The sequence below is a fragment of the Equus caballus genome, chromosome 19, assembly GCF_041296265.1.
Source record: "Equus caballus isolate H_3958 breed thoroughbred chromosome 19, TB-T2T, whole genome shotgun sequence".
Classification (NCBI taxonomy): Eukaryota; Metazoa; Chordata; class Mammalia; order Perissodactyla; family Equidae; genus Equus; species Equus caballus.
In genome coordinates, this window is record NC_091702.1 from 11,671,524 (window position 1) to 11,742,522 (window position 70,999).

The window sequence follows — 70,999 nt, forward strand, 5'->3', positions numbered from 1 at the left end:
CGGCCCTGTCAATCAGGTAGGTGCTGGGAAGAGGAGTGCAAAGGTTGGCGTTTTAAATAGAAAAACACATAAGCTAGATCTGCTAAAAAGTAACTATCATCCATGTTATTTTTATTTTGTATGAGTCCGTGTCTTTCAAATATTTCTTTAGTATAAACTTTTACAATTTCCTTGTAGACTTAAAAGTAATATTTTGGTATATTTTAAGGCTGATGCTTACTAACCAATTACCGGCCAAGGAACCTTGCGTCACTGATAGAACCGTTCCATTAAATGATAAGAATTTTGAAAGGCAAATTATGGCCACATTTCCTGGATCAATTCTTCCTGCCTTAGGGAGACACTCCACCGAATTTGATTACGGTGCATACTGTGTGTGCTTTTATGAATTACTGAGGCCAACAGTAGGTGCAAGTTTTCCCTATAAATGAAAACTGTAGATATCTGATATGCTTTCAGTTACAGCACTGTTCCATGTAACGCATGTTTGCAGACAGTGGCTTTATCTGGGAGACACTCCATATTTTTATTTGTAAAATTTGAATTAAGCAATATTAAGAGCTCAATTAATTCCAGCTTAGCAGAAATTTTGCCTATGCATACAAATCTACACACACATTTAAAATATTTTATTTAGAAAGATAAACATTTATTTAAAAGTAAATATCAAGTTAAAAAGGAATGCTTGCTTGAAATCATAAAAAATAGTACAATTCTTCTTAATAATATAGGTAATATATTCCCTACAATTTGCTTTTGTTGAAATATATATATATCTTTTTACATACTAGGTAGAAGCAATTTAGCAACATAAAATAGTTGGCTACAGTATGTTCAAAATAATGAGACATGCAGATTTAGAGGTAATACCCTCAATTTTTGTTTGGTTAAAATACTTGCTGATCCAGTTGTGTCATGTCCTAATTGACTGGGTTGTACGTTTTAGGACCGCAACCCTGAGGAGCCTGTGGGGTGACTGTTAAGAACAGAATTGAGTATGCACGTGCACCCAGAGCTAAAACGAAGCGAAACCCACTGAAAAACAAAAATCCCAACATCTTTTAATTTTTGAGTATTTACTTGAAATCACAGTCTTTCCCAAATTATCAAAAAGCCTATGCCTTAGCTATTTTACTAGAATAATGATTCAGGCTATTCGGTATGGTCATTTTGTGTAGAACTTGGTATAAACAGATCTTTCTTTTCTTTTCAGAAATTACTAAGCTCTGTTGGTGCCACAGCTGATCCTTCTTCAGTTCCAGAGGCGTCTTCTGGTGCCAGCAGCTCTTGACAGTGGTACTTCACTGTAAGTGGTTTGCCAGGGGACCAGACCAAGTGAATGCGACAGGGAATGATTTCCTAGGAAATAAGAGTTCTAAAATATCATAAGCTGCAAAACCTTCTGGTAGAAACAATTCAGTATGCAGTGCTGTCTTACCTGCGTTGAGAATTCATGGAGTAGAACAGTATAATCAAAATCAATCGCACCATCGTTTGTTTCCTAGAGGAAGCAAAAAGAGTCAGTGTGCTAAGCAGGGTGGGTTGATCTTAGCTCAGAACGTGGAAGGCTCATCTCATTTAAAGTCTTGTTTGGACGCGCGCCTTGAATCTCCTGCTGCCCCTTTCACTCTGTTCTCATTTCCTTTGGTAAGTAAGTTTCCTGCATCAAGAAACGGAAGTCATGGATCCTTAGCATTGCTTTGTCACTGAGTTACCTGAAAATCTAGTTGAATGTCTTTCTCCCACTTTCTCTCTTTAGTATTTATGGGCTTTGATGGAGGCTAAGGGCTGTGGGGACGGGGAGAATCTTTTGACAAGCTTGGGAGTCTAGATACTTATATGTACCTCAAGCCAATCTGTCAGCTCAGATATGCCAGCAGTAAGATAAGGGGACCTTCTCATCTGAGTGACTTTTTAAAAATTCTTGCTTGTTTTGCTGAAAGATCTTGGGAATCCTTAGTGGCCACTGAAGAGCAGAACTTGAAAATCTCTGTGGCCACTCTGTGCATACTTTTCTATAACCTTGAAACCAAATTTCCCAGTTGCTCTGGTGATTCAGACTTCTGTGAGTTAGAGGGCTTCACTAAATTTGCTAGTCTGCATTTAACAGGCCCCGAGAGATGAAGGGATTTGCCTTGGGTGATCCAGCAAGTCAGCTGCATAGTCCACTATTACTTTTCTAAAACTCAAATCCCACAGGGTGAAAAAATCTAAAGCTCCTACTTAGTGGCCATTCTCCCTCTGCATTCTGATTTTCCTGATGCTCCAGTTACACTCGTCCCCACTTTCTCCCTTGCAGGGTGCTTGAGGGACTTTAACGGACGGATGACAGGCAGCAAAGACTGGCCAGAACGAGAGAGAAATGGGGCTGCTGTTTGGAACATGGATGCCCTGGTGGTTTGCTTGCTACTGTGCCACATACAACTGCAGAAGAAAGGAACGCACTGACATTAAAAGACCCTCATTTGCTCCGTGTTGTCTCTGCATCTGTTCCTACTGAGTTCTCCTCTCGCATTCATTACAATTGATTCTAAATTATCTTGACACCATTTTCTAGTCTATAAACAAAAAACCTTCCCCATACTTCTCAGGGAAGGTCAAAGCCCCTTGCTGAGGACATGATCATCGTAGCAGATGAGAGAGAGAAACTTTTATCTAGCAAAAGAACTGGTGCTGCATCCTGACTGATAATGTAGCAACAATCGATCAAATGGTAATTCCTATTAAAAAGCACTCTATGAGGGGGAAGAAATGTTTTCATTTTGATAAATAAAGAAAAAAACTACATTTCTAGTTGTCTATTTTACTAGTGGCCTTTGGAAGGCACACCAAACTATTACTGGCGTTAATAATGCTGACCTGATGCTGGGCAAATCCTTGTACTCAGAAGATACTCACTGATGACCCATCCATGGGTGAGTCCACCACGTCGCCCATCCATGAAGAGGATGGTTTTTAGAAACTTGAACTTAGAGTCGGATTCACTTGCCGCCCTCAGAGTAGCTGATTCGTTTACTCTGGAAATGCCCCTCTCTCTCCATCACTCTTACCTGACAAAAACTACAACCCCAGCTAAATCCAGCCCTCCACCTACTCCGTGCCGGCACACACAGCTGAGTGACTGTCCTCCTCCAAGTTTCACGCGGCCTGCAGTGTTGCGTGATGCTCAAGTCCATGCGTTCCCCCCACACTCCCAACACCTCATCCACTCGCAGCTGATGACTTTGCCTCATTTCTCACTGAGAAGACGGAGCAGTTAGAATAAAACTTGCACAAGCTACCAGGGTGACATCTAAGCTACCAGCATCTGTGCCCTTCTTCCCCGCCCTCCCTCCAGGGGAGCTCTGTGTTCCTGGCTGAGATCATCTCCTGGATCCATCTTAGCCTCTCACCACTCAAAGATAATAACTCCAACAATTCTTTCTTTTTCCTACAAGTCCTACTTTGCCCTTCTCTACTGGATTTTTCTCATCAACATATAAATATGCTGTTAAATCTCCCAACCTGAAAATACATCAGGAAAACAAATCCCCTTTCAACCCTGTGCTTACCCATGCTCCAGCTATAGACCCTCCCTTTCTTTACTTCCCTTTATGGCTGCATTCCTTGAAAGAGATGGAGTGTCCACTCCTCCCAGCCTCTCCTGAACCTACTCCAACCAGGCTTTTGCCCACACTGTGCCAGTGAGATAGCTCTTGACGGGCTCTCCATCGACTTACACCTGCTAAATCAAATGGTCAATTCTCAGTCCTCATCTGGACGCTCCAGCAGCATCTGATACAGTCAGTCGACCTCATCCTTGAAACACTTTGTTTTCTCATCGTATCTCCACCCTCTCAAGTTGGAAGTGTTCCAGGACTCCACCCTTACATAACTTCTTGTCTTTTGTATATACCACTCATTCTCTGTGATCTCATCCCGTCTCACGGCTTTACATAGCACCTGTGTGATGGTGAATCCAGCGTGGTCCTCTCCCCTGAACTTGAGACCCTTATGTCCAGATGACGATGTAAATTCTTTACTTGGTTACAGGATTTAGTATGCCCCAAATCAGGCTATTTCCCCCAAAATCTGTTTTTCTTGTAGTATTCCTCAATCAGTAAATGAACACTTGCCAGTTATTCAGGCCAAAATCCTAAGAATCATCCTTGACTTTTCTCATTCTCATATCCATGTCCAACCCATCAGCAAATACTATCAGTCTATCGTCAAACTGTATCCCAAGTCCAAACATTTCTCCCCACCTCCCCTGCTGCCGCCCTGGTCCCAGGCCTCGCCGAGATTACTGCAATACTTCACTGGTCTTCCTGCTTCCACCACCTCTCTCCACTCTTCTCAACACGGCAGCCACAATGATCCTATTGGAAGTCAGGACACGTCACGCCTCTGCTAAACACCCTCTAATGAGTGACAGGCGCAGTCCTGACAGCCTCCAGGGCCTCGCACGAACCGATCCCATTTGCTCTCCTCTCCTGGCGCGCACTCCTTGCTCACTCTGTGCTGGCACACCACCCTCACTGCCCTTTCTCCCGCCCATCGGCCCCCTCTGCCTGAAGTGCTCTTCCTTGCTGGAGGCGGGCTCCCTCTCACTTCCCTCAGGCCTCTGCTCCAGGGCCGCCTCTGCTCACCCTCTAGACTGAAGCATTAATTCTATCCGTACCCTGCATGCCCTTGGCCCACTTCACGCTTCTCCGCAGCACCTGGCGCCGTTTGGTGCATATTCACTTGTTGACTAGTTCCCTGTCTTCTCTTCTCTCACTGGACTTCATCAGTGAGGACAGCAACATGGTGTTTTTGTCCACTGCTGTATCCTCAGTCCCTAAAGGAACACTGGGCCCACTGCTGGCATTCAAACATTCATTGAATGAATGAAATGCAATGAAAACTCTTGCCATGAAATTAGAAATTCACATGGACTCAGCCTAAGAACGCTGCACTGGTTGCACCTCTTGCGGCGCGGGTTCGTTTTCAGCTTTTCTTACCCACTGCTTCACGCCGCTCAGCTGTGCCATGTAGTAGTGCAAAAACCGCGTTGTCTTCTCCCACATCACGTAAGAGCTGCCCAGAAAAGCTAGTTCCCAGACGGGTCGCAGAGAGGGGTCAATATGTCCATGACTGTCTGAGAGCACAAGAAAAGCACATCTGTATTTAGGCATTTGGGGACAAAATTTCAGAAGTTTCAGTAATGAATTAAGGGCTTACGCTTGGTCACATCGGTCATCTCTCAGCAAGACCCTGGGTTGGACACGTGATTTTGTTGCTATCCGTTTCTACATTATGTGAAGACTGACATGCTTCCACTTGCTCTGCTGATAAAGCTACTATAAACAATATAATGGCTATTGCTGCACTATTTAAATACAGAGTACACGCTGTACTGATACTCAGAATTCATCTAAAATCTTGTTAGTTAAGAAGCATTTTCTAATTAGATTGAAACGTCTATTGGTTATCTTCTCCACATTACCTTCTGGTTTGGGTCTACAGTCAATGTGACGGGCTTTGCCAAGCTGCCAAATGTCTTTGTCCTTCTCTGATCATTGACTGTAAAGCTAGTCAATGTATTGGCAGCATCTGTCACTTTTTTTGAACACATGAAGATATCAAGTGGGTTCTTCCTGTGGCATTGTGTTTGGACATGCAATCTTTTTAATTCAGCAGACATTTATAAAAAACCTACTTAATATCAGATACCACTAGAAGTAGGGATACCTTTTGTGACTTTTTCTTTCCTGAGGAAGATTAGCCCTGAGCTAACTGCTGCCAATCCTCCTCTTTTTTGCTGAGGAAGACTGGCCCTGAGCTAACATCTGTGCCCATTTTCCTCTACTTTATATGTGGGACGCCTGCCACAGCATAGCGTGCCAAGCGGTGCCATGTCCGCACCTGGGATCAGGCCGGCCCCCTTTTGTGACTTTTAGAAACTCAAATTTTAGCGAGTAATTCATGAGACAACTGTTCATGGACTATCATTTTATGCGATTTGGCAGAGCTCTCCTTAGTCTACAGCAAAGCCCAATAACAGTATACCATGTGAGGAAAACTAACGAGCTTCTTAGGAAACGAATCGTTCTTGTTCAAATGATCTCTAGCACAAGTTTTGCTCCGTATCGGGGGAACTTGCCTGGGCGGGCTCACAGTGGTCGTCAACGGAAAAACCATTCACTGCTTGCTTGCCCTGTGCGGGGCACAGATGGTCCCCACCCTCCACCTGTTGGTTGTGTGGAGACACAGCTGGAACCCTCCTTAAGAGACCGGGACAGGGCCGAGGGAGGCAAGGCAGGGGGAGGGGCCTCTGGGCAAGAGGCTTGGGGAAGGCTTCCGAGTTGAGATCGGAGCTGGCCTCGCCCTCCTGGCGTGTAGGTCGGTGGGACAGGGAAACCTTCCTCCGTCCAGCTCCGCGTCAGGCACTCCGCCCTGCGCCGCCGCTGCGAGCACAGCTCGTGAGGACAACCCACTGCCGCGAGGGCCGCCGAGTCACGGCGCGGGTCAGCCCGCCCCCGCGAGGGCCGCCGGGTCACTGTCAGCCCGCCCCCGCGAGGGCCGCCGGGTCACTGTCAGCCCGCCCCCGCGAGGGCCGCCGGGTCACTGTGAGCCCGCCCCCGCGAGGGCCGCCGGGTCACTGTGAGCCCGCCCCCGCGAGGGCCGCCGGGTCACTGTCAGCCCGCCCCCGCGAGGGCCGCCGGGTCACTCAGCCCGCCCCCGCGAGGGCCACCGGGTCACTGTCAGCCCGCCCCCGCGAGGGCCGCCGGGTCACTCAGCCCGCCCCCGCGACGGCCGCCGGGTCACTGTCAGCCCGCCCCCGCGAGGGCCGCCGGGTCACTCAGCCCGCCCCCGCGAGGGCCACCGAGTCACTCAGCCCGCCCCCGCGAGGGCCACCGGGTCACTGTCAGCCCGTCACCGCGAGGGCCGCCGAGTCACTGTCAGCCCGCCCCCGCGAGGGCCGCCGGGTCACTGTCAGCCCGCCCCCGCGAGGGCCGCCGAGTCACTCAGCCCGCCCCCGCGAGGGCCGCCGAGTCACTGTCAGCCCGTCACCGCGAGGGCCACCGAGTCACTCAGCCCGCCCCCGCGAGGGCCGCCGGGTCACTGTCAGCCCGCCCCCGCGAGGGCCGCCGGGTCACGACAGCGGACGCGCAGGGGCCCAGCGCCGGGGCGGGTCCCAGGCCCCCAGACTCTTGTTGCTCTGTGGTATACTTGGGCTCATCGACAGGACGCTCATGAATTCCTCAGAAAAAGTGCAATTTTTACTTATAGTTAAAACCAGACACCTGGTTTTTTAGGCGAAGGAGTGCGGGGCGAGGACGCGCTGCCGCCGACTGGCTCCCCTCACTTGTCAGCTGTGAAAACCAGCGGGGGGGGGGGGGGGGGGCGGGGCGGACGCCGCCGGGATCCGGGCTGGCTGCTCCGAGATCTCTCCACGACCGAGTCTACCTAAAGCCAAACTCTTTCAGTTTTAACGAGATAATCTGATACACAGGCTATAAATAGCACCACTGCATTTCCCTGCTGAATTTAACGTAACAAGAGAACCTGCGAGTTTTGTCGATGAAAAGGTACCTCTATTAGAAAAATTTTGACACTTCACAGTAGCCACATTGTTAGACGACAGAACGATTTTTGCGGGCATAGCGGCCTTATTAACTGAACGTGATCCAGTTAACCGGCACTTTTGAAAGGCGTCCAGAATCTGGTGATCCTGTGGCAAAGATTCAAAGAAAAGGTCCTAGGCAATGTCTAAAAGCTGTGTTTTAAGGAGAATCTATATAGCCCTCTATTTCCCCAACTAACGCTAAGGGGCAAAAAATCCCTAAATAACTAGCTTTTAAGTATCAGTCATTAGCCCGTTTATTTCAGGCAGTGCTAAATATAAACAAATTCCACTCCAGTGTAAGATGTGAATGGCTCCGCTCAGTTCTTTGGAACAGGCTTGAATCCGAGTTCTCAGAACCACAGGGAGAACCACGCGGGCTTCTGAATCGCCGAGACGCCAGCAGCAGCGCTCCACCGCCACGCCCCTCAGAGTCGCCCCGAGGGGCGCAGGCGCGCTGAGGCGGCCCCGCCCCGCCCCGCCCCCGCCGACGGAGAGAGCGTGCCCGGAGGGCTGCGGGCGGTGCCGCGAAGCCACACTAAGCTCCGTCCCCACGCGCCAATCCGGAGTGGGCGGCGGCTTCGGGACTTGCGTTTGCCGGCGGCGCCCGCCTCCCTGGCGGGAGCTGGGACAGAGGAGCTCGGCTTCGCGTCAGCCGAGTCACCTCGGAGGGCAGCGCGCGCTTCCTGTTAGAGACGCGGCTGCCGTCAGCCCTTGAGCGAAGGCGAGATGAACCCGACTCCGCCGCAGCCGCCGCCCAGGCCCCTGACGCCGGCTGTCGCAGCTCTGGCGGGCGTGCTGGGCAGGGGGAGGCCCTGGACGGCGTCCCCTCACCCAGTCTTCCAAAGCCGCCGCCGGAAGTCTCCGGACGTGTCCCCTCAGGTTCTGACTCAGCCCTGAAAACTGGGGCCTACAGGCGCGTGCTGTCGCGGAGGCCTCTGCTCGGCGGGCGGCCTGGCCCTGCCCCCACCGCCCAGCAGGGAGGCGCGACGTCCAAGGCAGCAGGTGTTGGCGGAGTGGCCACACTGTACTGGAGATGGAAAAGAAGGTGATACCCCTGGGTTTTGTTTAAGTGAGGTGTACCACATGCCGTAGGTGAATTAAAGCCCCACTTTGGGGATAAAAACTTGAATGATCGTTCTTTTTAAGATGTAGTGATCACATACATTCCCGAAGGTAGAAATTCTGGACACGAATTCATACCAGGTATGCTGACTCCGTCCAGGGGGTTTCTCAGTTGCTTCATTTGCTTGTAAAGCCGGTAGTCCTCTTGCTGTCGTTTGGTCTTCTCCATGAGCCGTGCACAGGTGACATTAACGGCGGGTCTGGGCTTCCGGTTCCTGAAGAACACTCGAGCAGAACATTTCCCCAAACTTTCCTCGCCTTCCTGAAATAAAGATTTTGGAATTGAACAGGATGGTTCCCCACCACTCTCCCCCGCAACACGCGCAGACGGAGAAGTTCCCTGCAAGGGCAGGCAGGCACCGGCGTCAGCAGACAGTGGCCTTGGCTTTGTGCAGAGTGAACACGTCAGTCCTCCGCTCTGGGCTGTCATTTAAACTCCCGCTTCCTGATGGTGCCTTATAAATAATGCTGGGCCCCGTCCAAAGAAGCCCCCCTGCTGTCGCCGAGCGCTGCCTGGCTCAAACTCTTAGGACAGCGGGGACCTTGCTCTCTACTGTGCACCAGCACGACGCCCGGCTGGACCTCAGGCTTGTTAACTTGAACCAAAAGATGCAACTGGCTGCCTGTGACAAAAATGGCAACACCTTCACGCTGCCTTATGAACTTGGTCCTCTTATTCAAGTTTCACAGATGAAGATACTGAAGCTTAAAGAGGAAGCTACTCCATGTCTAACAGGCAGTCAGCGGGAAGCCAGGACTTGAGCTCCCAGCCGAGGCCAAAGCCCAGGCACTGTGCTAACTCCCTCTCTCCACTCGGAGAGCGAATCCGGAAGGAGTGGAGGTGCACATCACCACATGGGGCTAATTCAACTAGCTGCGTGACCGCGGGATGTTTGTCCTCGTTCATATCTAAGTGTAGACGGACTGAGTACTCTGGGATCACCCTCACTTATTTTCCAGTCCAGAGACATCTGGAGCCGGACAGCGGGCTGCTTCAACTAGACAGCGGATGTGGGGCTCATTGCCAGGGTAGTGCGTCTTCACCCTTTTAGAGCAGAGATTGCTTAACCCAACAACAAAAGCCAGGAAGCCTATTCCCAGAAAAATGACATGCGCTCACCCCGGCTGCTCTGGGCCTGGAGTCTGAGGCCGTCGTGGCCCTCCGGAGCCCGTCCATGCATCCCGCCTCAAGAACTCCTCTTACAGGGAGGTCGGTGAGCAACTGCGGCAACAACCTTCTTTCCACATTTGCAGCTGCTTAAACTGGGTGCAGTCGCAGGGAGAACCACACCAAAAATAAACTTCAAAAGAAGCCCACGAGGAAACAAACTGTAATCAAAATTGGATCTGCTGAAGAAGCCCATTTCTAGAACTCACTCAAAAAACTGAAATAGGCTTTCCCATAGCAGCTTTTCCTCCTGTGAGCGCTCGTTTTGAATGAGACGGCATTTCAGTGTGCCTTAACATCCTAAGTATTGGTGCAACACAGAGAAAGGAGAAGGTGAGCATTCAGGAGGAGGCTCATCGGAGGCACAGGACAGGGCTGGGCACAGCACCCATCCAGGGAAGACACGAGGAACCAGGCATCGACCCCTTTGGTTTTCCTTTCCCTTTCCCCGAGAACAGCTGCACAGAATCAAAGCAGTTTTCTGAAGGTGACAGAACCCTCCCCAGCCCGTGGCATGGAACATGGCAGGTAGCTAGCTGTGCTCTTCAGGGAAAGGTACCATCGGTCAAAACCACCTAGTAATTGTTCCCCTTCAGGTGTAAGCTAACACTTTCAAGTCTGCAACACCAGAAGTCAAAGGCATCTTCCTCACGCTTTAAGAACATTTTAATTCTTAGGTTAATTAGTGAAGTCAGAGTATACTGTTGTCTTGTTAGAACTGGTTTCCAAATACTGGAAGCATTCTTCCAGAAGCCTCGGGCTGCGGGGTCAGGCCCTGCTGAGGCCCTGGAAGGCTGGCCATAGTGCCGGCTGCTCTGACTCAGTACCACACAGAGAACGCGGCTGGTCCCGGCTCCACCCCTGTTCTGGATGCTGGCCCAGCAGAGGGAAGGGCATGTGGTTCTAATTTCTGTATGAGTTTTCTGTTTACTCTCTTCCTGAGAACGGGAAAAGGAAAGCTGGCAAACCATGGGCTGCTTGGTCGGGCTCGTAGAGAGGCAAATAGTGCCTGTGCCCGGCATGGGCTCTGGTCTGTGTTTCACAGAGCTCCTCAGTGCACAGAAGCTCCTGGAATCACCTCACGCTATGCCAGCCTGCTAAGGAGAAGTGCCACCAGTTGGCAGGAAGAGGAACAGACTGGCATTTGAGAGAGTCATTCTAAGGACTCTGAGGTGCTAGGGAGGGGGACCCAAGGGAGCTGGGACAGTCTCCCCAGGCGCAAAGGAAGGAGGGGATGCTGGCTGTGTGCAGAGTTTTAAACACAACCCTGCATAAGGCCACGAAGTCCAAGGAGCTAAATCTTGAGTTCTCGCCTAGCTCTGTTCTTCAATTCTTGAGATCAAATAGAAAACAAAGCAGGAAAAGACAAAACACAAGCAAACCTCCTGGTCACTGTACATTAGATTCTCACTTTTCTTAAAACATACATTCACACGAGTTGCTAACAGGATGCCTAATTGTGGCCGCTTACCTCTGAGTTGTAGCGCTCCGTGGTAAACACCAGGTCAACTGTACATTCCTTCTTTGCATTGATCTGAAACACAGAAACGGAAACTTAGCCTAGCGGAAGCTCTGCTAGCATCTTCAGGTCCAAGAATCACCCTCTTGGGATAACATGGCGTGCAAGGTAGCTGCAGCATTTACACCTGAACATAACTGCTGATTTTTTGGGAGAAAAGATCTCAGATTTAGTCTGGTCATGCCACTCGGCTTGCTAGCTTGACACCTACTCACAAAGAGCGAGGTTGAGAGAGGAAGCATTGTGCTGAGGCTGGACGTTGCCTTCATGAGAGCAGCTGGGTGGCAAAGGGACATGTGCGTGCAGGGCTGTGGAGTGAGTTTCTTCCATCCCCAGCTGTCAAGTGTCGCCCACCCTGTCTTGGGTGCTGGGCTGCAGCCATGAGGGAGACAGGCGAGGGTGCCACTCACAGTCCCACTGTGGCCACAAAGGTGGACCTAGATTACTAAATAGTGGGTTTGCAGATGGTGATAAGTGAAGAAAGAGTGGTGGGCATGTGTGGCAATGTTACTAAGGTGGACAGGGCGGTCGCGGGGAGCGGTGAGGCCCAGCCGCCTCTGTGAGGAGCAGGCGGGGCGGGCGGGAGAGGGCCAGCATCGGGGGAGGCGGGGAGGCTGGTGGACAGGCCTCAGGTGGCGGGGCCATGTCCCGGAGCCCCGGGTTTGGCAGACCCGACGTGGCATCGGCAGGGCGCCCACGGCACCGGGCCAGGGTGCCAGGGCCATGGCCATCCGCGGTCCCTATCGGCATGAACATGCAGGGACATGAGGGGGGCCAGAGTCATGCTGGGCCCTGAGCCCTGCGGGGAGGAGGCAGGGAAGGATGCTGCGCCCTCCGTGGAGAGGTGCTCCCGCGGAATACTCCTGCCCCAGGTTCCCAGTGAGCAGCCCAAGGGTGTGAGTGAGACCCAGAGAAGAGCTGGACGGCTGCCCAGCGTCTGTCCCCAAGTCACCTGAAGGCTGCGGTCCCGCCACCCGGCCAGAGTCGGAGGAGCACACAGAAGTGCGGGCTGCTGCCCGTCACCCCTCGGCCACACCGGTGCCCATGAACAATGCACCCTCACGCGAGACTGTGCTGCTGCTGGCCGCAGGCTCCAGGCTTTCAATGGCCTGCATGCCGGCTTGGGGCCCCCTCGCCTGCGGCCTGCAGTCTGCAGGACCTAGGAGTCTGCCCTTCATGTCGCTTAGGGCCCCTGCGTGCAGGCCTCCTACGACCCAGTCAGGGACCCCACAGGCCACTAGTTGGCGGGTGAGCAGGGTGGGTGGGGAGGCCATTCACAAGAAGAGGTGGAGGAGGCCGGCTTGGCAGTACAATCTTTGGTGCTGGGGCACAAGGGGGCCATCCAGGAGGCAGCTGAGTGTGATGGAAGCAGACCCAGTAGAGGTGGTGGTTGAAGCCGTGGAAGCTGGTCGTCCTGTCCCGTCGTCCATTCCCTGCCCCGCCCCGCCCCGCCCCGGGAAGATGTGTACACTAGACTCCTGAGGACCACCAACTTCACATCAGTAAGAAATGCGCATGCTTATTTGCTATACACAAAGATTCACAAAAGTTCTCCTGATTCTCAATACAACTGTGCATACTTCAAGTACTTAAGATCTCATTTGACTCAACAGTTTTTGGAAAACCCATGGAGGCGAAGTGAGGCGCCAGCGCAGTCTTTGTACGGAAAGAAACAGAACTGGATTCACAAAGGCTGGGAGCTGAGTCAGAATGGAGCCTGTCCTGAAGAGTCATTTTCCTGGCTGATTAGATTTCCTTATTGTTTTAGCTAGGCACTCTTAAAAGCTTCTACAGCGTGTCCAAAACAAGATTTTCATAGTTTGGTCGTACTTCATCATCTCTCAAGATGCAGCCCTTTATCTGTCTTCTCCCTCATCTGTGTCACAGGCTCCCCGGAGGCCTGAGGTCAGCAGCCAGCCGGCTTGGTCTGCGAGGGTCACTGCTCCTCCGCCAGTTTAGGACCAAGCTTCACTTTGGCTGTCTTTGATTGAAATTATTCTGCCAGGTCTTTGTTCAAAATCCACTGCAGGGATTAGCTGAGCGCTGAGCACTGTGCTGGGCGCAGGAACAGCGGGAAGGGAGCAGCTGCAGCCTCAGGGCAGGCAGGTGCGGAGAAGGACTTGAAATAGATGATTGCAGATTGATTACTTGATCATGGATGACTTAAGAGCCATGAAAGGGTATCTGGAGAACTGACCCGGTCTAGGGATCAGGGAAGTGCCATTTGAGCTGAACTCTGCATTAAGAAGAAATTGACTTGGGGGCAGGGGCTGGCAAATCATTCCACACGTTAGGAATGAAGGAAAGGGAGGCTGTAGGCCCCGAATAGGGCGGGAAGGTGGAGCCAGGGTCAGGAGGAGGCCCACCGGGGAGGCAAGGGCTACCTTGAGGGTTTATCCCAAGAGAAATGGGAAGCCGGGGACAGGAGAGAGAGATCCCGCTAGCCCGAGGTGGAGAACTCGCGCCGGAGTGCGGAGGTGGCCAGAGTGGACGCAGGTCTCGGGAGCTAGTAGAGGGGGGATGACAATGCAAACGGAGAGAAGTTCATGGTGGACAGACTGCGTTCTACACGGAAGACAAACGATGAACAGGGACGTGAGTCAAGATCATAAACAGTCACTGGAACACAAGTTTTATATTAGGGCACCATTATTAGATCAACAATAATTTAAATGATACTTGTATTTACAGAACAACAACAGACACCCTGCTGGGCCCGTGCAAGGCACTGCTCTAAGCGCTGCCCATGTCTCAACCAGGCTGACGAAGCCCTGAAGGCCGCTCAAACTCAGAGTAATCGGGGAAATGCAAATTAAAGCCCTGAGTGATCACTGTATGACTATCAGACCAGCAGTAAACGAGAAAGGGGACAGGGCCAACTGTTGGCCGGGTGTGGGGGCTAAGTGGGAGGGTCACCTGGTGCGGCCCAACCGGGGCAGTCCTGCCAACGTGGTCAAATCAAGCTTGTGTGCCTCTGCCCTAGGATCTGACACCTCACATCTGGGTGGGTCTCTCAGAGGACTGTGCTGCGGGTCCATGGGACTCACAGGAGAGCGTTCCTTGAGGCACTGTGTGTGTGCAGGGATGTGCTGTCCATCCCTGGGGGTGCCCACCCCCTAGCACTATGCAGCAGCCACCGGGAACAAACTAGCCATGTGTACAGCAACACTGATAGATCCTAATGTTGCAAGCGACAACAGAAACAACAAAATGTACGGCATACTACCAGTGACAAGAAGTCCTTAACTAAAAATGTGCAGATCCACCCACAGTATCTTTTATAAGAGCACTTGCAGACAAAAGACCACGCATCAGATGCTGGGAGACGGGTGGCGGCCAGGAGGAGGGATGAAAGAGAACAGACTCCAGAGGGGAGCCTCCGGGGACCATGGCAATGATGGAACCCAAGCCCAGGAGCCACGCCCTCAGCTTTGCAACAAGCACACGGGACAGGAAGTCGGTTCGGAAGGTGACTGAAGTCGGAAGCACCTGGGCATGGGTGTCCTCCCTGTGTCTGAACTTCGGTCTCCGTCTGCCGCGTCGGCAGTGTGCTTAGCTTTGAGGAGTGCGCCAACTGCTTGGCACCTGCGGTCTCGTCTGGAAGGCCCGCGCCCAGCTCTCAAGGCCACCTCCTCCTCCCTCTGCCACTCGCTGGGCTGCCACAGGCACAGCCACGGGTGCAAAGCGGATCCATTCATTCAAAGCCACTAAGAAGGAAGCTAAACAGACATTTCTGAAAGAGCCCATCTGACCCTGCGGAAGGTGACAAGCAGTTCTGGCTCCCCCGAGTGGGGAGTGTTCCTGTGACGGCAGGTCACAGCACGCTAGTCCGGTCATCCCCACGCGGACAAAACTGTCCATCTGTGGAACAAACCAGGAAGTTTCACTCCCTTTCTCAAAACACAGCCAGAGGCACGGCACACTGTTCTAATATTTTCCAGAATATGGTTCTTTATATAGAGAAACAGTCTGCAGACAAAGCAGATGACCAGGTGACGATCCACCGGAAGGAGGGACAACCACCCGGCCATCCACCGGCAGGGTAAGTTAGCAGCCGTGCGCAGCAGACTTCTCGATTCTGCACAGCAGACTCGGGCCCCACAGCCCAGGACAAAGGTTCAGGATCACAGCCGCCACTGACATGGTTTATGTTCCTGTCGGGTTTTTTGTGTTCTATTTATTTTCTAAGTTTCCTGGTTTGGGCCCCACTGGCCACGAGGAAGGCAGCCCCGGCCCTCAGGTCCCCATTCCCCACGCCATCCTCACAGCAGGCTCTCAAGGGGCCTGATGGGCACTTTAGTTTCTTGCTTCCCTTGCGGTCGGGAGGGAGAAGGGCCACGTTTAAACTCCTGTGTGAGAAAGCACAATGGAATGCCTTCAAAGAACTGAATGCACAGCACTGGATTTTTTTTTTGGTAAGAGAAATGCTCCTCACATCTTTATCAAATCAATATCAAGCATTCCTTCCGTGCTTGGGTATAAGGCACGCTGCCACCTCGAGGGGAGAGGCGAGCACGGCTGTCACCCCTGCCCTGAGCTCCCGCAGCCAGTGCTACTCAGCGTATCACAGGAGCCTTTCGAGGCAGGTACTGCTATTACCCTCAGTTTAAGGATGAAGAAACTAGGCCCCTGCCCAAAGTTAAGGAATTGTCCAAAGTCACAGAGCTGGTAAGTAGCGAGCCTGGCCCTGGGCCACGCTCCCCACTTAGACTGCGCGGGGTCGCACAAGCAGGGCCACCAACCTCTAAGAGGAGGAGGGAAGAAAGCCACCCGGTGTGTGTGTGCGCCCACAGAGAGAGAGAGCACGGCCCTGTGGACCAGAGCCCCAGCCCTCCCCTGCAAGGGAGCCAGCCAGGCAGGCGTCAGTTCCCTAGGGCGGCCACAACAAAGGGCCACGCACGGGTGCCTCACACAGCAAAACAATCCCTCCCGTCAGAGCTCTGGAGGCTGCAAGTCCACGGTCGCTCCTGCTGAGGCCCTGGGGATGCCTGCCTCCCCCTCCCAGCTTCGGGTGTGGCCACAATCCTCAGCATTCCTTGGCTTTTAGCCGCATGACTGCATCTCTGCCTCTGTCTCTCTGTACCTCCATGAGGCTTTCTTATAAGGCCATCCTTGGATTGAGGGGCCCTGCTGATCCAGTATGGCCTCGTCTTAACTTGATTACATTGCCAAGACTCTATTTCCAACGTTGGTGTTAATCAGAGGCGTGGGGGTTAGGACTTCAATGTATCTTTTCTGAGGACACATCTCCACCCACAGCAGCGTGGAAGAGAAGAGGAGCCGAGACTGTGGGGGAGCCCCTGGAGGCACCCTTTCAGGCAAGGCATAAATCGGAGCTTGGGCCACAGCAGCAGAGGGGTCTCCAGGAGGACCAGGATGAAACAAGCAAAGAGGAAGGGAGGGCGTTCAGGACAAGGGCGGAGGCGAGTGTGAGCCCGGCGGTGGGGAGCCAGCCGACAGAGGGGTGCCTGCGGGGCCGAGGTTCCGACGGCGGATGGGGCCCTAGGAGAGAAGGGCGCCTACAGGGGCCTTGTTGAGGAGCAATGGGGCTCCGCCTCGAGCCATGACAGAAGCTGTCGGTGGCTTGCCAAAGCAGCATGCTGGGCCACACCTGAGTTCTGATCTGGTAAATGTGGGGGAGCCTGGGAACGAGCATTTTGAGTTGCAGGTGATGCTGAGGCCGCTGCTCCAGAGAGCACACTGAGAACTTCTCTCCAGAGGCTCTGGAACTTCCGAAGGTCTGAGGAAGGGGTACGAAGGGACAGGTAGCTCCAGTGACCGTCACTAGAATACAGCTGAATAGGAGATTAAGGACAGGACCGTGCATTCTTTCCAAAGGCCCGAGGACATCGAGAAGCCTACATGAAACGGAGGGCTGTTGCCGAAAAGTCTGGCCCACCTGGAGTCTCCGGCAGACGGGGCACGGTGCCTCTGAAAGTCAGGCAGAGCCCACGCAGGATGGGCCGCGCCTCAGGCGGGAGCACGGGAGAGGGCGGCCCGAACTACGGCAGGTTTTGGAGAAAACTTGCTCTTTGCTTGCTGTAACCCGGACAGCTACTGCACCGTGAAATGACATTTTTATCAAGAAGTTAAACAGCACATTCCAAGAGCAACTATGAAGCCATGTCTTACTTCTAGTAAAAAGCTGTTGGCTGTAAAACACAAACCCTTGTTTTCAGGTCAGTGGGTCAGGGCTTTCCTCCGCGCATCTGGACAGTCTTTACATTAGATACACGCAGTGTCTGTTGCCTGTTTAAGTCGGTGAAATACTGGGGGTGAGTACTAGAAATAAACCTGGGGAACCTGCTGAGGGATGGAGAATAGGTATTTATTTATTCCAAAAGCACATTTTAAAAACCTAAACTCACTCAAAAACACAACAAAAACTTGGAGCAAATGAAAGAGCAGGGACGGTGCCCCAGAGAAACCCTGCTGTTGGCTGCTGCGGGGAGACCATGAAAACTGTGGCCCTGGGAGCCTCGCAGGACACAGTCCTGCCAAGGGCGGATCTACAGAGAGAAGCCCGGCTCTGGAAGCCACCATCCTGCTTCTCCTCCCGCTGCTGTGGGGGGCTGGCACGGCCCCTCCGTGTTGTCTTGGAGCGGCAGTGACAGCTGCAACCTTCACGGTTTCAGGTGGAGAGGTGGGTGGCAGGGACAACTCCTGCCATCAGAGCTCTCAGGGGACTCCAACCTCCCCCCCACGCACACCGGGCCTCCGTGGCCTGACAGACTCGGCTGTAAATGTCCCCTCCAGCCTTCACATTCGGTGAGAAAACATAAATGTCATGCCATTCCCATAAAAGCAAACTTTTTCATTTTATAAGGTTAGTTTTATGAGTCAGGCTTAGTTGGAGACAAGTAAACAACTCCTTTGCGGATAAAAATTGCTGTGCCATTCTCATGTTCTGGACAGAGAGTGCACTGTATTGCGTTATACCCTGGAATTATCTTATTACATTTTCCTTCTCTTGGGCAACCCCAGATAAAGCAAATACAGATTACAGAAGAGCCAGTGACTCTCGGATCAGGCCCCATCCCCTGGGGTCCAAGGAGATCTTTGCACATGGACACTGTGCTCGATCAGGGCTAGGAGGAGTGGAGAGAAAGAGCCAGAATGCTGTGTCTTGACCTCTGTTCAGCCAACTCTAGGTAGGAGCTCTCGAGCCTGCAGAGCAGCCAGAGAGGAAGTGGCCAGAGGCAGCATTCCCTCTGCTTTGCCACAGCTCAGGGCGGAGCTCAGTAGAAAAAGCTGGTTCTAAGAGGGACTCAGGGAGCTGAGTCTCCCTCCCTGCTCTAGCAGGGCTGGGAATGAGTCAGGGCCTGGCCCAGCCCCCTGTTGTGGAAGCCCAGTGGTCCCAGCACCCTTCTGGCGAACTCTGTTTTCATTTAACAACTATTTAGTACTGTCTCTTGCAGAGCCCTGTGCTGGCGCAGCGGAGGAACTAAAGAGCTACTGATGCCTTCCACCCGGAAGCAGCAGATGCACATGCAGAGGGGCACTAACGCTGGCTGCTGAGGATGGAGCACAAACCGGCATACGGGAGGTACCCAGACGGGTGCAGAGGGCAGGCGTGGTGGAAAGTGGGGAGACGACCAAGGCTGCAGAGATCAGCCAGGCAGGATGCAGGACAAGAGCAGCCATTCCCTGGGTCCAGTCACAGGTCCAGCGTGTGTAAGGACTTGCATGAGGTCACAGCCACCCCAGAAGCTGCTATGGTAGGCTGTCATGGCCCCGATGTTCTCATCAGGGTCCTTACGAGGAGAAAGTAGTGTTACATTCAGGAGATGCTCCGCTGCTGGCCATGAAGACAGAGGCTGGGGCAGGACCGAGGAGTGTGGGTGGCCCGTGGAAGCTGGGAAAGGCAGGAAACGATTCTCCCCTAGTCTCCAGAAGGAACCGGCCCTGCCAACACCTTCATCTCAGCCCTGGGAGACTCATTTCAGACTTCCAGCCTCCAGACTGTCAGAGAATCAATCTGTGGAGTTTCTACCTACAAAGCTGCGGTGACGTGTCACAGCAATGAAGTACGGGTGTCCTTCCTGCCGCTTTCTGTGTGGGCCGGCCCCTGGGGCCATCAAAGACCCACAAGCATCCCGTGCAGGGCGCTGACACAGGACCCCTTTCATAACTGGACTTGACCGGCCCACAGTATCCTGCACAACCTAAGAAGTAAGCCAGAGTGCGGACTTGCTACGGCCACTGTCCCCACCCACCACGGAGCAGCTCTGTGGAAACCTCAACAGAGGCCCAGCGCAGAGGCCCGGAAACGCCAAGGCCACGTGAGGGTCAGTACGTCTCTCGGTTGACCCAGGGCCCATACACGGCGCTCACAGGCCAGGCTGTGTGCGTGCATTAGCACCCCATGCCTGGCTGCTGTCAGTCATTCCAGCGCTCAGCGTTTACCCTCGATCTCCAGCAGAACGACCAAGGTCCTTCAAGGGAGAGTGTGCGGCCATGGCAGGCTCCTGGTTAAATTCACAACCCACGACCAGTGGGCTTTACTTGGGGCCACTGCTAATGCTCCATGATCACACGCATCCCCGGCCATGACACTGCATGTGGCAAGAGAAGCAGAAAATGTTATGGGCTCATAAAAATTGTCTGCAGTTCAAAAACAATTTATTACAAGCTGGTTAAAAACATTCCTACTTGCTGGCTCATCTGGGTGACTGGGGCAAAGTGCCCAGGACCAGGTGGCCTTTCCCACCCGATGCTAGACCCAGACTCTGCAACCAGAGCCTGCAGACCGGTGGATGCTGCGGTGGGAGCTGTGCCGGGGAGGAAAGCAGGCTGTGCCTCCTGTGCTGCGCGCACCCTCAGGGCTGCTGTGCCCCACCCCGGGTCAGCGTGCGGTGCTCCCCGTGCGTGGTCAATCCCGACTGTTCTTTCCAGACGGCTGTAAAAGCACTTAGGCGCCTTCCTTGGAAGTAAAGCTTATTTCCGGTCACTGTTGTGTTGCTTATCTTCCCCTCCACACTCACTGCAGCCTTCTTCATTCTTCAGTTTCTGTCTCCAGAGCCTGCTCTGCTTCCTTGCAAACCATCACCTCTGAATTATTGACGTTAATGGAGACAAGGCTTCAAGAAGAGCAGAAAGCAGATGAATTATGGTGTATTAAATGCTTTAGAGACAAGAGCGATGAAGCGAAGAAGTCCTCCTTAGCAGAGCGTGCTCTCCTCCCGCCTGTGGCTCAGCCCAGGGGCTCTGTTCTGCTGTTGGAACCGCAGCAGGCAGAGCCCACAGCAGCCCAGCCACCTGCACGGGGCACAGATGCTCACCCAAAGTCACTTGCTTTGCTCCCAAACTAGCTCGTGCCAAGTGTACTTACTACCTAATTGCATAATTAAGTGCTATGTAAACTGGTGAAGAGTGGGCACGAAAAAGATGTCACGTCCACAAAATACACCTTAAATCTCTAGAAAGAACTAAGTCAAGTCTCTTAAAACTCTTGCTGTTGAATTGGGTGTGGGTGAGTCAAGACTGGGCAAGAAAGAAGGAAAAAAAAAGGTAAAAGTAGGAGATTATGCACTGTATTCATCGCAAGTGCTCCCTCCATTGCAAGTAAAGCAAAATGGAAATGGGAGATGATCCGTGAGGGCGCGCCTTCTTGCTAAAGGCTGTGAGGACGGCCAATGATGGCCTCGACCCGAGCTACATTTACCCTTACCGATTTTAATCTAAATGGAAGCAATTAAGGCATGGGCAGAACTTCCCCCCACACTGTGGTCCATTGTTTCAGTTACGCTTCTAACTTCTGGAGCTGGCCTGGTCAGAGGCATTCCCCTCAAGTGACCAATCCCCAGAGACGGCTGATGCCTGAATGGGCCGCCTTTCTCTTGAAGGATGCGCACACAGGGATCTCCAGGCGTGAGGGAAGGGCTGGCCTCTCACTGGCTGCTCCAGCAGGGGCCAGCGGTCCCAGGACTTAATGTGTGGCCAGAGGAGAGCTGTCCAGAAGTCGGGAACCGGGCTGATCCAGGACACCCTGGGGAGCACCGGGACTCTCAGCACCACCCCAAATCTCCCACCGCTGCACCCTGTGGGCCCTGGGGCTGCGCCACATGACGTCGGAAAAGCAGCAGCCTCCTTGGTCGTGGGACGGTGGTGTGAGGCCAGGAAAGAGATGGCACCAGGCGGGTGGTGAGGGAAGGGCAACCACGTCTGTGATCTCTGTCTACAGTTAGTAAACAAAACAAAACGGCAGCTCACTGGCTGCAGCCCAGCTAGCGCGGATTTCTCCTCAACGCTTCCCTGCATTTACCACCGTGCTATTACCGCATTTCGCCACTAGAGGGCAACAGTGTTTCTAAAATGAGCGATTCTCGCAGAACCAAGAAAGCGCTCAGAACCAAGGAATTTCAGAGTTGGAAGAGCTCTTAAAAATCATTTGGTTCTCTGGTTTTCAAAATTTTTATAGCTGAAACCCACAGCAAGAACTGCATTATTCATAATGACCTAGTTCATACATATATCTTCAAAACATCTGGAGGTACTACTTACCTTTTCTTCCACAATGCACTCAATAGTCTGTATCACAAACTATTTCATTAAAAGCAAACAAACAACTACAATAACAAACAACTGTAACTACTAAGTTGATTTCATAACCCACTAGCAGGCCATTATTTTGAAAAACGCTGACTTGGTCGCAGCCTCTCATCTTACAAAGGGGTGTGCTGACCCCGAGGATGGAGAGGCAGCCCTATCAGCGACGCCCTCACCCACTGGGCCACCTGCTCCCCTGGCTCAGCCTGGAGGAACGATCGAGCAACTGAGTGCTAACTGTGACAGGCACTGACTGGATAAAGATGCAAACCCGGGTGTGGGGGTCTGCCATGTCTGACTTCCTGCCAATGCTACGGATGCTCCTGTAACTGAAGCAGAAGTTCCTGAAATCCCTAAGTGGAAGCGCCACGCGGGTGGTGGCGTCTGTGCTCCTCACTCAGGCCGCTGAGGGACTACTTCACAACCAAATGTCTCCAAGACCCGCCCCCCTGAATTACAGGCACTCTGTCTAGCCCAGGGCCCCCGCACAGTGCTGGGTGAGTGGACCGCTCCTCAGACAGGACGACAGTCACTCACATCTTCAGACTTTACAATTGGTACTTATGTCCTCTCTTACAACTCTTAAAAACACCTGGCATGGTTGGCAGAACACGCATTATTTCCACTCCAAATGAGGACACAACCAGAGAAGACTTACATGACCACCTCCAGGTTGTGTGGCTCGTTGCAGGCAAAGCAGGGGCTGGTGTCTGAGTCCCCTATGACACCCCACCAGCTGGCCCCCTACGTTCCAGAAAGGCAGCCCATGGCAGTTTCCCGGTAGGAATCGGCTCTCACTCTCGCCACCCCCTCCTCTGCTTCTGCCCCCCACCCAGGGGTCCTGGCCTGCCAAGGCCACAAGTTGAAGGCACAGCCTGCCCCAGGCTGCCTTGATCGCCCTGGGAAGTGGGCCCCTCTTCAGCGGCGATGTTTGGAGGAGGCAGGAGAATGGAGACAAAGTTTCACTGAATTCCTGGGAGAAACTGAAACCCCTTTAGTCCCTAGAGATTCTTGGCCCTGAAAGTCACTGAGCTCTCTCTTCCTTAGCTCCTTGATTTTAAGACATCTATAGCCATTTTTGGAGGAAATGTAAAGGGAGACCAGATGACAGAGGAAGTTGTCCTTTCTTAGGGTCAATGCCCCGGACCAGTCTACTACTTTTTTAATATAGTATTTTTTATATATAGCTTTTTAAAAAATAAAGCAGTTTATGACGTGTTATTTCATAAAGAGCAGGCTGTTTTCCAAAGAGAGAGACATAGACACAGCTACGAGTGCAAATCTGAACACAGGTGTACGGAGACGGGTGGCGGACGGTCGATTAGTAAATTCTCCTCTCTCACGCATGCTCGCCTCTGATTCATCCTTCCCCGCTTTTCCTTTCTGGCTAAAAAGGAGGCTATCTTTAAAATTCAGGAGCATTATACTATTACAGATGAAAAACAGTAACTGAGCGCTTTTTGGATGAGAAAGGAAATTTTTACTTAACTCATTCCGGTTTTGAGAGCTAGTTTGATTATTTCGTGAAAGATGCCAAGTATTTAACTTTTTTTCAAGGGAGTGACTAAATGCATGAAAGTGTAAAGCATTTTATTATGTTTTTACGGTCTTGGAAGGAAGAAAACAATTCCCGGAATTTGAAAGCTGGTGTACTTTAGAAATCCGAGCTTGCTTTCCCTAGGGGCCTCCCCGCTGGTAGTCGGAGCAAATCTTCCCGGACCCACCCTCTCTGGGCTCTGGGAGGCGGCGACTCGCCAACTTCGGTAGAAAGTTCTAGAGTTCTGTTCCCTGTCTGCTCTGCGGCACAACTAACAGTGAACTTTTTTCCCCCTGAAACAGCAAGGACTAAGACAGGCGACAAAAATAGGTTGCCTTTTTCTAGGAACAATTTGATTTCATCTCTCAATAAATCTAGCCACCCCCGACCCCGGGTGCGGGATTAAGTCAGGAACCACGGCTGACCTTCCACACGCCTCCCCCACCCTGCCTCCCACCAGGTCTAGAACAACCTAACAAACAGCCTGCCGCCGCTCCTTACAACTACCTAGTTACACTCCCTACTTCATTCCAGGTTCTTGGAGGCCGAGTGTGCAGGCTTCGTGGAATATCTGGGGGTTACTGGAAAGCGCGTCGTACTTTTGGGACAGACTCCGCGGAGTTCTGTAACTTTTGCACTCTTCCATTTGATGAAGAAGGCAATGCAGCTCCACAGACGCGAAAGGACACCTACACCCAGTGCCTTGAAACCAGCAACCGAACCACCCGCTGCCAGGCTCACGCCCGTCGGGTCCGTGCAGCACCCCGCGGGCTCCCGCCCAGGCCGGCGCGGGAATCGCGGCCGCCGCGCCCGGACGCCTCGCGCACCCAGCAGGACGGCCGCTCTGCCGTCCGCCTCGGGGACCCGCTTTCGTTCTGGAAACCCGGCGCAGGTCGGGCCCGCCGTGACCGCCCCCACAGCAACCAAGTCCCCGCACCCCAAGCCAAGATCAGGCCTTGCCGTGTGGGCCTGTTCCTCAGTTTCTCCAGGCGCCTCTTTCCCAGCTACGGGAGCTGCCCGGTGAAAAGTCCGCGACCTCGTTAATGCCAGAAAGAACGAGCCACTTTTCCGCGGACTCCGCGCACCGACGGGCCCCTCCCACGCCGGAGTCCCAGGGCGGCGCGCAGGCCCGAGCCGGGTCGCCCCAGAGTCGCGCGCGTCCGTCCCGACCCCGGGCGCGCACCCCGGCCTCAGCCCGGCGCCGACCCCCGCACTCACCCGGGCGCGGCCCTCCTGCACGGCGGCCAGCACTCGCAGGGCGCTGGGAGAGCCCGCGCGGAAGTTGAGGAAGTGCAGCGCCGCGCGCGCCGCCTGCCGCAGGAGCCCGTGCGGAGGCCCCGTGTCCGGGCGCCACTCCGCGGCCTCGGGCCCCGCGGGCGCCGCCGCCCCCTGGACGGCGAGCAGCAGCAGCGGCAGCGCGAGCAGCGGCGCGGCGGGGCGCGGGGGCCCGGGCGCGGGCGGCGGGGGCCGGCGGGGCTGCATGGACGCGGCCGGCCGGCGCGGCGCTCGACGGACCCGGCGCGGAGCAGGCGGCGGGGACGTTCGAGGAAATCAGCCTGGCGGACCCCTTCGCCCCGCCCCGCTTGCCCGCCCAGGCCCCCCGCCCCACCCCGCCCCGCCCCCGCCACCCCCTCCCGCCTGGGCGCCCCCGCCCCCTCCGCCCGGGCCCCCTTCGCTCTGCCCCTGCCCCCCCGCGCGGTGCCCGGACGCGGCGGCGCCTCCGCGGCGCGGGGTCGGGGGTGTCTGGCCCGGACGCGCAGGCAGGGCGACAAGTGGGCAGCGCAGCCTGCCCGGCGCCGCTCCGCGCCTCCCCCGCCCCGCTCGGGGACCCCGGCTTCTCCCCGCTGCGGTCGGTCGCGGCGATTTCGCAACCCTTCGGGTTTGCGAGTTCAGTTCCCCAAGGCTGAGAGCAGTGATTTCCCAGAAGATGAAAGAGGGGGTGTGTGGAGAAGGGGGCGGGACGCGGCCGGAATGGATGGGGGTCGCTGCGGCGCCATGACCCTGGATGTGGTAGAGATCGCGGGAGAGCTGGGGCTGGAGAGGAGGCTGAAGTGGTCAGCAGGGCAGAGTCCGATGAGGACCGACATGCCCACTGCACTTGGAAGCCAGTAGGTCGCGGGGACCCTGGGGCGCGGGGACTTGAAGGCCCACAGGGCGAGGCCGGACGGGGCTTCAGGGCAGTGCCTGCTGCGAGTGTTGACACCTCTGTCCAGACACACGGCAGTGAAGGGTGGAGATGGGCCTTGTTTTCGAGCCACAGACAGGCGCGAAGGCCCAGGAGAAGGATGCGTTAGAGGGTGGGCCTGGCACAGCGAGGCGCGCCCGGCATCCTCTTCTCCGTCTCTCCGTTTTGTTCGGGGCACCACCCTCCCCAAGGCGCTGACCTCAGGCTGCCGTGGGGCTAAAGAGGAGCCGTCTCTGAAAACACCCTCCCCGGCACTTCTTCTGATGCTGTCCATCTCTCGTTTGTCTTTCTTTTCTTCGGCGGATATTTTTGGGACGTCTGTGCTGCTAGGCCCTTGGGAAAATGAGGGGGAACAGTCAGGTCAGCATCTCTGTCCTCTTCCAGGCAGGTGGGGCCCAGACGATCAAAGAGGCCAGGGGATGTGCCCTGTGTTGGACGCAGTTACAGGCTGTGGAGAAAAATTAAGCCCCAAAGGGGATGGGGAATTCGGAGGTGGTTCTAAATTAAAGTGTGTCAGGGCGGGCCTCACTAGGAAAGTGCCGATTGAATAAGGACCTGAAGAAAGTCAGGGAGCCAGGCAGACATGTATGGAAAGAGCACTGTGGGGAGAGGCTCCCAGCAAGTGGAGAAGACCAAGCAAGTGCAGCTGGGGGGAGAGAGAGGGGCGAGAAGTCAGAAGGAGACGGATGGGCAGGGCAGGCAAGACTCCATAGACGCCTGCCATTCTGGATGTGCCACCTGGAAGTGCAGCCTGAGGACAAGCCTCTCAGAGAAGGCTGAGCACAGAGAGGGGAGGGGTGTGAGCTCCCGTGCCCTTGTTGAGCGCCTGCGCCACTGACCCTGGAGCTCCTGTCCACTGTTTAAGTCCACTCACGCTGGCATTTCTGTTTCTTGCCTTCAGAGGCAGCCTAACACAGATAATTCTCTCTCTGGAACCCAATCATCTCCCCCTTCAAGGGGTTTTAGTTGCAGGCTTCTTGAGAATTTATTGCCCCCAGGTCTTACAAAGATTAAATTTTCCTTGTTTTATTTCAGCACTTTGTCCCCAGTGGGTGTTAGGCTGCTTTCACTGCAGGTAACCGGGAAACTGATTAACGTTCTGAACTATTCAATGGTCTGGAGTGGGAGGTCTCAGGAATGGCTTGGTGACCCAATGGTTTTTGGAAGGGTTCAGGCCCTCTCCATCCTTCTGCAGAGCTGTCCTCAGCTGGTTGGCTTTTTGTGTCTAGACTTGTAGCTTCATGATTATAGGATAGCTGCCACAGCTCCAGACATCACATCTTCCACATGCTGCAACCAAAAGCAGGTAGCAGGGACTAGGTTGCCAGGGTGGCAAGAGAGCTGTATGTCATGCAGCTGTCTGTTTGGTTTTTACTGGGGAAGAGAAATCTTTTCCAGAACCTCTTCGCCCTCCCTTCTCCCCACCAGACCTTCTCTTATATCTCATTGGCCAGAACTGGATCACACTGGCAAACGCTAGCTGCAAGGGAGGCTGGGAAAAGCAAGCATCTGCCTTTTTTCAGTATCTATAGCCGTGATCTGGTCTATAAATTAGGATTAAGTTTGGCTGCATGGAACAAAAACCCCATGACACTGGCTTAAACAAGAGAGGAACTTAATTCTCGAGGAAGAGAAGCTGGGGTGGGGGTGGGGTGTTAGGTAATCTGCGGTTGGTATCGGCAGGTCCATGAAGTGGTCAGGAGTTTCCAGATCTTTGCTCCCACATCCCAAGGGTGTGCCCGCGTCCTCAGCGTCCAAGATGAGCTCTAGCCCTCAGCAGAGCTCCCTGTCTGGACTTCCTAGAAGTTCCACAGGGCACTTCTGCTTCTGCCTCATTGGCAAGAACAGTCACCGTCTTAGTTGCAAAGGAGGCTGGGAAATGTAGTCCTTACTCAGGGAGGCCATGTGACAGAATGAAAGTCAGGATTTTGTTACTGAGGAAGAAGATCCTGTCTTACGTTGGGTGTCTCAGAGGCAGGCCTTGAGACAAGGATTGTGTGCAAGTGGTTTATGAAGCGAGCGCTCCCAGGAGAAACCAGTAAGGACCTAGATGGAGGGCAGCGAGCAAGGATCTAAAAGTTCCCTAAAGGGTCACTTTACCCGATCCGCAGGGGAGCTCTGGAGGTAAATTACACCTCTGTTGTCCCCACCCAGGCGGGGGACTTGTGCTGTCATATTCTATGCCTGTCGGTCATTGACCGGGGCTGCACTGGTCACACAGCCCAGGCACTTCGGACTCTCTGTATGGGGGCACAGAGGGGTGGCAGAGGCACAGCCCTCCTGAAAAGAGTCACAGGGCCCCCGGGGGGAAGCAAAAGCGCCCCCGTGGTAGGGGCAGGGTCCCAAGGGGCTCCCAGGGGTCCTTGCAGGGAGAGCAGGTGCCAGGAGGTAACATCTCTGTCTCTGAGGCCGGGGGGGGGGGAGGGGGTGGGAATGGTGAAGGCGCCATGGGTGCTTCCGAGATGCTGAGGACCACAGAACTCATAGACGGGCGACAGACACACGGGAGACCAGAGGACTCTGCCAGGGCCGTTGTTTGTACTGTGATAATAACTGTGATTGGGGCAGATTGATGTTCATCAGGAAGCAACATTTAAAGCATTTTGAATTGCAGCATTAATTTGATAAACAGATTTTCTGGAACACAGGAGAGTATTTCCTTTGCTGAGAACTGTCTTCCTGTCCTTTGTCCATTTGTCTGTGGGACTGTTGGATTTCTAATTCACTTGTAGAAGCTATTTATTTATTTACTTAGGTTTCCAGCGGTCTCGGCCCCCGGCCTCCGTGCAGAGTAGATGTGTCCCACCAAGAGTGTCCCGTATGTGAGTTTCCTCGTTCCTCAGTCACCGCCCAGGGTATCCTGAACATTTTCCTAAAAAGAACTGGGTTTAAGAAACGTAATGGTATATAAAACTATAATGACATGAAAAGATGTTCAGTACAGAGAGGAAGAGAGTAAATTGATAGAGACTTTTTGTTGGGCTGTTCGCAGTATCTGTCAAAATCAGCAATGTGCGCACCTTTGACCCAGTAACTTCACCTCTAGAATTTACAGTGATGATAAATTCACACATGTACACAAAGAAGTGTGTATGGGAACGTTCATCTCCACATGCAGATTGTAAACGCCTCAAATGTCCTATTTGCTGCTGTCTCTCCCTACAACAGTGCCTGGCACACCATAGGCACCAATACATATTTTATTGAAAGAATAAAGACTAAAAAGCATGAAAAAAATCTAAGTTCCATGGACAAATAATTATGGTACCTCCATCTGGTGGAATATTGTGCAACCATTAGGAGTGAGATCCAGGTGTGCAGAAAATGAACCATCTCTAAGGTATAATGATGTTAAGGGACAGCAAGGAGTAGAATAGGGCAAATCGTGTGCTACTGTTTGTTTAAAAAGAAACAGATGAGGTACACACATGCGCACATCCATAAATGTGGAAATACGCAGACTGTCTCTGAAAAGGTTCACGAGAAATTGGCAGCGCTAGACGGGAGACGGGTGGGAGACGAGCTTTCGCCATTGCACCCTGCACAGTGGTTGTCGTCTTCTTTTGTGGTGCGTGTGGCCTGTTCTACATCAGTAGTAAGCGGAGTGCTGTGCATGAAGACCCTTAGATGAGGTTCTTCTGTGGCAGGAGGCCACTGTGCCTATAGGGACTTTACAATCCTGTCTCTCAGCGTAGCCAGAGCAAGCTCAGCCTCGGCGTATTCGCCGTGGGGTTCAGGCTGGTCTTCCTCACTCGGAGCCTCACCTTTCCACAGTCTTCTTTTGCCTCAGGCCAGTCATGTTTCCCCACATGAGAACATCCAGGAAAGGAGTTGATGAGCTAATTCATACTGTGGTGTAGATGACTGCCATGGCTCAGCGCATTGCTCCTTTCAGAACTATTACCATTTTGATAAGGACAAAGTCTAGAGCCAAGAGATCTGAGTTCTGATTGAACAGCTTGCAGGCACCTGCAGCTGTTAGGGTGCTAAGTAGAGGCATTCAGCAGCCGCTGAAGGCCCACACCGCCCCTCGCCCACCCCTCCAGTAGTAAGACGCCAGAGAGCAGAGTAGGAGGGCTTTGAGAGGCGTATAAGGATCACGCCCCTCCCTCCCCAGAGCTGCATGAGTCTTCCCTGGGATGGCTAAACGCCGAGGCTCGCTGAGATACCTCTGCCAGCGGCCTGAGAGCCCTGGCCAGGAGGGGGCCGGGCGGGCGTGCAGAGAAAGCAGCGCACGGCGACGCTGCCGTCCCGCCATCCCCAACTCCCTCGGCTCGGGGGGCGTGCGGGCGAGGACTCGGGGCCGGTTCCGTGGGCCGCAGACCCCTGCCCCTCGGCCAGGCACTGGGGTACACCCACGACCGGTGAGGGCTTTGTCGTCGGAGGTTACAGAAACTGGAAGAGCCGAAAAGCTGACTTCTGCACAGACCCATCCCCCAGAACACTGTCCGGAGTCTCCCCGGGGACTGCCTTGAACAACTGGTGGTTTTTGAAAATTAATTTTTGATGCCATTTTCAGTTTCAGATTTTTGACCAGCAGTCTCTTACCTGTAAATTTGTAAATAATCTCCATGTTTCTGTGAAAATATATTATCAATAAAACGGGAGGAAAACACCTTTTTTAGTTAAAAAACAACCTCCAAAACCAAAACACATCTGGGACCTCCAGGAGCTGCCCGCGACCTCCGGGTGCCGGGCTCTGACTGCCCCGCCCCTGTCCCTGCTGCGGACCCCTCCCTCCCGGCCCCCCCCCCCCCCCCCGCCAGGCTCTGATAGCCCAGCCCCTGTCCCAGCTGCGGACCCTTCCCTTCCGGGCCCCTCCACCCCAGTGGCTCTCGCTCGCCCTCACCCCGGGTCTTCGGTGTAGGTCTAGGGTCAGGCTGAGGACCTCTTTGGACGATTGAGGCACGAGGAGTCATCGGTGGGGTCTCCTCCGAGAGGGCGCGCCCTCCCCTCGCCTCGCACCCTGGAGAGGAAGCCTGGGACCCTGGCCGCGGGCCATCCTGCTCCTCGGGAGAGAGGCCGGGGGGGTGAAGGCAGAGAAGAGGCTCAGAGGGAAAGCAGGTCCTTGGGATATCACTGACCTGCTGGCTCACGACCCACCAGAAGCCTGTCCCAGCTAGACTTTTCAGTTATAAGAAGCAATAAACCGACTATTTTTACACCAGATGAAACATTCCTAATGGATTGCTGAGGCAGGTAGTACCTTGTGCAGGAACCAAAGTGAAACAAGGCTGCCTCAGGAGGTCTGCTGGTGCTAGGACTGGGGGATGCAGTCTGGGAACCCGTCAGCTGCCTCCTGCCTTGAGAAGATCATATTGGCAGATTGCCCCAGCTCTGGGCTGAGCCAGCCTGGGAAGGGACACCCCCCTTCCAACAGTACGCAGCCATGGCTGCAGAACGTCCCTCCGCCGCAGGGGCCAAGCCTGACAGTGAGCCCAGATGAGAAGAAGCTGCTCCCAAGCTGGACAGCCATCCATTCCCACTGGAGCTCCACTCTCTCAGGCTCTTCTCTGAGAAGAGCAGGGGCAGGGGCAGCCAGAGGGAAAAGAGACGCTGTGGGAGAGGAAGGAATCCCCAAGATAGAGACTGGCACCCGGGCCGTGGTTCAGAGGCATAGCCAGAGGTGGCGGCAGCATCTCTGGGGTGGATGGGACAGCCTGTGAGGCCTGAGCGCCCTGTATGGATGGCTTTCGGTTTCCTCCCTGGCCTCCCCAGTGCAAGTCCCCACAGAGACCACGCACTGCGATGCCACAGCTCCTTCTTGCTAGATGCTGATGTCTGCACAGCACGTCTCTGGAGGGACAGTCAGAAACCTAATGGTGGCTGCTTCCGGGGAGGGTGCCTTACTCTAACTGGAGGTGTCATCACAGGGAGCACAGGTTGGGAGTGAGGGCTGGAGCCAGGCTGCTGGGTGTGAATGCAGCTCCACCAGTGTGAGCCGAGCTGAGTGAGTCACTTCACACACACACACACACACATACCCGTGCCTCCTCCCTCACAGAGTTGTTGGTGAGGTGTGCTTGTGCTAATATCTCTAGATGTGTGAAGCCCTCAGACAGCGCCCAGCTGTGGACGTGACTGTGATTGTTATTATTGCTATTAACTTTAAAAAACTAGGTATGATCTTGAAGAATGCAGTCAGCTGTGCATTTCTTTTCACAAATGATGAGAAGGGATGGCAGGGACTAAAAACTGCCAGGCCGTTCAATAAACCTCAGCTAGTACTTTGAGCCTGCTCACCTAATCGTTTACTGGAGCTTTAGCAATTCAGAGAAGGTGACTCTATGTTCCTTTTTTATTCTTCTCTTTGGCAGGGGGGAGGTGGATGGGATTGGGAGAAGAATAAGGATAATCAATCTGTGACTATTGAAAGCTGATTGCCCAAAGCTCAGGTGTGACCGACAGGATCTTTACCTCTGAGCCTTGGAACCAGGAAGGCTCAGGAGAAGACGCAGCTGACTTGGTCCTTGGGTCTGCATCTTGCATGCTCTAAGGTGACCTTGGCTTTGTTTTAGGTTAAACTCTGTAAAACTACACAGTTTCCATGCTGTGTCCCTCTGTCCTGCATAACATCTGTCCTGAAACTCCTGGAGAAGATGCTTTGCTGGTCCCACAGAGAATAGAGGCCCTGCTGATGGAGGGTGGAGCGGTGGAGGGAGCTGCTTTCCTAGAACATTTGGCTTACTGAGCTCTCCCTTGAGGGTGCTTGGGCATGTGGAGGAATTCACAGGGTCCTAAACTCCAGGCCCATAAGCTGCCTGAGGCTCATGCTGGCTGCAAGTCCCCAGAGACTCTGTTTTGCTTTGGGAACAAGACTCAGGGCTTGGAGCTTTCGGCATCAGGCCTACACCCCGAGAGTCAATGGTGAGGCACAGGCTGCAGAGCCAAGGGCCCTAGAATGCAGGTCTGGACCATGGTGGGGCAGCTAACCATCGGTTTCTGAATCTGTGAGGGTGAGGAAGCAGCCTTTCTAGCTTGAATCCAGCAAGACTAAATTCTTTGACATGCAGAACTAGAGACAGGGTTCTTTCTAAAAGAGATGTGATGGGAAACAGAGCGGTTGCATATATTCCTGTGTGGGGGAGGAAGACATTTCTTCTACCCTCTCTGGGTTCATCTGGCCGGAGAACGAATTAACGGAGACAGAATAACAGGATAAAATCAAACAAAGCTTTATAGCATGTATACATGGGAGAGGCTCAGGCAAGCTGAGCAACTCGCCAAAAATGGCTGAAGCCACCACATTAAATATCATCTTCAGCTAAAGACAAAGGAGGATGTTGGGGGTGGGGGGAGTCAGTTACAGGAGGTTACCAGACAAGCACAATAAACAGGAATAAGATTATTATGCAGATTTAAGTCCTTGCATTCTGTATTGATAGGAGTTTCTAGAGATAAGGTCATCCCCCTTCTTCCTGGTACAGAGAGGGAGACACATTTACAGATGGAGATTTCCCTTACAAATGGAAACGTCTCTTAACAAACGGTAAGTAAATTCTGCTTTCCAGAGTTTCTCTCATGTCTGCAGTTTTTAAAAGTAACCAGACCAAAATAATCCTCATGCCAAAGAGACATATCTTGGGGTGGCCAATTCCAGTCCCCCACACCTGTCACCAAGGAAAGACTTCCCACTACATAGTTTAGGGAGAGACTGACATGGATGTGCCAGAAGCCTGGAAATCCGAGTGGATGAGGTAACCACTCATCCATCAGTTCGAATAGAACTTTCTGATGAAAATGTTTGATGTCTGCACAGTCCAATGTGGTAGCCACTAACCACACGTGGCTACTGAGGGCTTGGAATGTGGTTAGTGCAGTTGAAGAATTGAATTGTATTTTTACTTAATTTTAATTGATTTAAATATACGTAGCCGCTTATGGCTGGTGATTACTATATTAGACAGCACAGTTATAGACAATCAACTTTTCACTACAGCAATGATTTGAGGAAAGTAATATTTGGGGAACTGTGTTTCAGACACGATGCTGGATGCTTTCTGTAACAGAATTATCTCATTTAATCTCCACAATTTAGAGCAGTGCACTGAGGGCCACAGAGGGGTTAGGCGACTCGCCCGAGGTCCCATCACTAGTAAGGGACGGGAGGATCCACACTCAGGTCTGGCCCACCCTTCCTCCACGTGCCATCTTGTATGTTCCACAACCAGAGACTCAAAAGGCACTGGAGAGGTTTAGATCCTAGCAGCAAAGCTAACTGGGGGCCGGGAGACACGACTCTGTGGTCAGGGGAGTTGGAATTCTTTTATTTCAAGAGAAGAAGATTGAAGGAGCCCCTCAGCCTTTGGTACTAAACTGAAAGATCGTTCTTCAGAGGAGAGGCATCTCTGTCACGGCTTGTGAGAGCTTCATTTTATTCTGGTCAACACGGGGGCGTGGAAGAATGTAAGGAAGCCTTGGTGTTGGCGTGGGGGCGTTTCTCTCCACACCCCAATGAGCCTGGTTGGACTTAGGTCCCCGTGAGGCTGACTCTGGTCCAAGAGAAACTGGACAGCCTGGGCCTTAGGACAATGTGTGAGTAGCGTTTAGGCTAATCAGGAACAGGTGCCTCCTAAAGGAAAAGCCTATATTATAATTATTTGATGGTCTCAACACCGGTTGTTGGCAAAAGTACCGTGCAGACAGCAATTGCCCGACGGCTCTGATGCGCAGTTGCTGCTGAGCCAGAGAGACGAACAGAGCTGTTGTGCAGGTCTCCGCTCCGCTTACCCATGGGCAACAAATACTTTTTAAAATCCACCTTGTGTTCTCCTTTAAAACTAAAAGTAATTTAGATTGTGTGGCTTTGAGAAAAATTTCTTCTCTTGTGAAGCTATGACAAGCCCATTTTAACACATAATTGCCAACAGGTGGTTTTTTAAGTGTGATGAAACGGACATGGTTAGTACTGCATGTATTGGATTTTACAGTTTTCCAAAGTAAACCCTCATTTTTGGCATGTCATGCTAGTTAAGAACTCAACATCTTTATAGATCAATTATACGTCTTCTGGTGAATTGCGCATGCATTTCGTTTTCCATCAGTCACTTAAAACAGGCTATTTGCCATTCCAAGAATGAATTAATATTCTACTTGGTAATCTGTAAACTGAGATGTAGAATAAATGACACATTTGGACTGTTGTACTTTTTCAAGCAAATGATTTAAGTAAATCTTGATTTAAGTAAAGCTTGAAATGGTAAAGTTTATTCTTTCCTGTTTGAGAAGATGCTATATTCATTACAGAGTGAAATAAAGGATTTTAGTTTTTTCCTCACAGTCATACTTAGAATTTTATCTTTTTCAAAGCAAAATCCCTAACAGTTGTTAATGTTTCTATACCATGAATTCCTGGAGTGATTAATTTTTGAAATTCTGTTTATGACGCTAGTGTTCAGCAGTCAAACTGGCATTGAGTGTGCCAGCAGGGCTGCCAGCACCAGTTCTGCAGACGGCAGAGGAAGGCGTCTGCCCACGGACGGCAGCCTCGACACCAGGACGGTGGGGGAGAAAACCCACCTTCTATTTTTCCCTCCTCACCAATCTTTCCACAGGGTACATGGCACGGCATCATCTAATCATGAGACGAAGTACCCATGAGTAGGTCACCTGACTGGTAAATAAATGACACAGTGGCCCAGACAACTTACACACACGCAGAGGTTGTCTGAGTTCCTTGGAATGCAATAATGCAGTGCGTGGGTCTGCATGCCAGAAGCTATGCAAGAAGAGCTGGATTTATGGTGTGCTTCGAGGAGTCGGCATGCTGTGAGAACATCAAGGGGCAGTCTGATCCAGGCGGAAGGGGCGGCCTGAGGGGACTGCAGGGAGGCCCAAACACCGACAGCAGTGAGGCTGGCTGGCATGGCGCCAGTGGCTCCCTGCGGGAAAGCAAACAGGTGAAAGGCCTGGAAGGCAGACATGGGCATCTGTCCTCACAGGTCCCTCGGAAGCTCCTGCACCCCAAGGCTGAAGAGAGCTCACAGTGCGCAAGGTGGGTTGGCTCATATGAACGTTACTTTTTGGAAACAAATGCCAGTGCAAAAATGGTTTTCATGGGTAAATAACAGAACTCTGACCCGGCTTCAGGACAAGGAGGTAAATTGTTGGTAAAATGAAATTCTATCTTTGGCTTCTTAAAGGACTGACAAGTATGGTATAGGGCAAAGGCTCTGGTGTGAGAGTCAGGAGGAACGAGGTCTAGTCCCAGCCCAACCGCCCAAACCGGCTCCAGTCTCCCCCGTGTAAAACGCCGCGTGTGGGATGAACCGGCTGGTAATTAGAGGGGACTGCATGTGTGAGCTGATGCAGTCACGGTAGGCTGGGCCGTGCTGCAACCACGGACACATCCCAGATCTCAGGGCTCAAAGTGGCAAAGGCTGATTTGTGGCTCTCACTACAGGTCCCCTGTGGGCTGGCAGGGGCTAGGCCCGTCTCCCACGTCCCAGTGAGCAGGCCACGGAACAGCCTCTTTGGGAGCATTGCTCTTTGCTGTGGCTGAAGGGAAAAGAGAGCAGGGGATCTGTCATCAGGTTCTTGAAGGTCCTGCCAGAAGTGACATGTCACTTCTGCTCACCTTTGTTTTTTTGCTTCTTCTCCCCAAATGCCCCCAGTACATAGTTATATATTTTAGTTGTGGGTCCTTCTCGTTGTGAGATTCTGCTCACCTTTTATTGGCCAGAGTATGTCAGGAGGCCATGCCTGACTTCTCCAGGGGTGGGAAGCTGCAATATCATCATGTTCCCCAGGAGGCCAACCCGTGCTCTGAGCACAGAGAGTTGAGGCATTGACCCCATCATCATGTTGGTGGTTTCCACCCAGCAGAAGCCTAACCTTCCGCTGGTTCCGCTCTCCGTGCACAGGTCTCTGAGTCGCTTCCTCTCACTGGCAATTCTTTAGCAAACTCCTGGGAGTTCAGATTGATTTACTTAGTATTTCCAGATTTTATTCTATCAATAAAGAAATTGATGCAGTGGGATATTCCTTCAAGTATAGCCTTTCAGAATTTGCGTTTTAACCCTTTCATTCCTCTACGTGTCTTCTAACCTCTAAAACTGAGTTATTACCTGTGGAGAAATGCCCAGATCCTCCGTGTGCTGCTCCATGATTTTGAAAAATGTAGGGATCCATGTCACCAGATCCCCAGTCAAGATACGCATCACATCTAGCACCCCCGAAAGGGCCCACCCTCACCCTTCACATGGTCTAAGGCTCCCACACTCGAACAGGCCAGAGACACTATGCAAGTATAACTGGGGTGAGTAAATATCCTATAAAAATAAAGTAAGACAGATACACATGGTTTGAAAATATCTACAGTTTAAAATTTCCTCCCTCTCCAGAGGCAGGTAACCAACTGTTTACTACATTGTTTTCCCACAATTCCCATTGCATCATTTTCTTTAAATAGTTCATTATGTCAAACCAATTAAAGCATTTATTCTGTGTTGTAACTTGTATTTTAAAAACATGTATATCAACTTGAGCTGAAATGGAGACGATCTGCATGGTCACGAGCATCCTTAGGTACGGAAGGACCAACGTCATGGTCGTTGGCTGGCAGAATTGACTGGGAGGCCTGAGCCAGCAGAGGTGCCCCCAGGTGCAGGGGTGGGCACCAGCCGGCTGCCGTTGTCGGGGACCGGCGTTTGCCAGCACACTGCCCACTGCTGTGGCCACACACCTGCAGGCGTCTGTGCAATGTGAGTGAGCGGCGTGGCTGGGCCTCGCGAATAGTGAAGACTTCTCTTGTAGGAGACGAGCTGGGTTGGCCCATTTGTCACAGGAGGACAGAAGCCGCCGTACATAATTCCACTTGGTAAGAGTGGCTGACATTTATTAATACAATGGTGACCTCAAGAAAACTCGGGGAAGTTCTTTAAGTCCAAGAGCAAATTATGTTTTGGCTATCCTGTCTTAGGTTCAGCTTTGGTGTTTTTGCCCAGAGACGGTTAGGTAATGCTCAGATCATGGGCAGCAATGAAGAAGTATTAGTGACAACAATAATCACCGTGCCCATCATGATGATAATGGCAGCAACTGCCTGCTCGCTCGTGCTAGATGCCATGCTGAGGAGTTTATGGAGATCATCTTAATCCATTCCCAAGGCAGCACCTTTTCTAGTGGCAGTAACTGGAGTCAGACAGGTTAAGTCGCTGGCCTCATAGGGTTACATCACATTAAAGCAGAATCTGTCCCAGGTGTACAGTCGGTGTAAGAGACGGCAAACTTAAGCTGGGCGGCTGGAGGCGCGTGTGACACAGGTGTCGGCAGGGTTCAGGGGAACCGCCAGGGCTCCTAACAGCGGGGGCCTGTGCCGCCCGGCCCATGGGGCAGAGGAGGAACCTGGGGACAGGGAGCTATGTGGAGAGGGTCTCTTTCAGCAGCTGTGGTCTCTGGTTGAGAGGCACAGCCACGTGGAGATGGGTGCCCCGGGAGAGTCGATGCCCCAACCTCGTAACACCTGCCTGTCTCCTCTCCACCGGGCTCTCCATTGACAGCCTGGGGGAGCAAGAGCTGGAGCCCTGGGGTCAGTGGATTGTGTGTATGAAAAATTTCTTCTCTCAGTCTGTGGCTTGTTTTTCCGTTTTGTGTACACTGACTTTTGTCCTACATATGTTACATTTTAATGTAATCAATTTATCTTTTCTTTCATGGTTTGTGCTATTACATCTTGTTTAGGAAATTCCTTTCCCACTCCAATGTCATAAAAATGGCCTCTTATTTTCTTCTTAAAGGGTTAAGATGTTGCTTTTCACATTGGATCTGTAGCGTCCACAATTTTGTATATGTGTGTGAAAAAGTGATTTTTCCTCCAAATCAAGAGCCAGTTGTCCCAGCATCATTCACTGGTGTGAATTGTAGTGCCCCCTCTGTCATGGGGTGTTCACGCGTGTGAGGGCCCGCAGCTGGACGTGCTCCCTGGCGTGCTGGTCATCTGGCCTTGTCATTTTATAAACACCTGGCACTCGTTGTTTCAGTGCCTCTCGCCTTCATAACTAAGTCACATTATCCGGAAGACTGAGTCCCCTTCTCCTCCTCCAGAGTTTTTCTTAACTCTACTTTTCCTCTTTTCCTTGCTATTAATTTGAGGACGAACTTGACAAGCTCCGTGAAGAGAAAAATCTGTTGGGGTTTTGATTGGAGTTGTATTGCATTTATTGGTTAATTTGGAGAGAAATCACTTATTTAAAGTATTGATTTACCATTTGTGACTGTGGTAAATATGTCCACTTGTTTAGGTGTCCTCTCATGTCCTTCATTACAGTTTGATAATTTTCCCTGGATCTTGTACTGGTTCTGTTAGATTTTTCTTCTATTAAAGTACCTGGTGTTTTGTCCGTGTTGTATTAAGATTGGAATCTTCTTTTCCATTACATTTTTATTTGTTGATTCTAGTCTAAATACTTTTGGTTTTTGTCTGTTGATCTTGTATTCAGCAACCTGTTAAACTGTCGTATTAGTTATAAAAGTTTTTAAGAATCTCTTCGATTTTCTATGTTGTGGTAGGCAAAATTCTAAGAAAGTCCCCAAGATTTTCATCTTCTGGTATACATACCTCGTATAATCCCCTCTCCTGGATTCACAGGGGAGGACCGGTGAATGCGGTGGAATAGTCACCCCCTTGATTAGGTTATTTTATATGGCAAAGGTGATGGGATAGTCACTCCCATTATTATGTTATATCATATAAGACTCAGTCTTAGCCCACAGAAGGGAGAGATTCTCCTGGTGGCTTTGAATAAGTATGCTGTCACAGTGTGGGCCACATGTCAAGAGACTCCTGGGTGCTGAGAAGAGCCCCTAGGTGACAGCCATCAAGGAAACAGAAACCTCAGTCCTACACCCACAAGGAATTGAATTCTAGCAGCTGTTTGGGCTTGGAAGGGGACCCTGAGCTCCAGCTGAGAACAGAAGCAGGGCCCCAACTTGACTGCCACCTTGTGAGACCCTGACCAGAAAACGAAATTCTGACGTACAGAACTGTGAGATAATAAATATATGCTGTTTGAAGCTGCTATATCAGTGGTGATTTTTCACCCAGCAATAGAATACAAACGCATCCGTAAACAATTATATTGTTTGCAATTAATGGCAAGATTGTTTCCTCCTTTCTAACACGTACACATTTTATATTCATCTCTGGTCTTCTTGCACTGGCTAAAACCTTAGGTCAAACAGAACAGATAATATTGAAAATCCTTGAATTTTTCTTGATTGTGAGGAAACTTCTAATGTTTCATCATTAAGTATAATGTTTGCTGTAATTTTTTGGAGGACATTTTTTATGAGGCCATGAGTTTTCCCTTCTATTCCTACTTTGCCAAGAGTTTATTTTCTAAATATGAAGGGGCTTTAAAATGGTTAAATGAGTTTTCTAGATCTATTGAAATAATTATGTATTTTTTCTTTTTTAGCATGTTAAGCTGGCTCCTACATTGATAGACTTTCTGAAGTTACACCATGATTCATTCTGGCAATAAACCTCACATGTTTATTATTTTTTCTAAGTTTCAACACATTGCTGGATTTAGATTGCTAATGTTTTACTTAAGACTTTTGTTGATTTTCTTCAAATGTTTGTTAAAACATTTGTAAAACCATCAGGGATTGTCGCTTTTTTTCCCTTTTAAATAGACTTTTGCTTTTTAAGAGCAGTTTTAGGTTCATAGCAAAATTGAGCAGAAAACACAGAGAGTTCTTACGTACCCCTGTCTCTCTCCACCCCCACGCCTCCAGGCGCCTCCATGATCAACAGCCTCCTTAGAGAGGCATATTTGTTACAACTGATGAAGCTACAATTACCACGAATAATTCATAGTTTACACTAGGTCTCACTCTGGTGTTGTACATTCTGTGGGTTTTGACAAATGTATAATGCCGTGCATCCACCGGTGTAGTATCATACAGAATAGTCTCACTGCTCTAAAGATCCTCTGCGGTCTGCCAGTTCATGCCTCCCTCCCTCCAGCCCTGGCACTCACTGATCTTTTCACTGTCTCCATGGTTTTGCCTTTTCTGGAATGTCACAGAGTTGGAATCATACAGTATGTACCGTTTCAGACTGGTTTCTTTCACTTAGTAATATGTTTCTAAGTTTCCTCCATGTCTTTTCTTGGCTTGATAGCTCATTTCTTTTTAGCACTGAATACTATTCCATTGTCTGGATGGACCGCCGTTCGTTTATCCGTTCACTTACTGGAGGACAGCTTGGTTGCTTTCAGGTTTTGGTAATTATGACTAAAACTGCTGTAAACATCCATGTACAGGTTTTTGTGGACATAATTTTTAACTCCCTTGGGTAAATACCAAGGCGCATAATTGCTGGATTGTATGGTAAAAATATGTTTAGTTTTGTGAGAAACTGCCAAACTGTCTCCCAAAGCTACTGTACCATTTTGAAGGATTGTTCCTTCTTTCAGTGGCTGAATTTTTTTTTTATTATTATTGATTCAACTTGTTTTTAAATGCTTATAGTTCTTTTTAGGTTTTTTTATTCTTCTTGAGTCAAGTTTGGTTCTTTATATTTTTCTAGAAACTTGTCTACTGCATCTAATTATTTATTGTCCTATTGTTCATAGTATTCTTTCATGAAATTAAAAAAAATTTCCTATACCGGTGTGTATATTTAATTTTCATATTTAGTATCATTGATCTGTGCCTTTTCTCATTCATTTGACCAGTTTTGGGAGAGTTTTATCCATTTTACAAGTACGTAAAGAGTCAGCTTTTGATTTTATTAAACCTAGTTTGTTATCTTTTCATTTCATTCATTTCTGTTCTTACATTTATTAGTTCCTTCCTTCTACTTTATTTTGTTTATTACTATTTTTATAACTTCTTGAAGTGAATGCTTAGATCATTAGTTTTTAATTTCTCTTCTTTTCTACTATATATTTTTTCTCTAAGTCCTGAATTGGTTGCATTCTACATACAAGATTTCCTTTGGCATCCATTTCTAAGTATTTTGTAATTTTTAAAATGACATTCTTTAACTCATGAAATATTTAGAAAACCATTTCTTATTGTGTAAGTACATTGATTCATATTTGACATTGGTTTTTATTTTTGATTGTTTCTTGATGGTGGAGAACTTCATCTTCACGGCACTGAGTTTTTCTAGTACGGAGATTCCTTCTGCTGTCGGTCAGTGGTCAACTTTTATAAATGTTTCAAATGTGACAGAAAAAAACATATTCCTAATGTTGGGGACAGGGTTCGATTATCTCAGATTGTTGAAACTCTAATTCCTTTTTGTATCCTTACAGGGTGGTTTGTCTTTTCTTGGATCACAGGGCTTTTTGGGTCCCAGACTAGCTCTTAGCTTTGATTTTCGGATCAGGATTCCTGTGCTCTGAGGATAAGGTAAATGTGCTACACCACCCCTACAGAGGAAAGGCCGTGGAAGACTTTAGGAGACCCCAATTTGGGAACATAATCACTCTGAATGAAGAAACTAAAGGAAATAAAGTGTGGTATATTTGGAGGAAGTAGGATTGGGATGAGGTAAAGTCTTTTATGTGCTAAAAACAAGATTGCCCTTTAACTTCTTGATGAAGGCAAGTCATCATAAATGCTTAAACCATTTGACTTAATATTTTTGTGTGTGTGTGTGTGAGGAAGATTGGCCCTGAGCTAACATCTGTTGCCAATCCTCTTTTTGCTGAGGAAGACTGGCCCTGAGCTAACATCTGTGCCCATCTTCCTCTGTTGTGTATGTGAGGCATGATCACAGCATGGCTTGACGAGCGGCGACTCCATCCACGCCTGGGATCTGAACCTGTGAACCCTGGGCTGCTAAAGTGGAGTACATGAGCTTAACCACTACACCACTGGGCTGGCCCCAACTTAATATTTAATAAGGATGTACCTTTAACTTATATCAATCCACCATAGTTCTGAGCTCAATTTCTTTTCGACTCATTTATTTTTCTCACGTCCTGAAAGAGGAAGGGTGGAAACTCTCTATGAAAGCAGGCCAAGTGTATCCTTGATATTCGTACTTCCAAAGGCAGGCGGGAACCTCTCTAGAACAACTCCTACGTCCTTTCAGCACGGCTCCAGAGTCCTTGAAATTATTCTTGTTTTACTCCAGATCAATCCTGAGGTTCTCTCCACCTAAGACATGGAGTCAGCTACTCTCCCAGGAGTCCTGTTTCATTATAGAGACCAATTTTGGGTGGAGGGGGTGCACAAGAGAGTGAGCGTTGGAGCAGTGCTCCCCTACTGTTCTCCATCTTCAGCAGTGCTAGAGTGAAGCATCTATAAGGACTTACATCCACAGTAATGCTCCAATTTAACATAGCACATTATTGTAACCTATTTTTCTTATAGTATGAGATTTCATTCACACCAAAACTTTTTTGTTTGCTACTCTTTCTTTCCTCACGGCACCTGAGAGAGCTTATGTAACGTGTCCAAGACGACGTCACCTGTAAGCAGCAGATGCTATTTCAGTCCTGGTCTAATCCCAAAGCTCACAGTCTCTCCGTTACACAGCAGTTTGTGAAACAAAAGCTGCAGTTCTGCTCATTTGTTCATTTATTCCGCGAATCAGTCTTCCCTTATAGCTTAGGACTTGTCTTCTCTCTCCATCCTCTGTCACACAGCTTTAAGGTGATCTAAGTATGTCTTGCACATTCTGGACACACTACCAGTGATGAAGAGGAAGAAAGTTCCTGTGATCGCCTCAAAATGAGAAAGAGTTCTTTTTAAAATTATTCTTATACCTGCAAGAATGGTTCTTTCAAGGCAATCAAATTACCTTACATTTCAAGGTCAAGGTCAGGATAAAAAGTGGAGTATAAGTGAATAATAAAAGAAATAATCTGGATGTACAAGCCAGCAGAGCAACAGTTAATGAGGATTCAAATCTTGCCAAGCTCTAAATTTCAGAATAAATGACCTGCTCCCTCCTCATAGAATTGGCCTGATAATCAAATAAGAACCCATTTAAAGCTCTTATCCCAGCACCTGGCACAGAGCGAATGCTCAAAAGATGTTGGCGATCGTTAGGAGTATCACTTCTTTCTGAACCAGCCAATTTGTGGAGCACCTACGGTACCTACAGTGTTATGATTCAAGCTGGGGGTTAGTAGAAACAAAAAAATCCTACCTGTCAATAATAAAAATAATGATTTCAAAGATTAATTTTTTTTATTGCTTTTCTCCCCAAATCCCCCCAGTACATAGTTGTTTATTTTAGTTGTGGGTTCTTCTAGTTGTGGCATGTGGGATGCTGCCTCAACGTGGCCTGGCGAGCGGTGCCACGTCTGAGTCCAGGATCCGAACCAGTGAAACCCTGGGCCGTGGCAGTGAAGCACCGGAACTTAACCACTCGGCCACAAGGCCAGCCCCTCAAAGATTAATTTTGTTGATAGAAATGTTTATAAAAGTCACGATACTTCCTTGAGTTAGCGGAAGAAGGTGGGCTGGGAGAAGATGGAGGTGAGCCCGCTCGGAGGAACAGGATACACAAGGAAAATGGTAATTACAGTTGGGAGAGTTGAATTTGTAAAAAGCTAGTAATATTTAAACGAGAAAAGTTAATATAAAATGAACAGAAAGGAAGTTACAGTAGAAGAACGGGTGTGACGATGCGTGTTAATTTGGTGTTGGTTCTACTGAGTTCGGGGACGGTGACACATGCACTTCTCGTTTCTTCTCTTGGGCCACGTTTACTTACAAGCACTGATATGGATGTGCACACGTTTCTGTCTGTGTGGCGAGAGGAGGTGAAGAGCGCTGACGGGGTGGCTTCTGTGGGTCTGTGGGAGGGGACTTCGGGCTTCCTGCAAGGTAGAGGTGGCAGCGGGGCGCTCAGGAGCCTTGGACTCACAGTGGTTGTCCATTCTGGTGACACCATCTTCCCTTTTGCTGTCCAGGCTGGAGGGCAGTGGTGTCTTCCTGCGGCTGCCAATCTCTGGTAAACTCACTTCCCCCTTTTTGTTCCTCCAGCGTCTTAGTAACTGAGTCTGTTAACTGCCTGTGTCTGAAATGCCCCACATGGTTTTGGGTTTCTGGACTGATGCTGGGTGACACTGCCTGCCTTTTCTTTTGGCCTGGGATATCTGTATAATCCTTGGAAGGTATTGAAATAGGTGCTACTGCATTTCATATAGCTTAGAGAGGGCATAAGAAGTATAGAAAAAATTAGGAAACAAATTGGATTGATACTTTAGAGTAGTTTTAAGGGTTTTATAGTCTTTGTGTTTGTGTTTGAAGTGTTCAAATATTAGTTATGCTAAATTTTTAATTGTAGCTTAAGTAATTTAAGGTAATTTAAGTATATGATCATTGCTTAAATGTATGAGAAAATTTGATTTTCTAAGTTTTTGTTTATTAACCTTCTAAATTTAATAAACTGAGCATTAAACAAAATACAAATAACGATGAGCGTTCTTTACATGGGGAGTTCCTTAAATATAAAGAATGTAATCACCTTTTTTTGTGCATGTGTTGGAGCTATGTGTAGTACTAAATGAATCATGGTCTGAAAAGCAGGATTCAAACTCTCTCCTTAAACAAATACTCACTCAGCTTTTATAGTCTTGTTCTTTCTGCATGGTGAGGAGCTGTTTGGTCCATTCTCGGTGTGAGGGCAACTTTCTCTAGGGCCGAGAGGCAACATCTCTCTTTTTCCTTGGAGTGAAGATTAGACCTTGGGGTTTGATGGAGAATGAGCACTACTTGCCCTTGAGGGCTGACGTGGTGATGTCAGTGGCTAACGATTGGGGCTCACCGCTGCAAGGGTACCACAGATAGCTGAGAGAAGAGAAGAAACCAAGGGTTTGGTTTAGAGGATAAAAGGGGTAGCAGCCAGAAGAGGAGAGAGTCCAGGAAAGCCAGGAGAAGCCAAGCACGCTGGAGCTGGGAGAGTGATTCTTGAAGGGGGCCTTTGGCCTAGAGGCAGCCTCAAGCAGGCCAAGTGGAAGACTCCTTCCCAGAAGCTGGTGGGCTCAGACCTGGCCAGGCGCCGTCCGGGATTTGCATTATGGAGATCTCACTTTCTTCCTTCAGTTACTCTGGAGCCCCAGGGACCATGGCTACTGAAACGGCCGTCCTGGCACTAGAGGATCAGTTACCATAGCCTTCAAATGCATTTAATATTTGGCAGAGCAAGTTTATTCTTACTATCCTTATCAAACAAACTTGTCTTTTCCATGACAGCTGCACAGAAGTTGAGAGGAAAACCCACCTTGCATAAAGGAATTAAGCCAGAAAAAAGGGTCGTTTGTTTCAGAGACAGGGGCAGAGCGCGCACCAGCTACTCGCACAGCTCTGCGAGCCAGGGAAGCCCCGCAGCCACGCCCGGTCATCTTCATCCCCCAGACGATCAGTCAGAGGACCGGACAGGGGAAGCAGGGAGTGGATTTAAATGGAACTTGACTGCATTTCTGGGGCAGGGAAGGACCTCTAGTGGTAGAAGCGTTGCGGGAGCTCGGTCATCTTGACGGGATTGCTGAGCGCTCACCGACGTTTAACTGTGCAGTCGAGATAACCTGGGTCCCTTCGGCACTATGAATCTACGACGGTTTTCTTTCTTTTGTTCTGAAGGATCGAGATACATGAATTGAGGCAATCAAAATACTGTTAAATTCTAGAGAATAAAAATAACCTTTTACTGTATTTGGGATAGAAATGTGCATGCTGATTACACCCTGTGCTGGAGTGGTGGGGAGAGACCTAAATATTACATTTATTAAGGATGGGACAGCGCTCCACTGTTATTCATGCATCAAGCATTTCTTGAGAGCCTAGGATGTACCTGTGCCAGACGTTAGGAAATAACACGGGGAGCAAAACAGACATGGGCCTTGCCCTTATGGAAGTCACAGCTGAAGCAGAGGAGGAAGACTGATCAAATCATCATGCACATAACTGCATATTGTGATAGATTCTTGAGGAAAAGATACTTGGTGCTGGGAGAGGTAAACTAGTCTGGGGCAGGAGGTTTATCACGGGACAGACCTTGAAGCCGGGCGCGGGACGAGGCGAAGGGGCGCGGGAGGAGCGCGCCGGTGCCGGGGAGAGGCCCGTGGGTGTCCGGGGCGGGGGAAGAGCGCGCGGGCGCGGGGGAGCGGCCCGTCGGTCTCCGGGGCGGGCGAGGAGCGCGGGGCAGCGGCCCGTCGCTCTCCGGGGCGGGGGAGGAGCGCGCGGGCGCGGGGGAGCGGCCCGTCGGTCTCCGGGGCGGGGGAGGAGCGCGCGGGCGCGGGGGAGCGGCCCGTCGCTCTCCGGGGCGGGGGAGGAGCGCGCCGGTGCGGGGGAGCGGCCCGTCGGTCTCCGGGGCGGGGGAGGAGCGCGCGGGTGCGGGGGAGCGGCCCGTCGGTCTCCGGGGCGGGGGAAGAGCGCGCGGGCGCGGGGGAGCGGCCCGTCGGTCTCCGGGCGGGGGAGGAGCGCGCCGGTGCGGGGGAGCGGCCCGTCGGTCTCCGGGCGGGGGAGGAGCGCGCGGGCGCGGGGGAGCGGCCCGTCGGTCTCCGGGCGGGGGAGGAGCGCGCGGGCGCGGGGGAGCGGCCCGTCGGTCTCCGGGCGGGGGAGGAGCGCGCCGGTGCGCTGGAGCGACTCGTCGGTCTCCGGGACGAGGGTGCCCTCCCGGAGCGCTGGCGGAGCCGGCAGAGGACGCGCGGGCGGGGCACGGCGGCGGAGCAGGGGGCAGGGGCGCGCACCGCGTCCTGAAGACGCGGTCAGGGCTGGTCTTTGTTCTAAGATGGAGGCGAGGCCTGACCAGACCGCGTCTGGAAGGGCTCCCTCTGTGCCCTGCTGCGAACGGACGGGACAGGACAGGCGGCCGCCGGAGCTCAGGGAGGAGGGCGCGTGTCCCGGAGCCCCGCGCGTCGGGATCGGTTCCTCCCCGCCCGGGCTGTCCGCCAGCACCCAGGATATCAGGTTACATGACTTCTGTAGCAGGGACCTTGCTCAGCACCTCGGTGCCTTGGGCCCAGGGTGGGGCTTTGAAGGGCTTCTAAAGTTTCAAAAGCACCCCAGGAGTGCTAAATACTGTTATTATTACTGACTCTGGGGCCTTGAGGCCTCCTGAATCACGTCTCCCGCGTCCGCCGCGCCCCAGGCCGTGCGAGTTCTCTCCCGCTGACTCTCCTGGGCCTGAGAACGCCCTCACACGGCTCCAGGGGGTATGGCTTTGGGCCATAGGTTGAGCAATCTTAACACTTCATGGAGCTGCTTTCTACTTTCCTCTTTCCTGGTCTGCGGAACTTTTACTTGCATCATTTGGGGATTAATTATGAATTTTCAGGCGATGTCCGTGTGAACTGATATGCTGTCTTTCAAACCTCAATAGTGAGACATGACGTTATTTTTCTCTGGTGGAATTATTAGTGGAACTATTACCTTTTTCTTTTTCCAAGATTTTATTTTTCCTTTTTCTCCCCAACCCCCCCCCCCCGACATAGTTGTGTATTTTTAATTGTGGGTCCTTCTAGTTGTGGCATGTGGGATGCCGCCTCAGCGTAGTTTGATGAGCAGCGCCGTGTCCCCACAATCCAGCAAAACCCTGGGCTGCCGCAGTGGAGCTCGCGAACTTCACCACTGGGCCACCGGGCTGGCCCCAAACTGTTACTCTTTTGTAGTGTTAATTTTTCATCGCAAAATAATAAACAGCACCAACAAAATAATATGGTATCAATCTTCTGGAAATTAAAGCTAGTTTTAAGGAATCTGAGTAAGATTCAAGACTGCTTGTATCACTACATCTTAGACTCAGCAAACAGTTTATTTTGGGACAAATTGAATAAAAAAGTACTTTGTTCTCTAATTAGAGGGAGATTCTTATGCTATCAAAAGAGATCAAATTCATTCTTTCCACCATCTTGGAGCCTGTGGAAGCCGCTGGGAATAGGACTTCCAGAACAGTAACTATGTCGGGAGGCTGTGGTCCAGGGCCATTTTTGCTGGCTATAAACCAGGTCTCTGGAACCAGAGGGAGCGCACAGCTCTTTTTAAAATTGAACGTGTTTATGCCTGACTTGAAACTGAATTCTGTTTGGGCAAGAGATGTGCTTATGAGCATAAAGCACAACACAGTGACTCCTGGTGGCAAACCGAGCAAAACCAGAGGAATCTGGGGAAAGGTAACTCATGCCCATGGAAAGAGTGGCGTGGTTCCTGCCAAACTCAGAAGCAGCCTTCCTGCTGATGCCATTGCACAGAGAATGCATGCGATGCCGTCCCCCTCAAGGATTTAAACTTATTGAAAAGTAAATAAATAGAAACTGTGGGTTTGTTCTCTTGAAAGCACGAAGGATATGAAATTCTGATGTGTTGGAAGGGCCCAACAATGGAATGTGGAGCTTCGAGGTGAGGGCAGCACGTTAGGGTCCTTCCTCATGACCTGCCCTGTGTGTCTTGTAGGCTGCCTGTCCGGAAGGTCTGTCCACTTGCCCCTTGCTCCACTTCCCCCGTGGGTTACTGATGGCCTGCTCTGCTCTCCCCAAGGGGCCTTTTGTGGAAGTCCCTGGGATCGTTTCTAAGGTGATGATCCTGGCAGAGGTCAGAGCCATTCTTGGATAGAAAACTAATCAGACGAAAATGTGAAGCAGCTTGAGATCAGACAATGAGAGGAAGCGTGATTTTTAGGAAGAATCGTTAAAAGAGCTGCCATATGCAAGCTGGAGGCCCAAGAAAGCTGGCAGTGTAGTTCCAGTCGGAGCGCCGGTGAAGGCTGGTGTCCCAGCTGGAAAAGCAGCAGGCGTGGAGAGAGCAACCTGTCCCTCATGTCCCCTTTTGTTCTGCACTGGCCTCAGTGGACCGGATGTTGTCCTCTCACATTGAGGAGACCAACCTGCTTTACCAGTGTAGGGATTCAAATGCTAATCTCACTCAGAAACGCCCTCACAGACACACCCAGCATAACGTTTAGCTGAACATCTGAGCCCCTGTGGCCCAGGCAAGTTGGCACATAAAATTAACCCATCACACTGTGCTGTATTTTTAAGGTTAAAAAAATAAGTAGGTTACAGAAAGTGTATAAGGCAAGCTTTTGTTTGTGTAAAATATATACATAGGCTCCTATAAGACGCAGCCCACAGCTTAGGTCAGAGCCATGACCTGGTGGGTATCGTGACAGAGGAGTGCATGGTGTATACGCGCACACACACACACACACACATATTTTTTTTTTAAATGTTTATTCAGTTCTTATGCCCAACTTTTTTTTTTTAATTTTATTTTTTCCTTTTTCTCCCCAAAGCCCCTCGGTACATAGTTGTGATGTGGATTAAGGCTGCCCCAGCTAGAGAAGCCCAAGGTGACCTGGCCTACATGCCAAACTATATGACCCAGTGGACTTTTTTTTTATGGTATGAATTAGGACCGCCCCAGGGAGAGAAGCCCAGGGCATCCTCACCTACATGCCGATCTATATGGCCAGATTCGTATCTAAAGTTATATGACCGCACAATAACCAGACCCCATCTGCACTGAAATCATTTAATGACTTTTTACATCATCTTTTCTTTTTTTCCAGTAAAAATAAGTCACGTACCCATGCCTTATAAAACTAGCCCTAACCCTCAACTCAGGGCAGCAGCAGGAGCTCTGACCACCCGTGGGTCTTGTCCCCACGCACCAGCTCTGCCTGCCCATGGGTCCTGTCCCCATGCCAGCGGGGGCAGCAGCAGGAGCTCTGACCGCCCGTGGGTCCTGTCCCCACGCACCAGCTCTGCCTGCCCATGGGTCCTGTCCCCATGCCAGCGGGGGCAGCAGCAGCTGCTCTGCCTGTCCATGGGCCCTGTCCCCATGCCAGCGGGGGCAGCAGAAGCGGCGGCAGCAGAAGCTCTGACTGCCCATGGGTCCTGTCCCCATGCTATTCCACACTATTCTCTAAATAAAAGAGCACTACTGCCAGATCTTGAGAGTCTAAGAAATCTTTCTTTCGACTCCTCGGCTCACCGACCCCGCATCAGTTGTATATTCTTCGTTGTGGGTCCTTCTAGTTGTGGTATGTGGGACGCTGCCTCAGCGTGGTTTGATGAGCAGTGCCACTTCCGCGCCCAGGATTCGAACTGACGAAACACTGGGCCGCCTGCAGCCGAGCGCGCGAACTTAACCACTCGGCCACGGGGCCAGCCCCCCCCCACACACATATTTTAAAAGACAAAATTTATGAGATCAATAGTGTCATCCTGATCACTTATGCCGGGTGTGTGTGGAAATGAATACAAATTTCCATGAGGACAACAACAAGAAGCTGTCACCTGTGGTTCTCTCTGGGTGGCAGAATGCTGGAGGTCAGGGAGCAGCAGGAAGAGATTTTACTTTTCACTTTATACTCGTCTATGCTGGTTGAACATTTCTGTTTTTGTTTTTGAGGAAGATTGACCCTGAGCTCACATCTGTGCCCATCTTCCTCTACTTTGTATGTGGGACGCCTGCCACAGCGTGGCTTGATGAGCAGCACGTAGATCCACGCCCAGGATCCGAAGCGGCGAACCCCAGGCCGCCGAAGCGGAGGGCGTGAACTTAACCACTATACCACCAGGCTAGCCCCGTTTGAACTTTCTAACTATGATCACATTTCTTAAAAAAACGACAGCTTTCAAATTTGTGTGTGTGTAGTTTTGCTGGCCCCGAGGGTAATGGGCCCCTTTAGTGGGATGGGCTGCAGCAAACCCTACTGGCAGCTTGAGCTGAGACATCAGAGCCTGGCCAGGGGGGCTCTGCGGTCAGTTTTGGGTGGACACCTTTAACCTAGAGTACTCAAAAAAGTGCCAGTAGAACCCCCTCACACCCATTAGGAAGGCTACTATCAAAATATAGAAAACAGTAAGTGTTGGTGAGGATGTGGAGAAATTGGAACCCTTGTGCGCTATCGGCGGGAATGTAAAATGGTACAACTGCTATGGAAAACAGTATGGAGGCACCTCAAAAAATTAAAAAATTACTGTATGAGCCAGCAACCCCACTTCAGGGTCTGCACCCCAAAGAATTAAAGGCAGGGTCTCAAAGAGATGTTTGTACACCCATGTTCACAGCAGCAGTATTCACAACAGCTGAAACGTGGAAGCAACCCAAGTGCCCATCACGGATGAATGGATAAGCAAAAGGTGGTATATACATACAATGGAATATTATTGAGCCTTAAAAAGGAAAGAAATTCTGCAATGTTACAACGTGGGTGAACCTTGAGGACGTTATGCTAAATTAAGTAATCCAGTCACAAAAAGGCAAACACTGTATGATCCCACTTATATGATGTACTTGGAGGAGTCAAAATCATAGAGACAGAAAACAGAGTGACAATCCCCAGGGGCTGGGGGGAGGCAAACATGGGAAGTTATTGTTTAATAGCTACAGAGTTTCAGTTTTACAAGATGAAAAGCCTTATGGGGATGGGTGGTGGTGATGGCTGCACGGCAGCATGAATGAGTTTAATACACTGAACCGTACACTTAAAAATGGTTCAGATGGGGCCGGCCCTGGTGGCTGAGTGGTTGAGTTCACGCACTCCGCTTAGGGAGCCCAGGGTTTCGGAGGTTTGGATCCTGGGCGCGGACATGACACTGCTCATCAAGCCATGCTGAGGTGGCGTCCCACATGCCACAACTAGAAGGACCTACAACTAGAATATACAACTATGTAGCAGGGGGATTTGGGGAGAAAAAGGAAAAATAAAATCTTAAAAAAAAAAAGGTTCAGATGGTAAATTTTATGTTATATATATCTTAACAATAAAAAAAGAAAAAATACAGAGTCAGATATGGCTTTGTCTTGAAAAATGAAAAGGAACAAGTACATTCATTTTAACAACAACAACAACAAAGTGCCAGTAGAATGGTTACAGAAAAGGAAATCATTTCATCCTGTCTGGTACCAGAGACAGTGCCTGGAAATGCCTGGGAGGCCAATCCTTGTCTAACATAAAGAGAGACTTATTGAGGAGATCCAAGTAGAATTGTCCCCTGGATGACCCTAATCTCTTTGGCTTACTAGCAATAAGCCACTGGGTACAGGGGTCCCTCTCAGAGACTTCCATGGCTCAGCTTCCCTCCTGGCCCCCGGGAGAGGGACCCCCTGGTCAGCTGGCAGAAGAGTCATCTCCAGCACCAGGCTTCCATCGTACCCTCAGTCAGTTTCTCCCGCTTGCTCTCAAATCTCCAAGTGCACAGCAAAAGGGAGAGCCACAGGCTGCTCTTTCTCCCGGAGCACCAGCCAGGCTGTGTCTGCTGTGCCTGACCTAAGCACATCTTTCTCGAATGACCAGTGGCTTGGGAACCGCCACATTCTCTTGCTCACCCTCCGCTATTCATTGAAGCCCCACTTCGTGAGGCTGTGGAGTTTGCATCAGCCCTTCACTTGACAACAATATAAATAATTCCAGGGCACCATTATCTAATTGACCTTTCTGTGATGATGGAAATGTTCTGTGATATCTATGCTGCCTAACATGGTAGCCACTAGTCATATGTTGCCATTAAGCACCTGAAATGAGTCAAGTGTGACTGAGGAACTGAATTAAAAAGAATTTTTTTTTTTGAGGAAGATTAGCCCTGAGCTAACATCTGCCGCCAATCCTCCTCTTTGTGCTGAGGAAGATTGGCCCTGAGCTAACATCTATGCCCATCTTCCTCTACTTTATATGTGGGGCGCCTACCACAGCATGGCTTGACAAGCGGTGCCATGTCTGCACCTGGGATCCAAACCCGGGAATCCTGGGCTGCCGAAGTGCCACCGGCCGGCCCCTGAATTTTAAATTTTATTTAATTGTAGTTGATTTAAATGTCAATAAGTCCCGAAGCCAGTGGCTGCGGTATTGGAGAGTGCCGCTCTAGGGCCCTGAGTAGCAGGAGTGTCTTAGCTTGGTCTTGCTTAAATTCTAGCCTCGGAATGTTAAACTAGCCTTCTTGAAATGTGCTCTGATTCTTCAGTTGGAGAACTATTAACAACTAGATGTTTCACTTTTAAACCAACTAACTAATCCAGCAACTAGTCAGTTCCCCTCCACCGACTTCACAGCCTCCTCCAGGTGCTCCAGTGTCCTCTCTTCCACTTCACAGGCAGGGTTTGGCAATCGTCTTCTCTGTCATTGAACGTTTCCTCATTGCTCACTCCTCCGTCCCCGCCACCTGGGTTCCCGTCAAGCTGCCCTCGAAGTACCCCCTCGTCACAGTCCCCGTTATCGCTGTGTAGGTTTGCGAGGGCTGCCACCGCGAAGTACCACAGACCGGGGGGTGGCTGGCTAACGCGACAGAAGTTTATTTCCTCACAGTTCTGGAGGTTGGAAGGCCGAGATCAAGGTGTCTGAGGAGCGCTGGTTTCTTCTTGGCCTGCGGACCGGAGGGCTGCCTTCTCCCTGTGTCTTCACGTGGGCTTCCTTCTGTGTGTCTCTGGGTCCTAGTCTCCTCCTCTGGTGAGGACACCTGTCACGCCTGACCAGGGCCCACCCATATGATGTCATTTTGCCTTAACTACCTCTTTAAAGATCCTGTTTCCAACCACGGTCACGTGCTCGGGTACTGGAGGTTAAGTCTTCGACATACGGATTTTGGGGGACACAACTCAACTCAAAGCAACTACTTTGCTTCAAAATCCAACACATGCTTTTCCGCCCTTATCTTCATCTCTCAGCATCACTGGACAATGGCGTCCACCCACCTGCAACTCTCTCCTCTCGTGCGTCTGTAACCCCCCTCCTGGGTTTCCTCCCACCTCTCTGGTTGCGTCCTCTCAGTGCTGCAGACTCTTCCGTCGTCCTGCCTTTAAACAGTGGTGCTCCTCAGGGATCTGTCCTTGTTTTCTCTTCTCCTTATGCACACGCTCAGCCACTTCCATGGCTTTCGCTACCGTCTTTGTGCTGATGCTGTCCAGATCCCTGCCTTCAGCCTGGGTTCTCTCCTGAGCTCTAGACCCAAATACATAACTACTTAATGGATATCTGTGATCTGTCCCCTGCTTCCCTCACCATCCGCCATTGGCAGCTGCTTCCCTCCATTGCACTCTCTGTTCCAGGTTTACCCCAAAGACATCACAGTCACTCTCACCTAGGGGCCTTGACCAAGGCTGTTCCCCTGCTGGGAGCCCTCTCCTTGCCCACCTGCTTTGGCCTGACCATTCCTACTCACCTTTCAGTGTTAAGTCTTGGAGGTCACCCTCGGTGGCTGTCTGGGCCATGTGTCCCTGTATGTGCCCCTACAGGACTGTAACTTCCAGTTCCCCCAAAAGACTGCAAGCTGCTTGAAAGCAGATTGTGTCTGTCTTGTTGGCCACGGACACATACTAGGTGCCCAGCCCCCACGACAGAATCCTTGAGTGGAACATGGCTGGATTCATTAAATTCACTAACACACATTTGCTCAAGGGCTTATCGGGACCTTCTTCCCAAGGTGTCTAGAGTCAGACCTCCAGCTGTCCTCTGCCCTACACTGTCATCACACAAGAGAGCCTGGAGCCCCGTCCTCCTGGTGCTGGCCTCTCAAGGACAGGGTTTGGAAAGAGGAGGGAGGGAGGCCTTCTCACTTACGCTTGAGACACAGCCCTGGATTAATCAGCATAAGTTCGTTCCCAGGGCAGCCTCAGACCAAGTACGCTGAGTCTGTGTAAACTCACAGGAGGGACGAGTGGATTTGAAGAGAACACAAAATAAAACTCTCCAACACTCCCTCAGATCATGAGAGGATAAGCTTATGGCCATCAGATGCAAGGTTTTTGTTTTTCATTCATGTAAAATATTTCTGGAGGGACCACTCTGTGCCAGCCTGTGTTCTGAATGCACACAGTTAGAACTGAGCACCCCAACACACACACACAACCAGATCCCCAGAAGTGACGGCTCCACAGAGTGTAAGAGCCTTGTAAGGATTGTACTCCTCTTGTAAGTTATCTTACTTCGCAAAATCAGGGATAGTTAAATGCCAAGGGCATGCATTTTGCTAAAAAGGAATATTTGCAAAACTGTAAGAGTATTGCACCTCCGGGTATTTTTACAAGAGTAAGTCAAAGCGAAGTAGTCAGATCTAAAGAAATGCATTTAGTGAAGATCCTATATTTTGAAGTCTGATCAAGTGCTGAATGAGACTAAGAACTCTCCTCCATTAGGACATTCCTCCTCCTGGCATGAGGAAGGGGCTGCTCTGTCGTGAGTTAGTGGGGCCTGTACCGGACATGGTGGATTCCTGAGGACACAGGGGTGGAGACACAGAATTCCACAATTAGTAAACACCAAAAGACGGGCCCAGACCAGGTTCTCTTGGCTACTCCTGGATAAAGGTTCGATCGTTGTTCCAGTGGGAAGAAATGTCCTAATGGCGGAAGTCAATTGACACCTGCAGTCCTGGAGTGAGCAGAGCAGGCGTCCGGAAAGTGCCCCCGCACTGCCCTCCTGGCCAGGAGGAAAGGCTGGCAGATTTGATCACCCGAGGAACGGTGATTTCTCTACCTTAGCGTGAAAGCACAAAGGTAAACAGGAGAATGCTTGTGGGAAGGCAACCAAATTCATGCTCTGTTGAGTTGTGTCAACAAGGGTGTTACTCTCTCCCTCCATCTTCCCAGCCTCAGTGTGAACAAAACACTTGGAAAAGACTCTAGGGGCTTTGCAGCCAGTGTCAGGAAAGTCACTCCTCCTACGGTTATGGGTTCAAGTCCCACAGTATCTTCTTCCTGCGCACCCACACCTCGACTGTCTGTGGCCATGAGTTTGAGTTTTCCTTGTTTGTATTTTGCCTTTCCAAACAGATTGTAATATCTTTGAAGGCAGGAGTAAACCTGACACGTGAGAGGTGCCCACTTCACATTTGACAAATACCTAAGAGGCATTAAGTCTCCGAGTGAATCAGAAGGAAGCGCTGGAGGCAGACAGTGTCGGTCGGTCCTGCATGGGTGAAGCGTTTACAGTGCGTGAAAATGAATGGCTTTGTTTGTTGTTCACTCACTGATTCTTTCATTCGTTCGAACACGTACCTGGTGCCTGGCACTTGGGTACAGGGTGACTAGCGAGGCCACTCACAGCTCTTCCTGTTGGTAAGAAACAGAGATGCCAGAGGCCCGGGGAACAGCCTTCTGTACAAACGCCCCCACAGGCCCGCAGGGGCCCTGGCTTCTTCCCTGTCTATCATGACACTTCTGGCTTAGGAAAAAAGGATGAAACTGAGTCCAATGAAGTTCACTGTGTGCGTTTGTGTGTTTCCTCAGAACTCACACTCGGCAATCCTCAAGGGACGACTTTGGCTGAACCCCGTGAGCTGGAGGGAAAGGATTACAAAAGTCTGGGGTTTTTTGACCAGAAAAATTCCCCGTGGTCTGACAGATTACCATTTCCCACACGGCCCTCCCCATCAGAGAAACAGAAGTCTCCCTTTCAACTGACTCAGAGGCTTCTTCTAGATGTTTCCCCCATGTGTGTAAATAATATGCTTCCGTCTTGATTTTTCAGATTTAGATATAAACTCTTGACTTCCTCCTATGAAAGATGAAGATTTAGCACTCTTGTTCTCCCATTCTTCCAAAGTAATTATATTATAATTTTTGGTTAAATCAATATTCAAAGTTAACACTGTTGTGATTGTTGTTAACTATTCTTCCCAGATAAGGCATGTGGTGTACACTGAGAATGATTCCTTTGTTATATGCCTTCCCCCCCCCCCCGGAGTTCAAAATTATCTTATGTTTTGATCTATACCTGTCCCCACCTCCAACTCTTTCCAGACTGTTAATCTCCCCCTAATAGTCCATGCGGTCAGCTAATCTGTTGGTTTTGACTTTTACGACACCCTCCCTGGAGCCCGCTGGCTTCCTGTCTCATGTGTCACCAGCCCTCCTTTGTTGGATCCCTGTTTCTTGAATCTTCTGTCTTCTTTTTTCCTGGTTTACCCCCTCATTTTGGTGGAGTACATCCTGCAGCAGCTTCCCAATAAAGCATGCTTGGAGTCTATTGAATCTTTTCTTCCTGTTTTTATATTTTTTAAAACTGAGAATGCGTTTTTGTTCTATGAATAGTCTGGTCTTTTTTCATTGGTGCAATTATCTTCTATTGCCTCTGTTAAGATATTAATTATGGTTTTCCTGAAAGTTTATTCTGCTCTTTGTGCTGTCTTGGTTTCCTCTGGATTTCTGCGTTGGGTTAGGATTCCCAATATCATTGTCTCTGTCTTTTCTTTGAGGATCCCGGTTTCCCTGGAGAAACTGAGGTGTCTAAGCTGGGCTGCCGGCATTCTCAGATGTGCTGGTGAAACGTTGCTGGTGGATCTCAGCATTTGCTCAGCACGCTGACTTGCCCTTAATCCCTTCTCCAGCATGTTTTCTGTTTGATGATGGAGATACCTGGCTGGTAGGGTGGTGAAGAAATCTAGGGGTCCCCCAGCATTTGGTGCAAACTTTTAACTCACACCCCGCCTCCTGAGAGGTCTCCTGGGGCTTCTGGTCCTGTGTGTTCAGGGGCTCTATGGGACCAGTCTGTCAGCTTCCTGCCTCCTCTCTGCAGCCCTGGTCTCCAAGTCACTCATCACTATCTGCTTTCCAGTTTCCGACATTTTGTTCACATCTCTCTGCATTCTGCTTGCGTTTTCTTTTAGCTTTGTCTTTGAGGATTTTGTTGCTTTTAACAGAATCTTTATGTTGTCATGAGAGTTCGAGAGGAAATGAAGGCAGAAGAGGGCACTCGACTCCGCATGCTTACTCGGGCCGTTACTCCAGCTCTCTCCAGTGGGAAAGGAAGGACTTGAAATTGACTCTGTGGACATTCCACTCGGTCTGAGAATGTTGCTGAATCCCCATGTCTCCTGGCACAGTTCACACCCCTCAGTGAACTTGCGTTGGCCACGTAAAAAAGGTGAGCAATTACTGCTTGTTGACCACGTGAATCAATAAGTGAATCAGGAGTTCACCGGCAGTGCTGTTGACTCCTCTGGAAGCTAAAGGACTCAAAACCCAGAAGAGGGGAGAGCACAGAAGGTTTAGTGAACTTGGGAGCAGTGGCTCCCACGGCAGGTTGCCAATTAGGATCACCTGGGAAGCTTCAGGAATTATAGATCCCTGGAGATCATTCCAGAACTAACTGAATCCTAATCTCAGGGACTGGGTCCTGGGGAATCTGCCTTTTTACAAAGCAACTGCTCACCTCTAGCCTTCTTGTTACATGAAAAATGTAAGCCGCTAGCGTTTAAGGCACTGCTCATTATATTTTTTGTCACTTGCAGCTGAAAGCATTCCTGACAGATACCCGGGGCTCATAAGAGTCCTGAAGCACCGAGTGGGGGCGGGCATTCATTCAGGGGAGTGTGGATGGAGCTCAGCGAACATCTCTGGGGACATGCAGCAGCTGAGGGCCTTGAGGGGAGCGGTGGGGATGGGGAAGCCTCTCAGGTGCTCCCCAGGCTTCCAATGCTGACCTGCTCCTCCCTGCTCCTGCCCTCGCCCAGCCCAGCAGACCTACTCTGGTCTCCCTGGGAGGCATTGGGGTGTGTTTGTCCAGCAATTCCTCTAGTCTTTCTCCTTGTTCCATGTTTATCCATGTGCTTCATGCTCCTAGCCTCACTTTTTGATTCTCAAAAGCTCTTTTGGAGTCACAAAGCTCAACCTTGACTATTTTTGGCTCTTTTCAATCCCTCTCTATCAACCTTCCTTTTCCATGAGGCCACTTGGTTATTGTACCAGGAAGTGGAGAAAGAAAAACCCACAGATAAATATCTTAAGGTAGTATCTTGCCATGTTTGTTAAAAACAACCTGCCCATTGTGGCCTCATGTCAGGGAGGCAGCTGGAGAGGAGAGAGCCTGAACAGATGGTGCACATGGACGGGGGAGGGGAGGGCATAGGTGAGCAGTTCTAAGTGGTTCTTTTCATTAGAGAAGTTACAAAGGCCAAATTTCAAAAGGAAGGGGAAAAGACTCCACTTCTTAATGGGGGAGCAGCAAGGCTCTGGATGAGCATGTGGACTCAGAAATATTTTGCAGCCGTTTCTGGAAAATACAGTCTACCACAGCAAGCATCCTCCTTTACCAGGCCAGTGCCTTGGGAACAACAGGACAACCAGAGCTTCACATGGCAGTGAGTTAGTTCCAATTCTGATGGGTAGCTAAGGGGAAAGGGTCATTTTTGCTTAGGGTTAGGAGATGCTGGATTGGGAGCACTCTGGGGGTGGGGAAGGCCAGGGTGGAGACACCCCAGTTTAAGGCTTAGGGTCTGGGGTGCAGGAAAGATTAAAGAGGAGGAGATGGTTCTGGTGCCCTCATATGAAGACTGTTCATCCCTTGTGATCAGCATTTCCCAGCTGCCCCTGGTGGTTTCTGGACAGTGAGTCTCACACCCTCTTATAAAATCTCTTCTTCAAGACTCATGCTTCTCTGCGCGTGTTCATGTCTGTCATCTGCAGCTCCTCATTCATTCTCATCCTCTACCTTCTGAAAAGGTGTTCCCTTCTGGGGTCCCACAATGTCCTTATGCACCTCTCTCATTGTGTTTCTCATTCTGTGTGATGGTATTTGGCTCCTGGGCCATCTCTAGTTCCGGACTGTGGGCTTCTTGACAGCAGGATCTGCAGTTTTGATTTCTGTATTCCAAGTGTCCAAGAAAGTCAGAGGCCTTGATAATGTGCGTTCAATGAGTGAATGAATGAATGAATTGTCCAGCATTCATTAGGCTCTGGGCCATGTCTAACTGTCTCCCGCAGCAAAGGCCAGCAGTGGCCATGCTGTTTCCACCATCACCCAGCTTCCCAGGGAAGAAACCCTTGATGTTTCTGAGGCCAAGGACACTCTCCTCTACTCTCCTCCGGCACTCAGCTTCCTTGGTCTCACCATGAATGGTGTCGACACCTGGAACTGCTCCACTTGTGATATACGTAACTTGAATAGTTAGCTGTCTTATTACAACCTCCCAGTCCTCTGCCTTTTCTTCCACCATATCCTTGCTCTTCAACCTCAGCTTGACAATGTCTCTCAGCCAGAAAGCAGGAAGACCAAGGTTTGCACCCAGATCCCAGAGCCCTGTGTCCCTGCTTGTTCCTCGACAATTCAGCCTAGGGGCAGACTCTCCCCAGCCTGCCTTCTAGACACAGATCCCCACCCACATCACTTCTTTCCCTTCCTAGAACTTTTTCTCTGTTGGCTCCTTCCCCTGAGAATATAATTATACGCAAACAGCTCTCATTTTAACTCATTTCCATTCATTGTTCCTTTCTAAACAATGTTCTGCTTTCCTTTCATACTAAAGTTTCTTAAAAGGCATCCCCAGTATCTATCTCTTGGACGTTGTTCTCAATTGTCTGCCCTCTACTTTTCTATGTTTCTGTGGCTGGCCAACTAGTCCTCTGGTTGACACATTCTTTCTAGAGATTTTAATGCGTCTGTGGGGGCCTGGAATTGGCCACCCCAAGATATGTCTCTTTGGCATGATGATTATTTGAGGCTGGTTACTTTGCAGACAGGAAAGCAACTGAAAAGTAGAATTTACTTACCCTTTGTTAGGAGACATTTACATTGTAAAGGAACTCTCCATCTGTAAAGACATCTCCCTCTCTGTACCAGGAAGAAGAAAGGGGATGACCTTATCTCTAGAAACTCTTAATCAATGCCAAAGGCAAGGACTTAAATCTGCATAATAATCTTATTCCTGTTTCTGGTAACCTCCTGTAACTGACCCCCTCCACCCCCAACATCCTCCTTTGTCGTTAGCTGGATATGATATTTAAGGTGGGGGCTTCAGCCATTTTGGCGAGTTGCTCAGCTTGCCTGAGCCTCTCCCATGTATACATGTTATAAAGCTTTGTTTAATTTTCTCCTGCTGTTCTGTCTCATGTGAATTTAATTCGTTCTCTGGCCAGATGAACCCAGAGAGGGTAGAGGAAATGTCTTCCTCCCCTACATGTTAAATCAGATTCCAGTCAAGTTTACTTGGCTTGAGAGCCTTTGGTCTTTTCAGGGTGATTTTGTAGCATTCTGTCCTGATCTGGTAGGTGTTGCTTTCATGGACTGGGGGTGGAGGAGATGATTTTATTCACATAGATGCAGATTTTTGGCCTCTCATACTCATACACGCTGATACTCATATACTACCTAAACAGAGTCGACCCACCCAAAGTAAGAATGTAAAGCTGAGTTACCTGGGAGCTCGAAAACGGGGCATTTGGAAAGAATGCTTGCTTTCCACTTTGCCAGGAATATCTTTTCTCTTTTCCACTTCCCTGAGCAGCAGTGCTGTAGGCTTGAACACTGCATCATGCTCTTTGCATTGATGTTTGGTGAAGTTGATGCAGGATCGATGAGCCGAGGAGTCGAAAGAAAGATTTCTTAGACTCTCAAGATCTGGCAGTAGTGCTCTTTTATTTAGAAAATAGTGTGGAATAGCATGGGGACAGGACCCATGGGCAGTCAGAGCTCCTGCTGCTGCCCTGAGTTGAGGGTTAGGGCTAATTTTATAAGGCATGGGTACGTGACTCATTTTTACTGGAAAAAGAAAAGATGATGTAAAAAGTCATTAAATGATTTCAGTGCAGATGGGGTCTGGTTATTGTGCGGTCATATAACTTTAGATACGAATCTGGCCATATAGATCGGCATGTAGGTGAGGATGCCCTGGGCTTCTCTCCCTGGGGCGGTCCTAATTCATACCATAAAAAAGTCCACTGGGTCATATAGTTTGGCATGTAGGCCAGGTCACCTTGGGCTTCTCTAGCTGGGGCAGCCTTAATCCACATTAAAGTCAACTTACATTCCCATAAGCAATAGAATTATGGGAAGGTAAAATGGTTTCTTTCCACCGGGTAAAGGAGCGTCTGAAGGCCAGCTTTACTGGAAACGATGCTTAGTTACTCAGTACTGATATTTGCAAGCATTGGGGATATTTGCATCTTTGTTTGTATTCTATTATCCATTATCACGCTCTTCCTTAAAAGAAGGAGTGGCATCTGCTTGTTGGATTCAGGTAGAGCATGATTTATAACACACATTCTTGCTCTTAAACCACGAGAGGCGTGTGAGTCACAAGCAAACAGCATGAAGTCTTGCTGTCCTCCAGGTGCTGAAAATTTGAATGAGCTGCCGGTCCAGACTCTTTGAAGAGAATATTCATATTCATAAAATGTTATTTCCTGTATTTAACAAATTGCTTATTTTCACTTCACAGGAAAAATTTCCCCTTTATTCAGTCAAAAAAAATTCCATGGTATTTATTACCCAGTTATTTGTTTTGGTTAAAAGTTTTCCTAATTAACTGTGAAGCAATGATGTGATACTCTTTTCCCCCTTTTCTGGTATATTTGCTCTTCCTTTTCATTTTCTAGGTCACACATGAAATCCTTAAGTTAAATGTACAAATTATTTTTTTTAAATTATTATTATTATTTTTTTTGAGGAAGATTAGCCCTGAGCTAACATCTGCTGCCAATCCTCTTCTTTTTGCTGAGGAAGACTGGCCCTGAGCTAACATTCATACCCATCTTCCTCTACTTTATACATGGGATGCCTACCACAGCATGGTTTGCCAAGCGGTGCCATGTCTGCACCCGTGATCCGAACCAGCGAACCCTGGGCTGCTGAAGCGGAACCTGTGAACTTAACTGCTGGACCACCGGGCCAGCCCCCGAATTATTTTTTTTAAATGCTCAAAACCCTCTAATTTTTATTGTCTGAGTTGAGACATCATGCATATGCCAAGGAATATTCTTGTTTCTAATAAAATCTCCTCCTGTAGTCATCAAGAAATAAACCAGATTCCAAATCCCAGTATCAGTGTGTTCCTTTCTTGCAGATACTCCATATTCACAAACAGATGACAGCGTTGCTGTTTCAGTGAGTCTCTCATGTGGCTCTGGGGTTGTCTGAAGAGGAACGCTCAGGGCCCCTCAGACACGGAGCTGGTCAGTGTGAGCGACGTCAGTTCAGTAGCACAACAGTGTGACAAGCACCAGATGACACGAGTTTCCAGGAGGAAGTGTTTACTTCCTGATGCACTGACTGGAGGATAAAGGTCCTATTTAAAATCAAAGTTACTGATTTGTCTTCTAGGAGATGAGTATAATTTGTCCAGGAGTATGTAATGTAGCTCTTTTTCCTCTTAAATTGTGGGAGTATCTTCAGGGGCCTGAGTGGGCTTTGTTCTTGCTGTTTTTGGAGAAAGCTAAGGGTGATTGGGAGAGGGAAGACCCAGATTGCCCCATAAAATAAAATGAGATGAATCTGGAGTTTCAGGGTAGCTCTGGAGGAAGGTTAAGAGCTTGAGAAAAGAAAAGAAGTGAGATGTGAGGAGAGAGATGGGGGGAACCCAGTGATGTGGTGGGGAGATGAGCCTGAGGAGTCCGGACTGCCAGCAGGGGGTCTCTTTGGGAAGGATGGCCCAGGAACTTCTAAGAAAAATGAGCACCAGTTTTCAGTCTCAGGCTACGCTCTGTTTGGGGTTTTGCTCTCCTCCTTCTCTGTTGCCCCAAAGTCTTCATGCAGCATCTACTATATTTGGCAAATTTGTAGAGGTACATTTGGGCCTGAAGGAAAAGGGGCCATGTTCAACATGTAGAAAAGTGATGTGAGGAGAAGAGCAGAGAGGCACAACTGGGACCAGAGAGTATGCAAGCTCGTGGTGGCATTAGGAAGAGTCTTGGGGATCCTCCCACACAGCGCAGAGCTGGGCCTACATCCACGTCAGAGAGAAGCAGTGCAGGAGGAACCCCGAAAACTGAAGGAGGCCAGATGGGCTGAGGAAGAGCGTCCTGCGGGAGAGCAGGGAGCTGCCGGGAGGCTGGAGGGGAGCTGTGACCATCCAGAGCGAGTTGCGGACCATCTAACAACCCCAGGGCTCCCCTGAAGTATCTGGGGAGGGGGGTCTGGTAAAAGACTAAATTCTTCTGGCCAATCAAGATGCGGCATTATGGCCTGATGCTGTTTTACAGACTGGAAGTCTGATTTGGGGGTCAAGAGCTTCTGGGGGCCACGTGTCCGAGGCTTACTGCAGATAGTCAGCAAGAACATGGTTTCCTTTTGACCTTGGTCCCATTCAAGAACTTTAGGATATAACATTTCAATGTCCACTGTCCCTCTCAATTTGGCCAACACTGTTAACTCCTTTTAATTTGTCTTCTGGTCTTGATCCATATAACCAGTTGTTACTGGAATTTTCCACCGGATTACCCATGAGTATCTCAAATTCAATGTAGCCTCCCTCCCTCAGTGCCCCAGCTTCCTTCTCTGTACTCTGTCTCAGGCGATAGCCCAAACAGCTGCCAAGCCAAGAGCCTGGGTGTCATCTTTGACTTGTCTCTCTTTCTCACCTGCTTTCATCACCCAGTCTGATTACCTCTATATCCTAAAGGTCTCTCACATCCATCCACAGCTCTCTGTCCTCATGTCCTCACAGCCTCTGCTCTGTCTTGTCCGTTGTTGAACCATAGAAGAGTGCTTAAAGTGGAGCAGTAACTCAATTTGCTGAATGAATGAGTGTCCACTACCCACAGATACTACCATTTTAAAACAAACAATGACTACCCGCTTCCATATCAGTTCGCCTCTTTTCAGGTGCTAAAGGGGCCACAAGGGGCTGTGGGGGCAGATGCAGTGGGATGGATTAGTAACAGAAGAGCATTATACAGGATATGATGCTTTAAGTCTCTGTGGGTCCTACCCCAGCTGTGCTTCTCTCCTCATCTTAGGAAACAAAGGATGCTCTCCCTGGAGGTCATAACAACAGAAGTGAGTAAAACCCTGAAAGCCAATTTTCAATTCCAAAGTGTATTGGCTATCTGGGATTTTCAGTGGACTTGATGGATCAGAGTAATGCAAAAAAGCAGGACCTACAGCCCCAGGGTTTTATAGCACCTATAAAACATGTTTTACAGTTTCTGCTCAATTTTATGCTGTTAAGCTAAACATTTGCTATCATATGGCACTTTAAGCACATTGATTTATGGTAAGTCAGCAACTGCATCTGTAATAAAAAGTCCAAAGTATGGGTTTTAAAAGTAATCTACTGTATTTATTATTGACACAAACAGTTACCTGCAGTCCATTTGAACATCATCTTAGATTTAACTCATGTATTAAAGATATTATGTTTCCCACTCAGCAAGGTCATCACCAAGGTGAAAACTGTCTAGGGTTGGAAATGAAAAAGATCAAATGTGTAATGATAGATACTTTTCAAATAAATGATGTATAGGTTTCATCTCCCTACATTCCCGATTAATAATCCTGTTCTGTTTACTTTATTTCTTATGCCCATGCCCTTCCCCCAGTCCCCAGCTCCGGCAAGCACTAATCTATTCTTCATCTCCATAGTTTTGTCACTTCAAGAATGCGGTGTAGATGGAATCGCAGTCTGCAGCCTTTTGAGAAGGGCCTTCTGCATCCACGTGATTCCTTGAGGCCTGCTTAGTTCATGCGGACGGTCTCAGGCTTATTTTGTCAGCATGGTTACAACTGGGGTGGCATAATTCAATGAATTTAAGAACTACTTCAATACAAACCGAAGTAAGAGAGTCTAAATTCAAGTAGTTTCGTAACAGGGGAACATTATTTATAACTGAATCCATGTTATTGAGCGGGCAATGTTTGTTTTTTAGACAGTGTTAGAGCAAGTGTGGACAAAAATGCATCTAGTTAATCTAAGAGGTGGTTGGTTGCACAATTAAGAAGACACCCAATTTCCCTAACGCTAATTTAAGAGATGTTTTAGTTAAACATTTGGAAAAGTTATGAAAAATTTGGAAAAGTTTACATTTTCACTTTGCATTTGCAGAATGTATATTTTTCAGTATTTAAGCATTTATTGAGTTCATCCTGTGTGTGTGCCCAATGAGCCCCAAAGTGATAAAAAAGTAAGATGCGCATGGGCTGAAGGCACAGATTTGTGTTGCCCCGCTTTGACTAGCTAGTGTGTTCCTTGCTATTGTTCTTAAGATATTGTATGTGGGTTTATTTTTGCTTTCATAAGTAAATTGAAAGTTTGACAAAGGCTCTTTCTTGTCAAATACCTCAACAAAGAAAGGTCTGAGTTTGAGGTGATTTTCCTTCAGGGAGTGTTAGCAGGCCATGCCATGAGGTCCCCAAGACCACCCCCAGGCTCAGTGATTCTCCAGGAGGGCTCACAGTGATGTGGATTAAGGCTGCCCCAGGTAGAGAAGCCCAAGGTGACCTGGCCTACATGCCAAACTATATGACCCGGTAGATTTTTAATGGTATGAATTAGGGCTGCCCCAGGGAGAGAAGCCCAGGGCATACTCACCTACATGCCGATCTATATGGCCAGATTCATATCTAAAGTTATATGACCGCACAATAACCAGACCCCATCTGCACTGAAATCATTTAATGACTTTTTACATCATCTTTTCTTTTTCCAGTAAAAATGAGTCACGTACCCATGCCTTATAAAATTAGCCCTAACCCTCAACTCAGGGCAGCAGCAGGAGCTCTGACTGCCCATGGGTCTTGTCCCCATGAGGCAGCAGCAGGAGCTCTGACTGCCCATGGGTCCTGTCTCCATGCAGCAGCAACAACAGCTCTTCACTGCCCATGGGTTCTGTCCCCATGCCTGCAGCAGCAGGAGCTCTGACTGCCCGTGGGTCCTGTCCCCATGCTATTCCACACTATTCTCTAAATAAAAGAGCACTACTGCCAGATCTTGAGAGTCCAAGAAATCTTTCTTTCGACTCCTCGGCTCACGGACCCCACATCAACAGGATTCAGCACAAATCGTACTCACGGCTACGATTTATTACACAGAAAGGACACGCAGCAGAATCAGCAAAGGGAAAGGCGCACGGGGTGAAGTCTGCAGGGCCTGGGCACGAGCTTCCAGGAGTCCTCTCCTGCAGGAGCCACACAGGATGCTCCCAAGTCCCCCGGCACCGAGTTGTGATGACACATGTGAAACGCTGCCAACCAGGGAATCAAGTCCATTAGAGAATTGATGCCCAGAGTGTCCCTTGGGGGCTGGTGTCAACGAAAATAATCCATAACTAATCTATAAATGAAAATTTGGGTGAGTTTATTCTGAGCTGAAATCTGAGGACCATGGCCTGGGGCCTTTCTTCCCAAAGGAAGAAAGGGCACCAAAGAAGTGGGGTGCACAGAGTGGTTATATACCCCCAGAGAGGATGTTTCACATAGGATTGAAATGTCCCTTTTACAATAGTCACGAGACTCCTCTGTCGGCACAGCGATTGATGGAAACAGCAGGTAGGTCTTCTGTCTCAGTGAACACAGCAGGGTGGCAGTCTGCTGTCTCCAGCTGAGTGGTCACAGGTGAGCTGGGTGGTCAAAGGTGAGTGCAGAAATCAGTTCCTAGCCTAAGGAAAGATGCTTATCCCTAAGGAAATGCCAATGCGGGGGGGAAGTTGCACCTTTATCTCAAGGGCCTTTGTTCTGGCCATAGGAAATGTCTAAGCAGATATACAATGCGTGCTCAACAGCCACAGTCAGGCCCTTTTGGAAAAAACAAAGTCAGGCCGAATTAAGTTTATAGCAAATGTCTTCCTCATATACTCCAATATATCCTATTGCTTGCCATTTTTATTTATCACTGGTCACATAGTGCTTTTTATCTAGCACATATCCAAATTCCAGGCCCCCAGAAGGAAAGCAGATATTCAGCATAAACCACATTATTTGTACAGTTTGGCACAGTGAGCCACATTTATCAATCAACAGGTAGGTACCGTCCTGAAATCTAAGATCCCAGGTGCCAGCCAAGGGCCAACCTCGCAAGCAGGCCTTTGCAAGGAGAACGGCTTAGGCCTGCTCTGTTAACTCTCTTCTGCGCAGGGGCCCATTTAGTGTTATATCTATCAATATGACCTCCATCTGGGGCCAGCTCGGTGGCGCAGTGGTTAAGTGCACACATTCTGCTTCTCAGTGGCCCACTGTTCACCGGTCCGGACATGGCACCACTTGGCACGCCATGCTGTGGTAGGCGTCCCTCATATAAAGTAGAGGAAGATGGGCACGGATGTTAGCTCAGGGCCACTCTTCCTCAGCAAAAAGAGGAGGATTGGCAGCAGTTAGCTCAGGGCTAAACTTCCTTAAAAAAAAAAATTACCTCCATCTGTCTAACTACTGTGTCTTAAAGCATTCTTACTGGGTAAGAGACGAGTGTTACCTGTTGACTTTCAGCTAAATAACATGCAGGGACAAATGAACAAGAAAGCAGTTAGGCAGACAAGCCTCTTTTCTCCTAGCGTGAGAGAAAAACCCAACAACAAACCCAACAGCAAAAATCAGCACACAAAACTTTAAGATTAAGAATGCTATCTGAAAAAATGGATTCACATTCATTATCCTTATTGACAAAATCTATATTGTGGCTTGAGATATTGATAATGATAGATGGAACATCCCAATTAACAAGACATTTAAAATGTTGTTTATTTCATTCCAAAATCTCATCCTTTAAAATTTTCACGTGTGTGTGTGTTCCTTACTATAAGGTACTAGTACTGTGGTACATGTCTACTTGTTTTTCTTTTTGGTGAGGAAGACTGGCCCTGAGCTAACATCTGTTGCCAAGATCCCTCCTTTTTGTTTGAAGAAGATTGTCACTAAGCTAACATCTGTGACAATCTTCTTCTATTTTTTGTATGTGGGATGCTGCCATAGCATGGCTTGATGAGCAGTTTGTAGGTCTGCGCCCGGGATCCAAACCTGTGAACCCCAGGCCACTGAAGTGGAACACGTGAACTTAACCACCACGCCACCAGGCTGGCACCCATGTGTACATTTTGAAACTAAATAATTATAATTATAATATAAATAATTATGGTTGTATGCTCAAACTGTTTTACTAACAGGGGTTTAGCAACCACTGCCTTTGGGTCATAAAATTTTAAAACTAGAAGGAATCACACAGACCTAGTTAAATGTCCTCATTTTATATTGCAGCATTATTCACAGTAGCCAAGATATGGAAACAACCTAAGTGTCTGTCAATAGAAGAATGGATAAGAAAATCTGGTGTACACACACACACACACCTAAATATTATGCAGCCTTAAAAAAAGGAAGGAAATCCTACCATTTGCAACAATATGGATGAACATGGAGGATGCTATGCTCAGTGAAATAAGCCAGACACAGAAAGAGAAATATGATCTCACTTACATGTGCGATTAAAAAAAAGTGAAACTCCTAGTAACAGAGAGCAGAAAGGTGGTTACCAGACAGGGAGGTGGGGGTGGGAGAAAATGGGAGCTGTTGACCGAAGGGTACAAACTTTCAGTCCTAAGACGAATCAGTTCTAAAGACCTTATGTAGAGCATGGTGACTGTAGTTAATAATACTGTATCGTACACTTGAACTTTGCAGAAAGAGTAGGTCTCAGTGTTCCCACCGCGCACATTCAAGCGGTAACTGCGTGAAGGGATGGGTATATTGATTAGCTTGACTGTAGCAATAATTTCACATGTGTATTATCAAATACAATATCAAAATACAAATACAGGGGCAGATCCAAGATGGCGGCGTGAGCAGACTTCTTTGTCTCTCCCTCTTCGAATCTACAACTAATTGGACATTCATCGCTTGACAAAGGATATCTATATAGCATCTCAGGACGTCAGAGAGACCCGCACTGCTATACATTGGAAGGCGGACGGACTTCCCTCTGGGAGGAGGTGGAGATAGGTGAAAACTCTCCGACCCCGACCCCCCGAACAGCCTAGAGCCTGCGGGCGGCTTTCTTCCAGCAGACGCCGCCAGAACATCGCCACACACCAAGGGCAGGAGAGAGCGCACACCAGAGGAGCGACGGTGGAAACAGGTGAACAGAGCCCTACCTAAGCCCCCCGCAATTACACCTGAGCCCAGAGGGAAGCTCCAGAGTTACACACTGGAGGCAGTGGGGAAAACCCCTACCCACCATTAGCGGAGAGGTCCTGCCCAGCATCCACAACGCCTGGGGGCCCCTGGAGACAATCCCAAGTGGCGCACCAGCCCGCCAGCTGCCGCGGCCCGCTCCACTGACCCGGCTTTCACCCAGGAGGGGCTCGGGACTACCAGAGATCTCCTGGGAGAGGTCCGGGGCTGGGTGGAGCTCCAGCAGCCAGCTACGTGGCCCGGGGGAGAAACTCTAGAGTTTCGTCCTGGCAGCAGGCAGAGTCTTTACTGGCCATTATTGGAGAGGTCCTGCCCAGCATCCACAATGCCGGGAGGGTCCCAAAGAGGAGAATCCCAGGCAGGGCAGCAGCCGAGCAGCTGCCACTGAACTCAAGGTATCCGGCTATCCCCTAGACAGGGCAATGGGCTCCCCCAGATCCTAGGAGAGAGGACTGGGGCTGGGTGGAGTTCCAGTGACCTGGCTCTGTGGCCCAGGGGGAAACTCTACAGTCTCAGCGATAACCTCTGCACAGCACTAGTAGAGAGCACCCATCCAGCAACCACAAGGCTGGAAGACCCTGGGACAAAA

At 49.9% G+C, this 70,999-nt stretch overlaps 1 protein-coding gene and 1 long non-coding RNA gene across 2 annotated transcripts; one reads left to right on the top strand and one right to left on the bottom strand.

Annotated features, from left to right (window-relative positions):
* Nucleotides 1-1,036: 1,036 nt before the first annotated feature.
* LOC111771983 (retinoic acid receptor responder protein 1-like) lies at nucleotides 1,037-25,047 on the bottom strand. Its single transcript, XM_070243177.1, has 6 exons — nucleotides 24,704-25,047; nucleotides 11,353-11,415; nucleotides 8,792-8,975; nucleotides 4,983-5,119; nucleotides 1,439-1,501; nucleotides 1,037-1,359 (listed from the first exon to the last, which is right to left on the bottom strand). The coding sequence occupies exons 1-6, from the start codon at nucleotides 24,965-24,967 to the stop codon at nucleotides 1,210-1,212; spliced, it is 861 nt and encodes a 286-aa protein (XP_070099278.1). The 5' UTR covers nucleotides 24,968-25,047; the 3' UTR covers nucleotides 1,037-1,209.
* On the top strand, nucleotides 1,167-2,787 carry LOC111771984 (uncharacterized). The gene is made up of 2 exons (XR_011429005.1): nucleotides 1,167-1,306; nucleotides 2,300-2,787. It is a non-coding gene; the product is annotated as an uncharacterized lncRNA (long non-coding RNA).
* Nucleotides 25,048-70,999: the final 45,952 nt, after the last annotated feature.

Excerpts from the sequence above, each read along its gene's own strand:
- LOC111771983 (XM_070243177.1), bottom strand. The coding sequence starts at position 24,967 with ATGCAGCCCCGCCGGCCCCCGCCGCCCGCGCCCGGGCCCCCGCGCCCC. Across the intron at positions 8,976-11,352 it reads CGGAGCGCTACAACTCAGAG|GAAGGCGAGGAAAGTTTGGG; the intron begins GTAAGCGGCCAC and ends TCTTTATTTCAG. Across the intron at positions 5,120-8,791 it reads GGACGGAGTCAGCATACCTG|ACAGTCATGGACATATTGAC; the intron begins GTATGAATTCGT and ends TTGTGCTCTCAG.